This window comes from Sus scrofa, chromosome 8, assembly GCF_054392235.1.
Source record: "Sus scrofa isolate SSC_HxYL_T2T_F1_AM1 chromosome 8, Sscrofa_HxYL_maternal_Yorkshire_Landrace_v2.0, whole genome shotgun sequence".
In the NCBI taxonomy this organism is placed as follows: domain Eukaryota; kingdom Metazoa; phylum Chordata; class Mammalia; order Artiodactyla; family Suidae; genus Sus; species Sus scrofa.
Genome location: NC_139390.1, coordinates 43,101,148 through 43,173,236, shown reverse-complemented (window position 1 = coordinate 43,173,236; position 72,089 = coordinate 43,101,148). Strand labels below are relative to the sequence as shown.

Genomic DNA, 72,089 nt, shown 5'->3' with positions numbered 1-72,089 from the left:
TCTAGAGCTAGAAATACATCTGTGCCTCAAATAATTTTAAAAAATTGAACTTGCCCTCATGTACCTCACATTCCAGTGAGGGGAGCCAGACAATAAAATAATAAGAAACAGTTGAAAAGCTCATTGTAGTTTTTTTAGAAGATAGTTTATCAGTCTGCTATTGCCATAAAACAAACCATGGCAAAACATGCTCAAAGTAAGGATTTATTATTGCTCATGAGAATAAAGGGAGATGAAAATGTGATTGAGAGGGTTAGGATGCTACATTAAATCAGGTTGCCTTATTGAGAAGGTGACTGGTGGGCAGCCTCTTAGATGGCCCCACTGACCCACACCTTCCTCATAATCCTGCCTTGAATCCTGCCTTTCTTGCAGAGTGAGCTGGACCTTGTGACATCCTTCTCACAAATAGATACAGAAAAAGTGATGGGATGTCAATTCCAAGACTAGGTCACAAAGAGACTGTCTTCTGTCTTGCATGGTCTTGCTTGCATTCTCTGATGGAAGCTGGGCCCCATGCTATGAGCTGCCCCACAGAGAGACCCATGTAGTAGGGACCTAGGGGAGGCTTGGCCATCAAGTCAATAGCCCATGATGCTAACTGAATCCTGATAATGCTGCATGAGTTTGGAGGGAGTCCTCCCTCAAGGGAGCTTACTGAAGGCACCTCAGGCCTGATGACATCCTGACTGCAGTGAGCACTTGAAGCAAAGGCACCCAGCTATGCTGCACCTGAAATCCTGACCTGCAGAAACTATGAGAGTTGTTTTGTCTTTTTATGCTGCTAAGATTTGGAATACTTCATGACACAGCAACAAATCACACAATGACTTGATGGAGGTGAGGGAGTTAGTCATGTGACTTTCTGGGGGAAGGGCAGTCTACATAGAGGGAACAGCCAGTGCAAAGGCTCTAAGATAGGAGCATGACTGATATGCCCACAGAACAACAAGGAGGCCAGTGTGTAGGAAGAGGGAATGAGAGCAAGAATAGCAGATGAGATAAGAGATGACTAGGTGTCAGATCACTTTCAAGGCTAGTAACTCTGGCCTTAGTCTGAGAGCAATTGGGAGCTATTGCAGGATTTTGACAGAGTAGTAATATGATCAATATTTTGGAAATATCGCTCTGGCTTGTACTGAGAATAAGCTGGAGGGAATAAGAGGAAAAGCCAGAAGATCAATGAGGAGTCTGCTATAGTCAATTAGTCAAGAAATAATGGTGGCTCAAATCAAGAGGGTAGCTCATAGTCATGGCCACAGGGATGGTGTCAGGATGCAGAACCACTGATTGGTCTGTGGTGCATGAGAGAAGGAGAAGAGTTAGAGAAGACCACACTGTTTTCAGTCTGAGCAAGCAAAGAAATGGAGCCTGTGGGCGGATCAGGTCTGGGGGATGAGGAAAATCAGAAGTTCAATTGTGTCAAACTCCAGATATCAATTACACACCTTAAGTGGGCAGTTGGACATGAGTCTCGAGTTGAAGAACAATGTTTAGGCTGGAGATATATATATTTTTTGAAGTTGTCAGTAAACAAACAGTGTTAAAATCATAAGACTTCATGAGATCACCATCTATTGATAGAGAAAGGGAGCAAGAACCAGGAATTGGTGTTTTCCTACATTCAGAAGTCAGGTTAAGAGAAAGAATCAGTGAAGCAACCCAGGAAGGAGCATCCACGGAGGGAGGAGAAAAACCAAGAATGTGTGGATTATTGCAGTCAGTTAAAGAAGTCTATCAAGGTGAAGTGACCAATGAGACCTCCATGTTCAAATGTTTACTAAGAAGTGACCCCTGGATTTAGTATGGTTGCCAGAGACATTAAGGGCAGTGGCAAGAATTCCTACCATAGCTCAGCAGTAACCAAAATGATTAGTATCCATGAGTACATGGGTTAGAACCGTGGCCCTGCTCAGTGGGTTGAGGATCCAGCATTGTCGTGAGCTGTGGTATAGGTCGCTGATGCAGATCAGATGCCATATGGCTGTGGCCATGGTGTAGGCCAGAAGCTGCAGCTCCAAATCAAGCCCTAGCCTGGGAACTTGCATACGCTGTGGTGTGGCCCCATAAAAAAAAAGGCAGTGTCAGTGGAGCTGTGAGGTCTAGAGAATAACTGGAGTGGGTTTAGCAGTAAAATAAAAATAACTGTAGTTAATAAATTAATAATTCATTAGTTTTGATGCAAAGGCATCAGAAAAATAAGGCTGTATCTGGTGAGGGAAATGGGGTTAGGTTTTGGGATTGTTGGATGCAAACTGTTACATTTGGTCTGGATGGGCATTGGGGCCCTACTGTACAGCACAAGGAACACTGTGTGATTTTGTCACTTTGCTGTAGAACAGAAACTGAAGAACCATTGTAAATCAACTACACTTTAATAATAATGAAAAAAAGGTATTGCTGGTGGTAAACTTAAGAAAGAGCAAAACTTTGTTGATTTATTAGGAGGAAAAATGGCTAACCATTGTCTTCAGGTAGAATCTAGTTATTGCTCAAGGAGAGGACCTGGCTTTGAGTAGAAATCCACAGAGATTATTTATGCTTTCAGGAAAAAATTATAAAAGACCTGGAAAGAGCAAAAAATGTTACTGGTGTTTGACTAGCATAGCCTTCAAGCTATCTGCACTTTATCTTTGAGGTATTTCATAACTTTCTAAGTCACAGACAATTCATAGGAATGCAAAAAAATATTTTCTGTAGACATGCAAATGAATTTTGTACAATGGGGCACAACTGATTCCCCTCCCCCATGACAGAAACCAGTTGGGCATCTATTAAGCAAATTCATTTTGGCATACCTCATCATCCATGTATGTGTCTGCTCTTTGAAATACTTCTGTGAGCTGCTGCAAACACCTTCCTGATTTCTCCATTATTTAATGAGTTCAATAAAATCTTTGGCATATACAGAAGTTTCTGTTGTGGTTCAGCCACAAAAGGCTATCATCTAAGAGGATGGAGGTTTGATCCCTGGCCTCACTCAATGGGTTAAGGATATGTTGTTGCTGTGAGCTGTGGTGAAGGTCGCAGATGTGGCTTGGATACAGTGTGGCTGCGGCATAGGCCAGCAGCTGTAGCTCCAATTCAAAACCCTTAGCCTTTCTCCAAAGAAGACATACAGATGGCCACAAAACACATGCAAAGATGTTCAGCGTCACTCATTATTAGAGAAATGCAAATCAAAACCACGATGAGGTACCACCTTACACCAGCCAGAATGGCCATCATCCCAAAGTCTACAAACAATAAGTGCTGGAGAGGGTGTGGAGAAAAAGGAACCCTAGCACACTGTTGGTGGGATCGTAAATTGGTGCAACCACTGTGGAAAGCAGTGTGGAGATGCCTCAGAAAACTAAACATAGAACTACCATTGGATCCAGCAATCCCACTCCTAGGCATCTATCCAGAGAAAACCATGACTCGCAAAGACACATGTACTCCGATGTTCATTGCAGCACTATTTACAATAGCCAAGACATGGAAACAACCTCAATGTCCATCGACAGAGGAGTGGATCAAGAAGATGTGGTACATATACACAATGGAATATTATGCAGCTATTAAAATGAACGAAATACCAGCATTTTTTGCAACATGGATAGACCTAGAAACTATCATGCTAAGTGAAGTCAGCCATACAATGAGACACCAACATCCAATGCTTTTGCTGACATGTGGAATCTGAAAAAAGGACAGACTGAACTTCTTTGCAGGACAGATGCTGACTCACAGACATTGAAAAACTTATGGTCTCCGGAGGAGACAGTTTGGGGGGTGGGGGGATGTGCCTTGGCTGTGGGATGGAAATCCTGTGAAATCAAATTGTTATGATCATTATACAACTACAGATGTGATAAATTCATTTGAGTAATAAAAAATTTAAAAAAAAAAACAAAAAACAAAACAAAAACATAAAACCCTTAGCCTGGGAAGAGGTGTGCCCCTAAAAAGGCAAGGGAAAAAAAAGGCACATATTCATTTTATATTTGTATGAGAAACATTATTTTACATCCTTTTTTTTAAGTGTCTTTCAGCATTATTAATGAGGGCAGACAATGTTTATGGGCAGAGGCTCAGGTGAGCAGAGGTAGTGGTGGTATTCTGTGGAAGTTTTCTTCCAAAGTCTTTTTATCCTGAGGATGGATATGTGACACTCAGCAGAATAGCAGAGTGAATGGACTAGGGATGTTTAGTATGATGGTAGCACTGAAGACCATCTGAGGTTAGTGGCCACCAATATGAAGGGGGATGTTCATGGACTATTTCTCCAGGCATGGTTCAGCAGCTCTGATTGTAGGTTTAAAAACTCAGTGTGCCCAAGAGTACCTGAAAGTTATACATCACATTAACATAACTGCCAAAACCTGGGAAGATGCCAACATGAGCAGAAGTGCCTTCAGTTAAGAGAGGAAAGTGCAGAGTCATCAGGAGGTCTGGTGTAAGGATGAAGATGTGGGCTTTGCCTCAATGGGACTATATTCAGTGGACTCCTATGGAGTCGGTCTGAAAGGAAAGAGCCAGTAGGGTCAGGAGTGGAGCGGGAAACCAGGGACACACCCAAGAATAGGAGACAAGGTCTGCAAGCCAGGTGGCCTCACCAAAGCCTCATCCTGGGGTGGGGGAGAGGGTTTCAGGAGGGGAGGGCACATTGTCCTGCAAGGTGAAATCCTGGAAGACCAGAGGAGGAAGGGGTGCCTGAGCTCATGGTGAATAGCTGTGATTTGAAGAAGATGGAGGGAGCCATTTTGTTCCATTTAGTTGTGTGATTGTTTCTGTTACAACAAAGCTTTTCTTCAAGTGAGGCAGCCTGAGGGGAGAGCACAGAAGAGCACTGTGGGCAGTCAGAATTCTGTCTTAACACTCTCCCCTCTCACTAGCCAGGAAGAGGGAAGTAAAATCCTGGCCTTTCCTTCTGAGGAGGAAAAGAAATGTGACTTGGAGGTCAGGAGAGAGGAGGATTGGATGTCTAACATATATGAACAGTTTTTGTAAAAAAAAAAAAAAAAAAAAAAAAAAGTTATTTTAGAGGATTGAAATGAGTTTTTAGTGCTGAGTTCACTTATCTGTTCGGACTCTATAGGCTAGATCAGTGGTGACTGTTTTCTCTGGGTCCAGCCCTCCCTGTTTCCTAAAGCTGCCCTTTCCCTCCTCGTAAATTGAGACCAGGGTCTGGATATTTCCAGTACTCAGTGGATGAGCTTTCTCCTCAGGTCTGATTTCAGAGTCAGTGGCTTTGATCATCCTCTCACTCTTGTGTTGGACAACCCATGGCTCCAGGAGAGATTTTCAAGTACAGCTTATTGATGATTTTTCTCAATTCCTGGAATATTTATTGGCTCCAGCCACTCAGCTAGTATCACCATCTAATTTCTCTGAATTGAATTGTCAGTTTTTCCTCCCTGAGCTTTCTGCCATGGCATTATTTTGCACCATGTCACAGCTTGAACTGTCATTCCTGGAGAATGGTCCTAGGTTTTCCCTCTAAGGAATTTTCCAGAGCACTTTGGTAACCCACTAGCTTGAAGTCTTTTAGCATAACATATCTCTCCTGGAGTTTCCTATACTGGCTGGACCCCAATTTCTGCCCTCCCTCCTTTTGAAACAGGCAGGGAAAGGCTGTTGAGACACCAACAATCTAGCTTTTAGACACTCCTTTCTGAAGCATTTCTGAAACTTGTGTTTCACCCCCCTGCCCTTCAAGAAGTCATCTGCTGTTATTTGGAACAGTATGCTGAGGATTGGTTTAGGAGTTCATCAAGAGAGAATACACAGAGGCATGTGCCAGCTGCGGGGTCTGATGGAAATAACAGGAGCTTAGACGTTCCCATTGTAGTCAGTGGTAATGAAGCCAACTAGTATCCATGTGGACTCAGGTCTGATTGCTGGCCTGGATCAGTGGGTTAAGGATCCGGCATTGCCATGAGCTGTGGTGTAGATTGCAGACACAGCTCAGATCCTGTGTTGCTGTAGGTGTGGTGTAGGCCAGCAGCTACTGCTCTGATTTGAACCCTAGCCTGGGAACTTCCACATGCCATGGGTGATGCCCTCAAAAGCAGAATAAAAAGGAAGGAAAGAAATAAGGAAAAGAAAGAAGGAAAGGGGAGGGGGGACTGTCATTCATTTGCTGTCTTCGTCTGAGTACTGCCTCCAGGTACCTATTTGGAATAGCTTGATCCTTGGTTCTTTTATCTGTATCAACTTTGCAGGGGCTCCTTCTTGACTCCAGAGCCTTAGGCTTTCCTGTTGCCAGTAGGCAGTGGTGTTTCTTCAATCAAATTGTTAACTAGCCTGGCTGCTTCCTGCAGAACATAGGGAAGTCTTTAATTTGCTTTTCTGGCGCCAGTCCTTAGGTGACCTACAGTCTTCCCATCTTCGATGAGGCTTTGAGTCCTTCTATCCCTGAAATGAAACCTCACTGACTAGGTTCTCTCTAATCAGAAAGGGATACCATTTTTGTTTTTATTTTGCTGTCCCCAGCTTACATTTCTTTTCTCTTTGAGGAGCATCATGCTTAGCTTTTACTTTCAGTGACTTTCTTCAGTATCCAGAGCCAGTGAGCATTCCAGGTTTCCCTGACCATGGCTCAGGTTGAGATCCTTTAAAAAGTGTTTTTCTGATATCACAGTGTAAGATACAAAAGCAGGCTTAGAAATAAAAATGCAACATAGACCTACCACACAAGAGTGCATCATAAGTGTAAGAGATAGAGCTGACTTCTGGGCTTGAAGCACTTGAAGAAGAAGCAAGAGAAGGGTCAGTATTGGATTCTAGGTGGGGGCCACAGTGGTTGCCCCCAGCTGAGGAGCACACTTCATTCGCTGTGATGGTGTTCCCACTCTGGAATTGGGAAATTACATCAGGATGATGTTCTAGTCATGATGGGAAAACTAAATGGATAATGGTGTTCTACTGACCATAGTTTTTTTACTTCTCTGAGCCTCCGAAATTTTACAGAGTCAGCTAATGAGATGATTCTTAATTTTATAGTCTATGTGATAGGGAAGGACCTCTTGATGCAGACCTGGGGCCTCAGAATGATGATATTCATATGGTCATCTGTCCATAGTATAAGTGCCACATCATTCTGGGCAATCTCAGGAAAAATAAAGCAGGTGAGATAGCCTTTAGAATAACTATATGCAGATTTTAGCCCTAGGAATTCAGTTGTGTCTCTTCTTTCACTCTTTTCTTTCCTGCCCTAATTAGTTGCCTCATCTATCAAATACTTATTTTTTGATAAGACTCTCTGTGTCTTAATCTTCCATAAAATGAGAGCATTATGTTAAAAGATCACTCTGGCCCAGTCTGGCCCAGAATTCTATGATTCTGTTCTCTGCCTACATTTAGGGTCTACACGCCATATATGTGTCTTTTTTTTTTTTTTTTTTTTTTTTTTTTTTTTTATTAAATTTTATTTTATTTTCCCACTGTACAGCAAGGGGGTCAGGTTATCCTTACATGTATACATTACAATTACAGTTTTTCCCCCCACCATTTCTTCTGTTGCAACATGAGTATCTAGACATAGTTCTCAATGCTATTCAGCGGGATCTCCTTGTAAATCTATTCTACGTTGTGACTGATAAGCCCAAGCTCCCGATCCCTCCCACTCCCTCCCCCTCCCATCAGGCAACCACAAGTCTCTTCTCCAAGTCCATGATTGATTTTCTTTTCTGAGGAGATGTTCATTTGTGCTGGATATTAGATTCCAGTTATAAGTGATGTCATATGGTATTTGTCTTTGTCTTTCTGGCTCATTTCACTCAGTATGAGATTCTCTAGTTCCATCCATGTTGCTGCAAATGGCATGATGTCATCCTTTTTAATGGCTGAGTAGTATTCCATCGTGTATATATACCACATCTTCCGAATCCAATCCTCTGTCGATGGACATTTGGATTGTTTCCATGTCCTGGCTATTGTGAATAGTGCTGCAATGAACATGCGGGTGCATGTGTCTCTTTTAAGTAGAGCTTTGTCCGGATAGATGCCCAAGAGTGGGATTGCAGGGTCATATGGAAGTTCTATGTATAGATTTCTAAGGTATCTCCAAACTGTTCTCCATAGTGGCTGTACCAGTTTACATTCCCACCAACAGTGCAGGAGGGTTCCCTTTTCTCCACAGCCCCTCCAGCACTTGTTATTTGTGGATTTATTAATGATGGCCATTCTGACTGGTGTGAGGTGGTATCTCATGGTAGTTTTGATTTGCATTTCTCTTATAATCAGCGATGTTGAGCATTTTTTCATGTGTTTGTTGGCCATCTGTATATCTTCTTTGGAGAAATGTCTATTCAGGTCTTTTGCCCATTTTTCCATTGATTGATTGGTTTTTTTGTTGTTGAGTTGTATAAGTTGCTTGTATATTCTAGAGATTAAGCCCTTGTCAGTTGCATCATTTGAAACTATTTTCTCCCATTCTGTAAGTTGTCTTTTTGTTTTCTTTTGGGTTTCCTTTGCTGTGCAAAAGCTTTTCAGTTTGATGAGGTCCCATGGGTTTATTTTTGCTCTAGTTTCTATTGCTTTGGGAGACTGACCTGAGAAAATATTCATGATGTTGATGTCAGAGAGTGTTTTGCCTATGTTTTCTTCTAGGAGTTTGATGGTGTCTTGTCGTATATTTAAGTCTTTCAGCCATTTGGAGTTTATTTTTGTGCATGGTGTGAGGGTGTGTTCTAGTTTCATTGCTTTGCATACAGCTGTCCAGGTTTCCCAGCAATGCTTGCTGAATAGACTTTCCTTTTCCCATTTGATGTTCTTGCCTCCCTTGTCAAAGATTAATTGACCATAGGTGTCAGGGTTAATTTCCAGATTCTCTATTCTGTTCCATTGGTCTGTCTGTCTGTTTTGATACCAGTACCACACTGTTTTGATGACTGTGGCTTTGTAGTATTTCTTGAAGTCTGGGAGAGTTATGCCTCCTGCTTGGTTTTTGTTTCTCAGGATTGCTTTGGCGATTCTGGGTCTTTTGTTGTTCCATATAAATGTTTGGATTGTTTGTTCTAGTTCTGTGAAAAATGTCATGGGTAATTTGATAGGGATTGCATTGAATCTGTAGATTGCTTTGGGTAGGATGGCCATTTTCACAATATTGATTTTTCCAATCCAGGAACATGGAATATCTTTCCATTTTTTTACATCTTCTTTGATTTCTTTGATTAAGGTTTTATAGTTCTCGGCATATAGGTCCTTTACCTCTTTGGTTAGGTGTATTCCGAGGTATTTGATTTTGTGAGGTACAATTTTAAAAGGTATCGTATTTTTGTATTCCTTTTCTAATGCTTCATTGCTGGTATACAGAAATGCAACTGACTTCTGAATGTTAATCTTATATCCTGCCACTTTGCTGAATTTATTAATCAGTTCAAGGAGTTTTGGGGTTGAGTCCTTAGGGTTTTCTAGGTATAGAATCATGTCATCTGCATACAGTGACAGTTTGATCTCTTCTCTTCCTATATGGATGCCTTTGATTTCTTTTGTTTGTCTAATTGCTGTGGCTAAGACTTCCAAAACGATGTTGAAGAGCAGTGGTGAGAGTGGGCATCCCTGTCTTGTTCCAGATTTGAGTGAGAAGGCTTTCAGTTTTTCCCCATTGAGGATTATATTTGCTGTGGGTTTATCATAAATGGCTTTGATTATATTCAGGAATGTTCCCTCTATACCCACTTTGGCGAGGGTCTTGATCATGAATGGATGTTGAACTTTGTCAAATGCTTTTTCTGCATCTATTGAGATGATCATATGATTTTTGACTTTTTTTTTGTTAATGTGGTGTATGATGTTGATTGATTTGCGTATGTTGAACCATCCTTGTGAACCTGGGATGAACCCAACCTGGTCATGGTGTATAATTTTTTTGATATGTTGTTGGATTCGGTTGGCTAAGATTTTGTTGAGAAGTTTTGCATCTATATTCATCAATGATATTGGGCGATAGTTTTCTTTTTTGGTGGTATCTCTGCCTGGTTTTGGAATGAGGGTGATGGTGGCCTCATAGAATGTCTTTGGGAGTATTCCTTCTTCTTCAACCTTTTGAAAGAGTTTAAGGAGGATGGGCACCAATTCCTCTTTATATGTTTGATAGAATTCACCTGTGAAGCCATCTGGTCCTGGGCTTTTATTTGTAGGGAGTGATTTTATGACCTCTTCAATTTCATTTCTAGTGATTGGTCTGTTCAGTTGGTCTGTTTCTGCTTGATTCAGTTTTGGCAGGCTGTAAGATTCTAGAAAATTGTCCATTTCTTCCAGATTGTCAAACTTATTGCCATATAGTTGTTCATAGTATTCTCTTATGGTTTTTTGTATTTCTGCTGTATCCGTTGTGATTTCTCCTTTTTCATTTATAATTTTGGTGATTTGGGTTCTTTCTCTCCTCTTTTTAGTGAGTCTGGCCAGGGGTTTATCAATTTTGTTCACCTTTTCAAAGAACCAGCTCTTGGTTTTATTAATTTTCTCTATTGTTTTTTGAGTCTCTATTTTATTGATTTCTTCTTTGATCTTTACAATTTCCTTCCTTCTGCTGACTTTAGGACTTCTTTGTTCTTCTTTTTCTAATTCATTTAGGTGGAGGGTTAAGTTGTCAATTTGGGATCTTTCTTCTTTTTTGAGAAAGGCCTGGATTGCTATAAATTTCCCTCTGAGCACTGCTTTCGCAGCATCCCATAGATTTTGAGAGGTTATGTCTTCATTATCATTTGTTTCAAGATAGTTTTTAATTTCCTTCTTGATTTCCTCATTGACCCATTGGTTTTTTAGTAGCATGTTGTTTAGTCTCCATGGAGTAGGTTTTTTCTCTTTCCTTTTCCCATGGTTGATTTCTAATTTCATGGCATTGTGGTCAGAGAAGATACTTGAGATAATTTCTATGCTCCTAAATTTATTGAGATTCGCTTTATGTCCCAATATGTGGTCGATTCTTGAGAATGTTCCATGAGCATTTGAGAAGAATGTGTATTCTGATTTTTTTGGATGTAGTGTCCTGAAGATATCAATTAAGTCTAACTTTTCTATTGTTTCCTTTAGGATCTCTGTTGCTTTATTGGTTTTCTGTCTAGAGGATCTGTCCATTGATGTGAGGGGGGTATTTAGGTCTCCTACTATGATTGTATTCTCATCAATATCTCCCTTTATGTCTGTTAATATTTGTTGTATGTATCTGGGTGCTCCTATGTTTGGGGCATATATGTTGATGATAGTAACATCCTCTCCTTGGATGGATCCCTTAATCATTAAATAGTGTCCTTCTTTGTCTTTCTTTATGTCTTTTGTTTTAAAGTCTATTTTGTCTGATATGAGCGTTGCAACTCCTGCTTTTCTGTCATGTCTATTGGCATGAAATACTTTTCCCCAGCCTTTCACTTTCAATCTATATGTATCTTTTGTCCTAAGGTGAGTTTCTTGTAGGCAGCATATTGAAGGTTTTTGCCGTTTTATCCACTCAGCCATTCTGTGTCTTTTGATTGGGGCATTCAGTCCATTGACATTTAAGGTGATAATTGATAGATGATTATTTATTGCCATTTGATCCTCGTGTTCCAGTTGATTCTATGGTTCTCCATTCTTCTTTTTTTTTTTTTTTTGGTTGGATGGTCTCCTGTTATTATCTGCTTGAGTGTATTTTTTTTTTTCATTTTTTGCAAATGCAATATTTGGTTTTGGCTTGTGGTTGCCCTGTTTTTTAAGTATGCTAACCCCTTCCCATAATTGTGTGTTTTAGCCTGATGGTCCTGTAAGTTCAAACACTTCATTATTATATTAAAATTAAGAAGAGAGACATACATACAAACAAAAAGGATTATTTACCTCCTAACATCCCTTGCCCACATTTTATGGTTTTGATGACTCTTTTATTTTTTTCTTTTTAATTTTATTTTGTTTGAAGCATGTTCATGATTAAATCTGTATGCTGGCTTATTTGAGTGACTGCTCTCTGATTGTATCTTCCTCAGTCCTAGTTCTTCCTCTTCTTCTTCTTCTTCTTTTTTTTTTTTTTTTCTTTTCTTTTTTCTTCCCTTTCCTTCCTTTCTTTTTGGTTTAGAGAAGCCCTTTCAATATTTCCTTTAACCTGGGTTTTGTGTTGCTGTATTCTTTAAGTTTTTGTTTGTTGGGAAAAATTTTTATTTCCCCTTCTATTTTAAATGATATTCTTGCTGGATAAAGTATTCTAGGTTGCATATTTTTTCCTTTGAGCACTTTAAATATCTCTTGCCATTCCCTCCTGGCCTGTAGTGTTTCTGTAGAGAAATCAGCTGATATTCTTATGGGGGTTCCCTTGTAGGTAACATTCTGTTTTTCTCTTGCTGCCTTTAGGATCCTCTCTTTATCACTAACTTTTGCCATTTTTATTATGATGTGTCTTGGTGTGGGTCTGTTTGGGTTCAGTTTGTTTGGGGCCCTCTGTGCTTCTTGTATCTTGAATCCAGTATCCTTTAGATTTGGGAAGTTTCCAGCGATAATTTCTTCAAATATATTTTCCATTCCTTTATCTTTTTCTACTCCTTCTGGAATTCCTATTATGCGTAGATTGGCCCGTTTTATATTATCCCATAGGTCTCTTATATTGCTTTCCAGTTTTTTGATTCGGTTTTCTGTCTGTTGACCAGATTGAGTGATTTCCATTATTCTATCTTCCATATCACTGATTCGTTCTTCTGCATTATTCATTCTGGTTTTTACTGCCCCTAGTTCAGTTTGCATCTCTGCAAATGAATGTTCTAGTTTTTCTTGGCTCCTCCTTATATTTTCTAGCTCCTTTCTGAGGGTATCTGCATTGCTGTTCATATCTTCTCTTAATTCCTTCAGTATTTTCACTATTTCTCTTTTGAACTCCAGGTCTGTCAGACTGCAGAGATCAGTTTCATTGTTGACTGTTTTAGGTGAGTTCTCCTGTTGGTTTGACTGGGGGTGGTTTCTCAGCTTCTTCATCTTGCTTGTTGTCTTCTTTCTCCTGAGGGAGTTGTACTCTCTGTTATCGGGTAGTGTTTGCCTTGTCACTGCCCTGGAATATTTCCTGAGGGCTGTCGTTGTTGGTCAATCTTTTTTTGAGGCAGTGTGGCTTTTCTGGAGTGTTGATGGGACTAACAGTGTTTCTTTGAAGCAAAGGAGGACTTCCTGAGGGCAGACAGGACTGGGAGGTCCACCCCACGATGGTAGCAGATTTCACTTGGTTCTCAGCACCCCCTGGGGTCTTGGGCGGGTAGCAGGGCCCTTGGAGACTCAAGAGGTTCCTCCCCAGGGCAGCCCGACTCAGAAAGACCGTCTGAGATCTTTTCCCGATTCCGCCAGGCTTGTTGCAGCTTTTCTGGGCTGCAGGGGGTCCTGCCTGGAGCTGGCAGTCCTATGCAGCTGGTCCACTAGGTCTCAGCACCCCTTGGGGTCTTGGGCGGGTAGCAGGGCCTTTGGAGACTCAAGAGGCTCCTCCCCAGAACAGCCCGACTCAGAAAGACCGTCTGAGATCTTTTCCCAAGTCGGCCAGGCTTGTTGCAGCTTTTCTGGGCTGCAGGGGGTCCTGCCTGGAGCTGGCAGTCCTATGCAGCTGGTCCACTAGGTCTCAGCACCCCCTGGGGTCTTGGGCGGGTAGCAGGGCCCTTGGAGACTCAAGAGGCTCCTCCCCAGGACAGCCCGACTCAGAAAGACCGTCTGGGATCTTTTCCCAAGTCGGCCAGGCTTGTTGCAGCTTTTCTGGGCTGCAGGGGGTCCTGCCTGGAGCTGGCAGTCCTATGCAGCTGGTCCACTAGGTCTCAGCACCCCCTGGGGTCTTGGGCGGGTAGCAGGGCCCTTGGAGGCTCAAGAGGCTCCTCCCCAGGACAGCCCGACTCAGAAAGACCGTCTGAGATCTTTTCCCGATTCGGCCAGGCTTGTTGCAGCTTTTCTGGGCTGCAGGGGGTCCTGCCTGGAGCTGGCAGTCCTATGCAGCTGGTCCACTAGGTCTCAGCACCCCCTGGGGTCTTGGGCGGGTAGCAGGGCCCTTGGAGACTCAAGAGGCTCCTCCCCAGGACAGCCCGACTCAGAAAGACCGTCTGGGATCTTTTCCCAAGTCGGCCAGGCTTGTTGCAGCTTTTCTGGGCTGCAGGGGGTCCTGCCTGGAGCTGGCAGTCCTATGCAGCTGGTCCACTAGGTCTCAGCACCCCCTGGGGTCTTGGGCGGGTAGCAGGGCCCTTGGAGGCTCAAGAGGCTCCTCCCCAGGACAGCCCGACTCAGAAAGACCGTCTGAGATCTTTTCCCAAGTCGGCCAGGCTTGTTGCAGCTTTTCTGGGCTGCAGGGGGTCCTGCCTGGAGCTGGCAGTCCTATGCAGCTGGTCCACTAGGTCTCAGCACCCCCTGGGGTCTTGGGCGGGTAGCAGGGCCCTTGGAGGCTCAAGAGGCTCCTCCCCAGGACAGCCCGACTCAGAAAGACCGTCTGAGATCTTTTCCCGATTCGGCCAGGCTTGTTGCAGCTTTTCTGGGCTGCAGGGGGTCCTGCCTGGAGCTGGCAGTCCTATGCAGCTGGTCCACTAGGTCTCAGCACCCCCTGGGGTCTTGGGCGGGTAGCAGGGCCCTTGGAGGCTCAAGAGGCTCCTCCCCAGGACAGCCCGACTCAGAAAGACCGTCTGAGATCTTTTCCCGATTCGGCCAGGCTTGTTGCAGCTTTTCTGGGCTGCAGGGGGTCCTGCCTGGAGCTGGCAGTCCTATGCAGCTGGTCCACTAGGTCTCAGCACCCCTTGGGGTCTTGGGCGGGTAGCAGGGCCCTTGGAGACTCAAGAGGCTCCTCCCCAGGACAGCCCGACTCCGAAAGACCGTCTGAGATCTTTTCCCGATTCGGCCAGGCTTGTTGCAGCTTTTCTGGGCTGCAGGGGGTCCTGCCTGGAGCTGGCAGTCCTATGCAGCTGGTCCACTAGGTCTTAGCACCCCCTAGGGTCTTGGGCGTGTAGCAAGGCCCTTGGAGACTCAAGAGGCTCCTTCCCGGGGGAGCCCGTCTCAGAAAAACCGTCAGAGAATTAGGTCGATCTATTCACGGCCTGGCTAGGCTTGTTCTAGCTTTTCTGGGCTGCAGGCCTTTTTTAGGGGGCTGGTGGTGTTTGGTGCTGCTCTGTGGAAGTGTAGCCCCTCCAAAGGGCAAGCAGGCCTGTGCAGGGAGAGCCCCTGCGGTGGTAGGCTTCAGGCAATTGTTGAGGCCAGCCCTCCTGGATGGCAGGCAGCCCCAGGTTCGGCGAGAGCGTAGGGGGTGGTGGGGGTGGGGGGAGGGAATGCACTGGGAAGCACAGCTTTCTGCTAGCTAGCGGGCCTGTAAGCTTGTTGTGGCGTGGGGGGTATTCTATGGGGACCCACCCCTTCTTCTCTCCCCTCCCCAGCACTGGCGCAGACCAGGCTCTTCTCCCAGGTTCCCTCTGAGGCGGCTTTCCACTTCCCCGCCCCTAGAGTATTGCTCCCTTCCTCTGCGACAGCTTTGTTTTCTAGTCTCCCAGGCAGTCTCTGCCCCGTCAAATGGTTTAGAGACCTCCCAAGCAGTTTCCGCTCTTCCCCGCCCCCCTAGCCCGGGGACTAATCTCTGGAGCCGAGGTCTCGGTGCCCAGCCCCCCCCCCAGGCGTCCCCCGGCCCTTTCTTGGGGACTAACCTTCGGAGGCGAGGTCTCGGTGCCCAGCCCCAACCCAGGCGTCCCCGGCCCCCTCTCGGGGACCAACCTTCAGAGCTGAGGTCTCGGTGCCCAGCCCCCACCCAGGCGTCCCCCGGCCCTTTCCCGGGGACTAACCTCTGGAGCCGAGGATTCGGTGCCCAGCCCCCACCCAGGCGTCTCAATTTTTGGTGACTGTGCCCGTAGTTCAGATGGTCCGTTGGGTTCTTGATCGTTTTTCCGTACTCCAACTTACTGCTACACTCTTCTCTGCATCTGGAGATTCCTCCGGTTCGTTTGATCTTTCGCCCGGTAGGTGACTTTCCAGGGTGCGGGATCCCTTTCCCCTCCGCAGTTCCCTTTCGGGAGCGCCCGTCCCGCTCGGATTCACCTTCTCTCACACTCCTCTTTTCTCCCGTTCTGCCCAATAATGTCACGAATTTCTTGCCGTTATTGGAGATTAGGTTCCTCTGCCAGCGATTGGTTGTTGTTCTGTGCGAGTCATTTCTTCTGTAGATGTGCTTTTTTTGTTGTGTTTGTGGGAGAGGGCGAGCGTGTCCCCCTACTCCTCCGCCATCTTGTCCTCTCTCCATATATGTGTCTAACCAGAATGAATACTACTGGTATTTCTGTGATGAGTTAGTATCATTCCAGCCAAAGCTAAAAAACTTTTTAGTAAGCTTTTGCAGTCTTATCACAAGTATAGTTTTTATGAAGCATTCTGAAATATTAAAAGTGAAATAGTACTGTTCATCATTTATCAAGTGTATATTTTATGCCTGCACTGTCCTGAGTGCTTTATGTGTAGCTTCGTTGTACTGGCTTGAAGTAGGTACAGTCATATACTCATTTGACAGATAAGGAACTTGAGGCACAAGAGGTTCATTAAGCAACTTATCTAAAGTTATACAGCCTATGTGTGATACAGCTAGTTCACTGTACAGCAGAAATTGATGGAACATTATAAATCAACTCTAGTAAAAATTTATTTTTAAAAGTGATAGAGCCAGTATTTGAAATTGTGAAGTCTGATTCTGGAGTTTGAGCTAATAATGACTAGCTTGAAAGATTGTGGAGGAACAATCCTTTGTGTTTGTTGACAGCTATTAGTATAATTTAAGCATGTGACTTTTTAACATGGGGTAGATTGATAGTGGCGGTATAATGGCTAATGGCATGGTGGTTTGCACAGGTCTGTGACACCCTTTTCTAAATTAATTTTCTTTTGTGTTTTGAGGGTTTATTTATTTATTTATTTATTTATTTACTTACTTACTTATTTAGTCTTTTCAGGGCCACACTCAGTGCAGCATATGGAGGTAACCAGGTTAGGGTCAAATCAGAACTGCAGCTCCCAGCCTACACTAAAGACACAGCAACATGGAATCCAAGCACACAGTCACCTCCAGTAATGTCCCATGAAAATGTGCTGCACAACCTAGAGCCAAGATCTGCTTCATCCACCAGTGGGCAGGCAACAGCCCCTTAAACAAGGAAACCTGCACAAGCCTCCAGACCAGTCTCACACACCAATACACAGACATCAGAAGTGAGATAATATACTGCAGTCTACAGAACTGGGTCCATAAACACAGGCAGAAGCCATCATGGGACCAGATGGTCTCTGACCATTTGGTGATGAGAGGGGAGTGTACTACTGGCACACAGACAACATCCCATACAGAGGACCACTTTTCCAAGGTCAGAAACATAAAAAGTCTACTGCATACATAAAATACAATTAGAAGGTTAAACAAAAGAAGATGGCAAAGGAATATACTCCAGGTGAAGGAACAAGATAAAACCTCAGAGGAACTAAGTGAAGTGGACATATGCAATCTACACAGGAGTCAGAGTAAAGATTCTAAAGGTGATCCAGGAACTCAGAAAAAGAGCATATGGACAGAGCATGAAGGTACAAGAAGCTTTCCACAAAAAGTTAGAAAACCTAAAGAAACAAAAAACCACAGCTGAAGAATATAACTTAAACAAAAAATACACTAGAAAGGAATCAATAGCAAAATAAACAGAAGAATACATCAGTGATCTGGAAGACAGAGTGGTATAAATCAGTGCCATGAAACACAATAAAGAAAAAAGAATGAAAAGAAATGAGGAAAGCCCCAGAGATATCTAGGACAATGTCAAACATAAGAGCATCTGCATTATAGGAGTCTATGAAGGAGAAAATGGAAAGGGCCTGAGAAATTATTTAAAGGGATAATAGCTCAACTTGCCTAACATGGGATAGGAAATGGTCATTGAAATCCAGAAAGTGCAGAGTCCCCTACAGGATTAACCAAAGGAGGAACATGCTGAGACACATAGAAATCAACTAGAAGAAAAATTAAAGACAGAGAAAATATTAAAAATAACTAAGGAAAAGCAATAAATAAATATGAAGGAATTCCCATGAGGCTATCCTCTGATTTTTCAGAAGACATTTTGCACATCAGAAGGGAGTACCACAAGATATTTAAATTGATTAAAGGGGGAAAAAAAACCTATAACCAAAATACACTACCTAGCCAGGCACTCATCCATATTTGATGGAGAATTCAAGTACTTTACAAATAAACAAAATTAAAAAAAAAAAAAACTACACACCAACCCAGTTTAAAAACAAATGCTAAAAGAACTCCTCTAGGTGGAAAAGGCCACAGGTAGAAACAGGAAATTTATGAAACAGAAAATTATGAAATTTTCTCAGTGGTAAAGGCAAACATACAATCATCCACAAATATGATATCCAAAACAAGAATCATGAGAGAAGAAGAGTATAAGTGTGAGGCATTTGAAATTTAAGTGATTAGCAATGTAAAAACATTCATATATGTATGTAGACTACTATATTGCAACCTCGTGGTAATCACAAAGCAAAAATGTATAATAGATAGAAAGCAAAAAAAAAAAATAATGAGAGAAAGAAAAAGGATTCCAAACATTAAACAAAAGGGAGTCATCAAATCAAAAGAGATGAGACCAAAAGAGGAAAGGAAGGGAGATCAGCAGAAGACATCAGGGGCATAAAAGGTAGATACCACATTTTCCCAAAAATACTTATTAAAAAAATCTACAGGTAAACAATTCTCACAGTACATTTTTGAACACTGAGAGAAGAAATCAGTCTTCCTAAAGGACAAGAAAATCTCCACATACCTGGAATAAGAGAAATCTAAGTCAAATGAAGAAGCAGAAGCAGCAATCCCAATTAAAAGAACAGGAGAACTCACCTGGAGTACACAAGGAAACTGTCTAATACACACTGACTTCAAAATTAGGTGATGAAAGTACTGAAGCAATTAAGACAGGCTATCAACAGAAATGTGGATTACTGTAAAAAGGAACTATAAACTATAATGAGGGGCCAAGAAAAATTATAAAACTCTGTTGCCATGATAAAAGCATAGTTAAAGGTAATGAATAGCAGAATGAACAATGTGAAGGAACAAATAAGTGACCTGGAACTCAGAATAATGGAAATCACCCAAACATGAGAGCAGACAGAGGGCCAAAAGAAAAAAAAAAAAAAAAGAAGAAGAGGAAGAAAAGAAAACAACACAAGTGATCTTGGGGATTATATATCACATATTGAACCATACATAGCAAATTTCCCAGAAGTTGAGGAGAGACAAAAGTGTGTTGAAAATTTACTTGAAAACTAAAAACTTCCCAAATCTAAAGAAGGAAACAGATATGCAGGTACATGGGGCACAGAGGGTCTCTAACAAGATGAACCCAAACAGACCTACACCAAGACATATTCTTTTTTAAAATAGCAAAAGTGAAAGATAAAGCCTCCTAAGGCAGCAAGAGAAAAGCAAAACATTAATTACAAGGGAACCCCCATAAGACTTTCAGCTTATTTCTCTACAGAAAAGCTACAGGCCAGAAGGGAGTGGCAAAATATAGTTAAAGTTCTAAAAATAAAAAAAAAAAAAAAAAAGGAGGGTCTGGAGGAGGATGGAGGATGAGTAGGACATATGGCTCACCTCTTCCCAGAAATACATCAAGAATATATCTACGTGTGGAATTCTTCACACAGAACAGTTGCCAAACACTTGACAAAAGGTCTCAGGATTATGATAGGGCAAGAAAACCTTCATGAAACCATAAAGGAAAAAAGAAAGAAGAAAAAGGGAGAGGGAAGAGAAAGGAGACAGGACAGTCACCCCAAGGAGGGAGTTGGAAAGAGGGAAAGCTCCTGCACCTTGGGAAGCTCCACCACAAGTGAGGAGGTTGGCCTGGACAGAGGAGGAACTTTAGAGTACTGGAGGAGAACACAGCAATTGGTGTGAAGCAGTTAAAATGGAAACAATCCACAAACCATCACTGCTATAGTGGCAACTGTATGGTGGTGCAAGTGTCAGGAACTAAAATTCTGGCCTTAGAGGTTAGACACAAAGAGAGCTGGGGTTGGCCATGCAGAAAAAGCCTGAAGGAACTTGAGTATAGGGGGGACCACATCTGAGGGTGTTAGCTAAGGCAACCCTGTCAGGATTAGAGACTAGGCACCATTGTTTTGGGGTGCTGGAGAGAAGGAGTGGCTGCCTAGCAACAGATGGGGAGCAGCCTTGCCCTTAGGGCTACAGAGAACTCAAGAGCAGGAGGAGTACCACTCTGGTGAGGGAGGGGAGATGATGCAAGCTCTGTTGCTCCTGCCAGTGTCTCCCAATCTGGTGGAGTAAATTCCATGCCCAAAGTGCCCCAAGAGGGCCATCAGTGCATGATCCCTGCAGGAGCTACAAAGTGCCCAAGGGGGAAAAGCACGAGCTCCATAGTTCTGCTCAGTGTTCCTGTGGGAGCCTGCACTAGTGGCACCCACTCCATTCCATGCCCTTTTGGGGAGTCCCAAAAGGGCCACTGGTGCACCTTTCCAGTGGGAGCTGTGGGCTACCTGGCTGGAGAAAAGCACAAGCATCAAGGCTCCTGCCAGTGACCCTGCAGGGCCCATGCCAGTGGCACTCCTTCCATGCCAAGGGAGCTATGGGAGGCACATTGGTACACATTCTGACCTATAGAGATCCTTCCTGCCTGCAGCCAGGTCAGGGAGAGAGACCACCAGAAGTCCTGCTCAACAGTCAGGGAGTAATTAGAGTATTCTCTAGCACCATATACAAAAATAAACTCAAAATGTATTAAACACATATATTTAAGGCCAGATACTATGAAACTCCTAGAGGAAAACAGAAGCAGAGTTCTCTTTGACATAAATCACAACATCTTGGTTGATTCACCTCCTAGAATAATGACAATAAAAACAAAAATAAGCCAATTAGAAACCAGTTAAACTCAAAAGCTTTTGCACACCAAAGGAAACCATTGAAAAAATGAAAAGACAACCCATAGAGCAGGAGAAAAATCTTTGCAAAAGATTCAACTGATAAATGTTTTATCTCCAAAATATACAAGCAACTCATAAAACTCAACAGCAACAACAACAAACAACCCAATCAAAAAATGGACAAAGACCTATACAACATTTCTCCAAATAGGACATATAGATCACCAGCAGGCACAGGAAAAAATGCTCAGCATCACTAATTATTAGACAAATGCAAATCAAAACTACAATGTTTTGATACTTCATAGTAGTTAGAATGGCCATTAACACATCAACAAAAAACAAACGCTGTAGAGGATGGGAAGAAAAGGGACTCCTCCTACATGTTGGTGGGAATGCAAATGGTACAACCAGTATGGAGAATGTATGGAGGTTCCTCAGAAAACTAAGTATAGAACTACCCAATGTTCCAACACTCCCACTCCTGGGCATATAACCAGAGAAAACATTCATTTAAAAAGATACATGCACCTATATATTCATCACAGCACTAGTCACAAAAGCCAAGACATGGAAAAAACCCAAATGTCCACTGATACAGGAATGGATTAAGAAGATGTGGAACACACACACAAAATGTAATACTACTGAGCAATAAATAGACAACATATAGCATTTGAAACAATGTCGATGGAACTAGGGATTCATACTAAGTGAAGTAAATCAGAAAGACAAACACCACATGATATCACTTATATGTGCAATCTAAAGTATGGCACACATGATGCTATCTACAAAACAGAAAAGATCATGGGAATGGAGAGCAGATTTGTGTTTGCCAGGGTGAAGGATGGAGAGAAAGGAATGAATGGAGAGTTTGGGGTTGGTAGATGCCAACTATTACATTTCATACATTTGGGTAAGGGGATCATATTGTACAACAAAAGGAAACTGTACAGTAACTTGGGTTAGAACATAATGGAACACAGTATTACAAAAAAAGAATGTGTGTGTGTGTGTGTGTGTGTGTAGGACTGAGTCACTTGGCTGTACAGCAGAAGTTGAAACAACATTGCATATGAACTATACCTTAATTGTAAAATTAAAACAATGATAACCCCCATATTCTATCAGATTCACACACCCTCCTTTTTGCTGCATACAACATGGTTTGATGCTTGGTGGTATGGCAACCACATGGGCATTATGAGAGAACAGAAATCTGCGCATCAAGACAGTTCCAGAAAATTGAAAAAAGAGGAGGTAACTTATGTTTTCTCAGTCCTTTTATCAACTGTGAACATCAACCTATTCCCTGTGTACATAACACTAAATAGACATTCTTTTCTATAAATATGCATCAGCTACTTCTTGGTATAACTGAACATAAAATATTAACTATAGAAAAGGACACATTATCATATATCTTTACATCAATGCTAAATGGCAGCACAATCTTCAACCAAATCTCATCAGAGCAATGAGCACCATTGAAGGCACTTTTCTCCTAATCCAGTCAAGATGTGTCAAAAGACAAAATGGGCTGTGAAAAATTGGGGAACATCTAGACGAGAAAATGTTTGCAAATGAAAAGTTCACTGCCTCTGATTGGTGAACTTCTCCTCCATCTAGGGGATCCCCTGGTCCAGAACCCAGAACTCATGACAAGACTATCACTCTGTTAAGAGAAAGTGAGAAAGGACCCTGCCACTGGTGGGTCAGTTCCCTGGAAGGTTATTCATTTAGAGGTATAATTAATGTTGCAGTTACATAACTGGCAGTAGTTTTCTGTGAAACTTGGAGCACATGCCTTGCTGAACATTGCCCAGAAGGCAATACACTGCCCAGAAGGCAGATTCTTCTCCCAAATTGACTCCTCCATGTGACATTTTAAAGATGTCTTCACAATGTTTGCTTCATTCATACTCCCCCTCCATCAAACTGCCACTGATCTAAGCCTGGGAAAAATGGAATAATCTAAAACAACTCAGGGTTAACAAGAAAGGTGGAAGAGAGGGATGGATGTGGTGTTTGTGACTGACATAGGCACACTATTGTCCATGGAATGGATGGTTTGTAGGGACCTGCTGTATAGCACAGGGAACTCTTCTCTATATTCTGTGATAACCTATCTGGGAAAGAGTCTGAAAAAGAGTGGACATATGTATATGTATAAATGAGTCCCTGTTGTACAAGTATTATCACCACATTGTAAGTGAACTCTCCTTCTATAAAACATTAAATTAAAAAAAAGAGAAAAGAAATGATAAGTGAAGAAACCTTTTCTTACTGTTGCTCTCAAATTAAGAAGGAAGTAATACAAGGTATAATTCATTTCATATCAACATAATACACTCATAAAGGGATTATTCTCATCTTCAAAGTAATTTTTGTATACCATTACATTAAATGAAAACCATTCTTCAAATGCCTGAGCATATCCTAAAAGAAATGGTTAGTGAATTTTAACAAATAAAAAAATCTAATCATTTCCATGATGAACAGGCAAGCAAAAAAGACAGGATCTGCATGGGGAGCATCTCCCACCAGGTCTCAAGAGATAGGAAAATAATCTATTCAACTTAATGTAGAGAAAATAGATTACCAATATGTAGGGTTAGGTAGTTTGGAAGTACTTCATGCTGAATTTTGAAATTAACAGTTGTGATCCTATGTGTCTACATTCTTTCTGAAAGTGTGTACACACACCCTCTTCCTTTATAGTTTTCTCACTTCTAGTTATATCTCCATATATTTCCATATGGCATTCCCTGTAGACAAAACCATGAAAATATGATGAGTCAAAGAGAAATATTGACTCAGAATTCCAAAGTCTGGATGTTCGTTGTTCTTGTGACTTTGCCAAATTAACATGTTTAAAATGAACACCCACAAATGCATGGGGATTACAGGTTCAACAACAGAAAAGGAAATCAAAGATGGTGAGTTTAGGGCTCACATTTCCTAAAATATTCAATAGCTGGCCCATGCCTGAAGCCCAAAGTAAGATGCAGAGAGAGGCAGTGGCAGTAATTTGGTGCATGCATTTATCAGGGACAATGATTGAAATGTGGGGGGCTTCCTGGTATAAGTGTGTATTGTGGAATGAAAACCCAAATGAGTAGGATTTTCATACTCTGAGGAGTCTTATTGAAGGCATTCATGAAAAGAGGAACCAGAATTTGTCTGGAAGACTGTGGATCACAAGGGCTGCTAGGGAGACAGAGCAAGAACTTGCATTTGCTTCTGAGTTTGCAGCCTTTTTCAAGTGCATATGCTCACAAGAATGGCTGGTGCATCAGTTCAAGTTACCTGCAGGCTACCCAGGTACACCAAATGACTGCTGATGAAGCAATATCAGGACACAGTTTAGGTAAGTTTTCAACAATCCTCCAGATAATCTTTATCATAACCATCATAACATGTCAGTCCTTAAAAAAATGAAATACCATATACAACTTACGAAACATAAAAAAAAAATTATTTGAATTTTGAGGCCAGTAGGAAAAGGAGTCAATTATAGGTGTCATCCTATTATTTAATCAAATAGGTTATTGTTACCATCTGACACCTAAAACCTTAAATAATGTGGATGGTTTCATCCCAGTGGTGTGATAACACTTCATTAATTACACATCAAGTTACCATGTTAAAAAAACCATTCAGTTTAATTAAATAAAATATACTCATTTCACAAAAAATGTACAGGAAACTTTTCACAATGCACTGTATGATCCTAGATCAAAATACAGAATATCAGAAATCAGAAGCATTCTTGTCCTTCAAATACATGGCTCTGAGGATTTTGATTTCTAGGGTTTACACAACAGAGGTGAATTCTTTAGTGAACACGGATGTACATTAGTTTTACTACTATTAAGCAAAGAGTTAACTATTTTTCTTGAATAACTGTGACAACGTCTTTATTTCAAACATGTCAACAGACATTCATGAGTTCTACTGCTTTTATGAAGATACATCAGATTTTGTACAAACTGACATCTTTTTAACATGAAAAAGCAGTTGGAACACATATTTCAATTGTGGAGTTTGATCTTGTTACATAATTACAAAGAATGATTTCCAAAACACTAAAAAATGGTGATTTTAAATCAATCCTACATACCATCTCCACTAAGGTTTTCTTGCACATTTATATGACCGGATCTTTAAACTTCCATGGAGTATTAGATAGAAATATTCCTCACCTAATGTGGAAGGGCTCCTCTTGTCTTTGAAGCCACAACCATGAAAAACAAAATTCACATACATACTAGGAATAAAATGCATAGCATTTAGTAATTTGAGAGTTGAATTACAAGCATTTTTTTTTTGTCTAATAAGCCCAGATAATGTCCATAGATATACACTGATGAGAATGATACCAGCCCAAACATCCCTCCCCTTAATCCTCTTGTCCATACTGAGGTTTTTAGTGTTTCCACTGTGGCTTATTTGTTTAAGTTCTGAGTTAGAGAAATTTCCAAAGAGTTATTGACTGAATGCATTCTCCTATGCATCCCCTATAGGGAGTTAGAGTTGATTTTCAATAAACACTCCCCTATAATTTTCACAGCATTAAATTTTCTTTCTTGTAAGAACTCTCTAGTGTTCTCTAAAGTGTGTATTTAGTAGAAACAAACTTTATCACATATTACACTGGCAAGATTTCCCTCCATTGCACATTTTCTGATGTTAAGACAGGTGAAAACTCTGATGAAGGGCTTTTTCATATTCTCCACATCTGTGAAGCTTTTCCCCAGTATGTATTTTCTGATGTCTAGAAAGTACTGAATACTGTTTATAGGAACTGTCGTATTTTTTTATACTTGCCCAGCTTCCTTGTACTATGAATTCTCTGATGTTGAGTGAGATAGGAGTGATAGGTAAAGGCTTGGCCAGGGAGTTCCCATTATGGCTCAGTGGTTAACAAACCTGACTAGGAAGGATGAGGTTGCAGGTTCAATCCCTGGCCTCACTCAGTGGCTTAAGGATACGATGTTGCTGTGAGCTGTGGTGTAGGTTTCAGACTTGCCTCTGATCATATATTGTTGTGGCTATGGTGTAGGCTGGCAGCTAGAGCTGCGATTAGACCCCTAGCCTGGGAACCTCTACATGTCACAGGTGTGCCCCCCCCCCCAAAAAAAGACAAAAAGGTAAGTGTTTGTTCACATTGATTCCATTTGTATGGTTTTTACCCAGTATGGATTCCCTGATGTTGAGTCAAGCTTGCATGCCACTTAAAAATTTTGTCAGTCTGTACATTTTGTATGGCTTCTCTCCAGTGAGAGGTCACCAATGCTGATTGAAACCTGACTGCTGACTAAAGGCTTTGCCACATTCTGTACATTTTTTTTGTCTTTTTGTTGTTGCTATCTCTTGGGCCGTTCCCGCGGCATATGGAGGTTCCCAGGCTAGGGGTTGAATCGGAGCTGTAGCCACCGGCCTATGCCAGAGCCACAGCAACGTGGGATCCGAGCCGCGTCTGCAACCTACACCACAGCTCACGGCAACGCAGGATCGTTAACCCACTGAGCAAGGGCAGGGACCGAACCCGCGACCTCATGGTTCCTAGTCGGATTCGTTAACCACTGCGCCACGACGGGAACTCCTATTCTGTACATTTTTAAGACTTCTGTCCAGAATGAGATCTCCGATGCCAAGTAAGTGATGAATGCCAACTAAAGGCTTTGCCAAATTCGTAAGGCTTCTCTCCAGTATGAGATCTCTGATGCTCAGTAAGATTGCAATACTGACTAAAGCCTTTGCCACATTCTGTACATTTGTAAGGTTTCTCTCCAGCATGAGAACTCAGATGCTGAGTAAGAGATGAATGCCAATGAAAGCCTTTGCTACATTCTGTACATTTGTAAGGCTTCTCTCCAGTGTGAGAGCTCCGATGCTGAGTAAGATGAGAATGCCGACTAAAGCCTTTGCCACATTCTGTACATTCATAAGGTTTCTCTCCAGTATGAGATCTCAGATGCTCAGTAAGAGATGAATGGCATCTAAAGTCTTTGCCACATTCTGCACATTTGTGAGGCTTCTCTCCAGTATGAATTCTCTGATGCTTGGAAAGATGTGAACTCCGTCTAAAGGTTTTCCCACATTCTGTACATTTGTGAGGCTTCTCTCCAGTATGAATTCTCTGGTGCTCTGAAAGATACAAACGGCATCTAAAGTCTTTGCCACATTCTGTACATTTGTAAGGCCTCTCTCCGGTATGAAAGTTCAGATGCCGAGTAAGAAGAGAATGCTTATTAAATGCTTTGCCACATTCTGTACATTTGTGAGGCTTCTCTGATGCTCAGAAAGATATGAACACCGTCTAAAGGCTTTGCCACATTCTGTACATTTGTGAGGCTTCTCTGCAGTATGAATTACATGATGTCTAGTAAAGGCTGAATGCCATGTAGATTCTTCACATTTGTCAGGTTTCCCTCCAGTTTGGTTTTTCGTATCTCTTCGCAGATTTAACGACTGATTACAAACATTCTCATCTTCCTCACACTTGCATTGTTCCTTCCTGGTAGGATGATGCTGATGTTGCGTAAGTCTTAAAGCCTGGCTATAAACTTTGCCACACTCACGAAAATGGCAAGCTTTCTCTCTAATACAAATTTTCTGAAATGTAGTGAGATCTGAGCTTTGCGAAATGATATTCCTATGTTTACTTCTTATTGACTGCTTCTCTGAAAATTGAGTTCCCTGAAGTTTCATGAGATTTGAGTCTGGGTCAAAGTTAGTCTGAGATTCAATGCAGGCATCACTTCTTGTTCCAGTGTGTATACTCTTATAATTACTGAATACACAGCTCTTGCTGAAGGCCTTACTCACTTTAATACACATGGCATGTTGGTCTATATTAACTATATTATCACACCCATTGATTAATGATGGTTGGATCAAGACCCCCCCATTGGTGTCAACATTAGGGATGTTAGAACAATGAGGAAATATTTGTTGGTTGAAGAGTGATGAACCCTTGCTATTAGATCTCCCGATTTGATCACTTTGGGGGGGTTTCCCCCCATTTTGAAACCTCTGGTGCTCATAAATGTTTGAATGAATGTTTCATCCAAGCATACATTCATGTTTTGCATCATCATTTGTAGTACAGTCCATATGATTATCCTGATTTTCCAAATTTCCTTTCAGAGAAGATCTATGTTTCAATAAATAACATGGGTCTTTGCTTACAAAAATATATTTTTCTGCCAATGGTATTGACTTAAAGTGGAGTTTTTCACAGTTTGATTTACATCCTTGATCTCTTTTAGCAGTAACATTTTCCTTGTGGATAAAAGTCCCAGTAGGAGCATGTGCATCATAACAACCTTCCTGCCCTTCACACGCCCCCTTACCTTCGCTGCCTATAATTACATCAAAAGTGCCAACAGGAGAGCTTTCATATTTTCCCAGCAGCATTGTTTGCAAGAAATGTTCCATGCCTGGCTTATGTGGCATCAAACCCTGGGTGTCATGAGAAGACAGAGCTGAAAGATAACAAAAACAAATTATCCAAAATTACGGTTTTCATTGAACATGCTTGACAATTTCATGTACAATGGACAATTGCTTAGCTAGATTAAAAAATAAAACAGAGAAGCATCAACTGAAATCAGAAGTGAAAGAGAGATCCTATAAATGACACCACAGAAATAAAGGTACATGTAGGAAGCTACTATGAGTAAGTGTACACCAACAAATTGGACACTTCACAAAAGGTATGAATTTCCAGGGAGATACAACCTATTTAGATTTCAGCATGAAGGAATAAATCATCACACCAAACCTAAAACTATTAAGTAGACTAAAATATTAACTGTAAAGAATCCCCAAAAGAGAACATGTCTGGATTCGATACCTCAACAGGATAGTTCCAACTCAGGAAAACAACAACTATGAATTCTCCACAAATATACCCAAAGGTTGAGTAGGAGTAAAATTATCAAAAGATTGTTTATGAAGCCAATATTAAGCAATATGAAAAGTAAGCAAAGACACTAGAAATGAAAATTTAACAAAAGAAAAAAAATCCCACAAAATTAGAACCTAATACTTGAATAAATACTGATTCAAGAGTCCTGAACAAAATACTAGAAATGTGAACTCCAAACCTCATTAAAAGAATTATCCAGCAAAAATAATTCAGAATTATTTATGAAAGTAAGGGGGTTGATTAGTAATGTAAGAAATTAAGTGCACAGACACAGAGTTAAGATCATACTACAGAATTATATCAATGAAATAGATAAGTAGAAATACTAAGTACCCTTTCATGACTGCTATAGTGAAATCAGGGATTGACAGTAATATGGAAATGTAATAAAGATTATGTAAGAAAAACACAGAGTCATCATTATGATCAATAGTGAAAGACTTAGTCTCTGTATATATGAAAATTTTAAGAATGAACATGCTCAAGGTTTTGAATAAAATTAGCACTTGATTTTTTCGAACCAAGATGAGCAGGAAAAGAAATAAAAAGCCAGCTAAACCAGGAAATGTGGAGTAATGATCTCTATTCACATATAAGGGCATTCACATTAACAAATAAACAGATTATTAAAAAAAGTAGTAGAAAATGAAGAATAAAAGAAAACTTTGTATATACTACTAACAGGAAGTAATCAAAAAACATTATTAAAATTATTTTCTTCCATATTAGTATTCAAGAGTATAAAATAGTGTTTAATTAATAAAGGCAGTGAAATATTTTTATGATGAAAATCATAAAATATTGCTGAAAAACACTACAGAAGACATTTTAAAAATGAACACCACATATTCCATGCTCCTGAATGAGAATAATTAACATCGTTAACTGTCAACGCTACCCAAGTTGATCAACAGATTCAAAGGAAACTCTTTCAAAATCAAAACAACAATTTTGATGAAAATACAAAAGCTCCTTCTAAAATGTATCTGCAATATCAAAAAACACTAAAAATCCCAAACACCCAGGTAAGGAAAGTGGAGCATTGGAGGCATGACACTTCCTGATTTTAACATCTACTGCAAAGGCACAGTGATCAAAGACACAATAATCAGTGTTGTCAATAGAGTACAACATGCAGACGGAAAGAGAAGACTGCAACAGCATGGAGAGCAGCCATAAAATCTCTTATATTTATGGGCAAATAATCTTCCACAAAGGGGCATATACCACACAATGGGAAATGCATTGTCTCAAAACAAATGGTGTTGGGAAAGATGGATGTTCACAAGTGAAACAAGGAAGGTAGACCCCTGCCTACCACAACCCACAACTGTAACTCAAATAGGATTGAAGCCGTATAGAGAGAGATCATTATAAATATCACAGAAGAAAACATAAAAGTTAATGGAATTTGATTGGGCAATAATTTCTTGGATATGAAAGTGAAAGCTCAGTCAACTAAAGCAGTAGATTCATCTTAAAGGGAAGTTCAGAGCAATACAGGCCTTGCTCAAAAAACAGTGAAACTATGAAATAAGCAAGCTAATCTACCACCTCCATGAATTAGAAAAACAAACAAAACCAAAAGTCATTGAAGCACTAGTAATAAAGATCAGAGAGGAAGTAACTAGAACAGAAGTACAAAATAGGAGTTCCCATGGTGGATCAGTGGGTTAAGAACCTGATAGAGTGTCCATGAGGATGAGGGTTTCATGACTGGCCTCGGTCAGTGGGATGAGGATCTGACAATGCCAGAAGCCATGGTTTAGGAGGCATATGCAGCTTGGATCAGGCGTGGCTGTGGCTGTGGTATAGGCTGGCAGCTGCAGCTCCAACTTGACCCCTATCCCAGGAACTTCTGTATGCTATAAGTGGAGCTGTAAATTTTTTATTAAATTAAATACAATTTTAAAAGATTAATAAAACAAGGTTACAATTTGTCAAAAGGGTAAACAATATTGACAAACTTCTGGCCATGCTCACCAAGACAGAATTCACATAAAATAAGAGTGAAAGGGAGAAATAGCAACTGATAATCATGGACATTTAAATAATCATAGGAAAACACCATGAACAATTATATGCTGATAAATTCAACAAGCTACAAGAAATGGACAACTTTCTAGAGGCACAGAGACCACCAAAACTGAATCAAAAAGAAATGGATAGTCTGAACAGACCATCACTAGACATGAGAAAGTATCTGTAAAAAACTAAACAATCAAAAACAAACCCCCTCTGACAAACAAAAGTCCAGAACCAGATGCCTTCACAGGAGAATTCTACCAAACATGAAGAGAAGAATTTGCATTACTTTTTCTCATATGCTTCCAAAAAAACTGATGAGGAGGGAATATCTCCCAAGACAGTCGATAAACTCACCATCACCTTGATACCAAAACCAGACTAGGATACCACAGAAAAACAAAATTACAAGTCAATATCTTTGATGAATAGATGCAAAAATCCTCCACAACATATGAGGAAACAGAATCCAATGGCATGTAAAAAGATCACATACCACAACCTAGAAGGACTCATCTCCACTTCACAAGGATGGTTTAACATACACAAATCAATGAATGGGATACACCACAAAGGTAAAAGACAAAAACCACATGGCCATCAAAATAGATGCAGAAAAAGCACTTGACAAAATTCAACAACCATCCAGGAGAAAATCCTTTACCATGGTCGGTATAGAGGAGCAGAACATGATAAAACTTATCTAGGACAAACTCACAGCCAATACAATACTCAACAGTGAAAGACTGAAAGCCTTCCCACCTAATAGAGTACGAGGCAAGGATCTCCAATCTCCAATTCTCCTCAACATAGCGTTTGAATTCCTAGCCACAGCAATCAGACAAGACAAAGGAAGTAAAGGTATCAACCTTGGATAGGAACATGGAAAACTCACTATGTGGATCTGACATGACATTTGAGAAAGGAAACTCAGAAGATGGCACAAACTCTACTAGAACAGATAAATGAATTCAATCAGCAAGGCAGCAGGAGACAAAATTAATATACAGAATTCAGGTGTATTTCTTTACACTAACAATTAAATATCAAAAAATTGAAATACAGAGTTCCCATCATGGCTCAGCAGTTAGCAAACCTGCCTAGCATCCATGAAGACCCAGGTTCAGTCCCTGGCCTCATTTGTTGGGTTAATGATCCAGTGTTGCCATGAGCTGTGGTGTAGGTCGAAAATGTGGCTTGGATTCTGCATTGCTGTGGCTCTGGCATAGACCGGTAGCTACAGTTCCAATTGGACCCTTAGCTTGGGAATCTCCATATGCCACAGGTGCAGCCCCAAAAGCCAAAAGGCCAAAAAAAAATTTAAATATACACAATATCTCAAAAAAATCATACAGCCCCCAAAATAAAATGTGTACTAATAAAACTGAGCAAGGAATTAAAACCCTATAGAGCAAAAACTATGAAAATTAATAAAGGGATTGACATGATTCAAAGAAAGGGAAAGATATCCCATACTTCTGGATGGGAAGAATTCACGTTATATAGCAAAGACAAACCAAAGCAACCTATAGACTTAATGTTATTGAATTACACATGACATTTTCATGGAACTAGAACAAACGATCCTAAAATTTAAAGGGGATCACAAAAGACCCTGGATTGCCAAAACAATCCTGAGGGAAAACAATAAATCAGGAGGTAGAACCCTCACAGACTTCAGAAAATAACAAAACTACAGTCATCAAAATAGTGTAGTATTGGCACGCAAACAGACATACAGACCAATAGTACAGAATAGAGCCCGGAAATAAACCTGCACATCTATGGTCAATGATTCCTTGATGAGGGAAAAATAGACAATGAGAAAAAGCATGTATCTTCAGCAAGGAGAGCTATGAAAATTGGACTGCTGCATGTAAATTAATGAGGTTAAAAGACATGCTCACACCATGCACAAAATAAATTCAAAATGGCTTAAAGCCTTAAATGCAAGACAAGACATCATCAAACTCCATGAAGAATTTACAGATAAAATATTCTTTGACATAAATCATATAATTTTTTTTATTGTTCAAGTACAGTTGATTCACAATGTTCCTTCAATGTCTGTTGTAGAGCAAAGTGACCCAGTCACACATATGTGTACATTCTTTTTTTTTTTTTTTTCATATTATCTTCCATTATGTTCTAACCCAAGAGCCTGGACACAGTTCCCCACGGTGCACATAAGACCCCCTCACCCATCCATTCCAAATGTAACAGTCTGCATCTACCAACCCCAAACTCCTCATCCATCCCACTCTCCCCACCCCAGAAACCACAAGTCTGCTCTCCAGGGTGATTATCTGTTTCTACCTGACAGACAGGATCATCTGTGCCATATTTTAGAATCGACATATAAATGATGTCAAACACTATTTGTCTTTCTCTAACTTACTTCACTTGGTCCCAGAATCTCTAGTGTCATCCATGTGGCTGCAAATGGTATTATTTTGTCCTTTTCATGGCTGAGGAGTCTTCCACTGTGTGTATATATATATCCTACTTCATCCTTACATATTCATCCATCTTTGGATATCTAGGTTGTTTCCATGTCTTAGATAATGTGAATAGTGCTGCAATGAACGTAAAGGTGGATGTATCTTTTTCAATGAAAGTTTTGTTTTGATATATGCTCAGGAGTGGGATTGCTGGATCATATGGTTGTTCTATATTTAGTTTTCTGAGCAACTCTGCACTGTTTTCCATAGTCGCTGTATCAATGTACATTCCCACCAACACTGAAAGAGGGTTTCATGTTCTCCACAACATCTCCAGCATTTGCCATTTGTAAGCTTGTTAAGGATGGCCATTCTGACTGATTGGAGGTGGTACCTCATTGTGGCTTTGATTTGCATTCTCTACTAATCAATGATGCTGAACATTTTTTCACAGGCCTACTGGCTGATCATGTTTTCACTACTGAAATGTCGTCTAGGCCCATTTTTCAATGCAGTTGTTTGTTTTATTGTTGTTGAGTTTATGCGTTGTTTGTCTATTTTGGAGGTTAGGCCCTCATCTCTTGCCTCATTTGCAAAGATCGTATCCCATACTCTGGGGTTGTCTTTTCACTTTTGTAAATGGTTTCCTTTGCTGTGCAAAAGCCCTTGAGTTTACTTAGGTCCTACTCATTTATTTTTGATTTTATTGACCTTATTCCAGGAGATGAAGCAGACAAGATGTTGCTGTGATTTAGGTCAAAGGGCAAAGAGTGCTCTGCCTCTTTTCCTCTAGGACTTTTATAGCACCTGGCCTTACATTTAGGCCTTTCATACATTGTGTTTATTTTTGTATATGGTTTTAGTACTCTCATTTTAATCTCTTCCATGTAGGTGTCCAGTTGTCACAGCACCACTTATTGAATGGACAATCTTTATTCCACTTTCTGTTCTAGCCTCTTTTGTCATAGATTAGCTGACCATAGGTGCTTGGGTTTATTTCTAGGCTCTCTATCCCATTCCATTGATCTCTCTCTCTGGTTTGGTGCCAATATGATACAGTTTTGATAACTGTAGCCTTGTAGTATACTCAGAAGTCTGGGCACTTGATTCATCCATTTGTTTTTTTTGTTTTTGTTTTTCAACAGGGCTTTTGGTGATTTGAGGTCTTTTGTGTTTTCATACACGTTTTTAGATATTTTGTTTTAATTCTGTGAAGAATGTTCTTGGTAATTTCATAAGGATTGCACTGAATCTGCAGACTGCCTTGGGTAGTATCATCATTTTGATCCTATTGATGCTTCCAATCCAAGAGTATGGTGTCATCTTCCCATCTGTTTGTGTCATCTTGGAGTTCTTTCATTAGTATCTTATAGTTTTCAGAGTATAGGTCTTTTGTCACTTTAGTTAAGCTTCTTCCTAGGTATTTTATGCTTTTCGGTGCAATGGTACATGGAATGGTTTCCCTTCTTTCTCCTTCTCACATTTCATTGTTAGTACATAAAAATGCAGTCAATTTCTGTTACTGAACAACCAATGAACCACAAAGGAAAATCAACAGATATTTAAAGACAAATGATAATGAAGATACAACAATCCAAAACCTATTGAGACATGGCAAAAGCAGCACTTAAAGGGACGTTTACAGCAATACATTATTATCTCAGGAATGAAGAAAAAGCACGTAAACAACCTAACTTTGCACTTAAAACAACTAGAGAAGTAACAACAGACAAAGGCCAAAATTAGTAGAAGGAATGAAATCATAAAAATCAGAACAGAGGAGTTCCCAGTGTGGTGCAGCAGAAACAAATCCAAGTAAGAACCATGAGGTTATGGGTTGGGTCCCTGATCTTGATCAGTGGGTTAAGGATCCAATGTTATCATGAGCTGTGGTGTAGGTCACAGATGCAACTTTCATCTGGGGTTGCTCTGGCTGTGGCGAAGGCTGGCAGCAACAGCTCCAATTGGACCCCTAGCATGGGATCCTCCATATACCAGGGATGTGGCCCTAAAAAATACGCCAAAAAAAGATTACAGCAGAAATAAATGAAATCAAGACAAAGAAAACAACAGAGATTGATGAAACCAAAAGGTGGTTCTTTGAAAGGATCAACAAAATTGATAAACCTTTTGCCAGGTTCATCAAGAAATGAGAGAGGGTTCAAAGCAATAATATTAGTAATGTAAAAGAAGTTTTGGAGTTCCCATCGTGGTGCAGTGGTGAACGAATCAGACTAGGAACCATGAGGTTGTTGGTTCGATCCCTGGCCTTGCTCAGTGGGTTAAGTATCCAGCATTGCCATGAGCTATGGTGTAGGTTGAAGATACGGCTCAGATCCCATGTTGCTGTGGCTCTGGTGTAGGCTGATGGCTACAGCTCCGATTCGACCCCTGGCCTAGGAACCTCCATATGTCATGGGAGTGGACCAAGAAATGGCAAAAAGACAAAAAAAAAAAGAGTTTCTACTCACACAACAGAAATAAATAGGATGATAAGCGACTCCTATGAGCAACAACATGCACATAAAATGAACAAACGGACAGGTTTGTAAGAAATTCTTACAAAGATACAACTGACCAAGACTGAACCAGGAAGAAATAGAAAAGATGAAGAGACCAACCACAAGCCCTAAAATTGAAAATGTGATCAAAAATGCTGAAAAAACAAAACTCAGAACTTGATGGCTACACAGGCAAATTCTATCAAATATTTAGAGAAGTGATAATACCTATTCTTCTGAAACTCTTCCCAAAAAAGAGCAGAGGAAGGAACACTCCCAAGGTCATTCTATAAGGCCACCATCACCCTGATACCCAAACCAGAACAATGTACCACACAAAAGACAATTACAATTCACTATCACTGATGACCACAGATGCAGAGATCCTCAACAAAATAATGGCAAACCACATCCACATATATTTCAAGGATTATACAGCATGATTGAGTGTGATATATCAAGGAGTCTTCAATAGCCACAAGTCAGTATGATACACCACATCAACAAACTGAAAAAGAAACACTGTATGAGCCTCTCAACACATGCAGAAAAAAGCTTTTGACAAAATCCAATACTCATTTCTGATAAAAATGCTCCAGGAAGTGGGCATATATGGATCCTAATGCAACATAATAAAAGACACATATGACAAAGCCAAGGCGAACATCACTGTCAATGGTGAAACACTGAAAGCCTTTCCACTAAGATCAGGGAGAAGACAAGGTTGTCTACTTTCACTACAGCTGTTCAACATAGATTTTGGATGTCCTACAACAGCAATCAGAGAAGAAAAAGAAATACAAGGAATCCAAATTGAAAAAGAAGTAAAACTAGCATGGTTTCCAGATGACAAACTATACCTGGAAAATCCGAAAGACACGACCAGAAAACTGTCAGAACTCACCAATGAATCTGGCAACGTTGCAGCATACAATGTTTTCTTATGTCATTCTTCCAATGAAATAGAAATAAAACCAACATCTACAGCAAAAACAAGACCTAATCAAACTTACAAGCCTTTGCAAAGCAAAGCAAACCATTTCAAAAAAGGATCAACACGTGCTAGTGTTCTCTTTGGGAAGCAGAGAAGGGGAAGGGTATCTCTGTGATAAATGTTGAAAACATTGAATTTTTGCCATATCTTATAAAACTACACATCATCATTGAGGTCAGTAGGGAAATGTAAAAGCTCAACATGAAATTTTAAATAGTGATTCCAATAGAGTATGAAAGACTTGGTTGCATAGTCACAACTTATGATCACCATTTCTGTGGAATGAATATGCCTGGCTGTTCTACTTCTGAAAAGGAGAAAGTGGATGGCACACAGCAGAGATGCTAAGAAATTCCATCTTGATAAAGGAGGTAGTGATACATAGGAATTGACTGCCTACATATGAGGAAAAATTAAAATGAGCTGCCTGATTCAAAACTGGAAAGCTGGAGGTTGGGGGCAAGATGGTGAAGCAGGAAATGGAACATGCTTTCTCTGCCAAATGTATCAAAAATACAACCACGATGATCTCCACAGTGATCACAGAACATCCACTGAATGCTGTCAGATGACCTCCAATTTCTAAATGGGAAAGAAAATCTCCACAGACCTGGCTATGAAAAAAGAAAGAGAGAGAGACAGAAAAGACTCACGATGGGAGTAGAGCCCCCACTGGGGAGAACTGTGAAAGATGAAAGGTTTCTGCACGCAGGCAGGGCCCCTCACTGGAAGAGACCAGCTGGGACAGAGAAGGAGCTCTGGAGTCTCAGGAGATTGTAGCAACTGTTTATAGAGGGCAAACGGGAGAACGACCTGCAGGGATCCTTGGTACTGCTGCCCAGCAGACCACAGCCAGATATGCTGAGCTTCTGAGGTGAGCCAGAGAAGGGTGCTGCGATTCAGGCTTCTGAGGTCAAATCCAGAGAGAGGACTGGGGTTGGTTGTGAGGAGACAGCAAGACAAAAACTGTAATAGACACACACATAACAAATCGAATTCAAATACAACATTAAAAAGTCAGCAAATCACAAGAGAATGGAACAAGAGAAGAAAAAGAGACCAATAAATCCAGATCCAAAATAGTTTATAAATGGCAATAACTATATACACATTGATATTCTCCTGAACACAAATGGATGAAATGCTCCAATCAAAAGATATAGACTGGCTGAATGGATACAAAACCAGACCCATGTTTTTACCATCTACAAGAAACCAACTTCAGATTTAGGGACACATGCAGACTGAAAATGAAGGAATGAAAGAAAACATTCTATGCAAAGGAAAACCAAAAGAAAGCAGGAGGAGCAAAAAAGACTCAAAAATTAAGAATATTACGGGGGACTAGAAGGACATTACCTAATAATCAAGGGACAAATCTATATTTGCAACCAACACAGGGGCATTGCAATATATAAGGTAAATGTTCACATTCATAAAATGAGAAATCAAAAATAACACAATAGTGGGGGACTTCAGTGCCCTCTTTCAGCAATGGACAGATCATCCAGACAGAAAAATCAAGAAACACATGCATTAAATGATACAAAAGACAACAGAGTCTTAGTTTACACCTATAGAACATTTCATCTGAAAGCACATGAATGCACTTTCTTCTCAAGTGCCCAGGAGAAAATGTCCAGGAGAATTCATACCTTGGGCTACAAATAAAGCCGCAGGAAATTCAAGAAAACTGAAATCATATCAAGCATTTTATTTCACCACTACTTGATGAGACTAGAAATCAACTGCAAGAGAAAGACTGCAACAAACAAACAAAACAAAACACAACTGAAACATGTGAAGGCTGAACAATGGATCACTGAAGAAACAAAAAATACCTGGACACAAACGGCAATGAAGACACAACCTTCCAAAAGCTATGGGACACAGCAAAAGCAGCTCTAGGAGGGAAGGTTAAGGCAATACAACCCTACCTCAAGAAACAAGAAAAACACAAATTTTACAACCTCATCATACACTTCAGGCTACTAGGGAAAGAAGAACCCAAAACCCCAAAGTTAGTGAAGGAAAGCAATCAGAAAGATCAGAGCAGAAATCAAGGAGAGAAAGAAAACAGAAGCAAATAAATGAAACTGAAAGGTGACTTTTTTGAAAAGATTAATAAAAATTGATAAACTTGTAACTACATTCATCAAGAAAAAAAGGGAGAGGGTTCAAATCAGTAAAATCAGAAATAAAAAGGGAGAATTTATGAAGGACATCACAGAAATACAAATGATCCTAAGAGATTACTACAGGTCACTATATGCGAATAAAATGGACAACCTAGAAGAAAATGGACAAACACTTACTTAGAAAGCCACAGGCTTCTAAGACTGAACCAGGAAGAAAACAGAAAAGATGAACTGACCAGTCATGAGTTCTGACATTGAAATGACAAGTACTGTAATTACAAAAATTACCACACAAAAAAAGGCTAGGACCACATGGCTTCACAGGCCAAATCTATCAGAGGCCAAATATTCAGAGATGTGGTAACACATATCCTTCTGAAACTCTTCCCAAAAAATTGCAGAGGAAGGAACACTCCCAAGCTCATTCTATGAGGCCAACATCATCTTGATACCAAAACCAGACAAACATACCACAATAAAGAAAATGACAGACCAGTATCACAGATCAGCAGAGATGCAAAACTCCTCAACACAATATTGGCAGACAGAATCCAATGATACATTTAAAAGATTATACAACAAGAGTTCCTGTTGTGGCACAGTGGTTAACGAATCTGACTAGGAACCATGAGGTTGTGCGTTCAATCCCTGGCCTTGCTCAGTGGGTTAAGGATCTTGTGTTGCCATGAGCTGTGGTATAGGTTGCAGACGCAGCTCGGATCCTGCATTGCTGTGGCTCTAGTGTAGGCCAGCGGCTACAGCTCCGATTTGACCCCCTAGCCTGGGAACCTCCATATGCTGCTGGAGCGGCCCTAGAAAAGGCAAAAAAACAAAACAAAACAAAACAAAAGATGTTACAACATGATGAAGTGGGGTTCATCTATGGTATGCAAGGATTCTTCGGTCTGTGCAATTAAGTAAATGATATAAACCACATAAACCAAGTGAAGAATAATAACTATGATCAAGTCAGTAGATGCTGAAAAAGCTTTTGACAACATTCAATACAAAGTTCTGATAAAAACTCTCCAGAACGTGGGCACAGAGGGAAGTTACCTCTACATCAGAAAAGACATATATGTGGACCACATAGCTAACATAATTCTCAGCGGTGAAAAGATGAACACTGACAACTATGTCTAGATACTTAAAACACAGCACAAAAAAGGGAGAAAAAATTATGTATAAATATATGTATAACTGGGTCCCCATGCTGTACAGTACAAAAAAAAATAAGTGTGTTGGGGGAAATAACAATAAAAAATAAATTAAAAAAAAAAGAAAAGATGAAAACATTTCCACTAAGATTGGGAACATGACAAGGAGGTCCAGTCTCACCCCTGTGACTCAACATGGTTTTGGATGTCCTAGTCATGTCATTCAGATGAAAAAAAAAAAAAAAAAAGAAAGAAAGAAAAGGAATCTGAATTAGAAAAGAAGAAGGACAAATGTCACTGTGCAGATGACGTGATACATAGAAAATCCAATACATTCCAGAAAACTGTTAGAGCTGATCAATAAATATGGTAACAATGAAGAATACAAAAATAATACACAGAAATTGCTTCCATTCCTAGGCACTTACAATTCAAGATAAAAGATCTTATTAAGGAAACAACTGCATTTACCATCCCATCAAAGAGAAAAAATATCTGGAAATGTATCTACCTAAAGAGGAAAAATGTCTATACTCTCAAAACTACAAGATACTGATGAAGGGCAACAAGGATAACACAAACAGACTGTAAGCTCTACCACACTTTGGGTTGGAAGAATCAACATTTTCCAAAGAACTATACTACCCAAGTACATCTACAGAGTCAGTACCCATCCCTTTTAAATTAACAATGGCATTTTTCTCAGAAGTAGAAGAAAATGTTTCAAAATGTATATGATAACACAAAACATTCTGAATCGTCAAAGCCATCGAGAGAAAGGAAAATTAAGCTGGAGAAATCAGGATCCCTGGCTTCAGTCTTTACTACAAAGCTACACTGATTAAAACAGGATGGTATTGGCACCAAAACAGAAGTATAGGTCAGTGGATCGGAAACCCATGCACCTAGGCACAACTAATCTATGATATGAGAGACAACAGTATACAATGGATAAAATATAGTACCTTCAATAAGTGATGCTGGACAACTACATGTAAAAAAGTGATATTAGTACACTCTCTAACACCATCCACAAAAATACACTCCAAATGGGTTAAACATGTAATCATAAGACCACATACTATAAAACTCTTAGAGGAAAATGTAGGCAGAAAAACCTCCGCCATAAATTGCAGCAAATAAGCTTTTTAACCCACCTCTTAGAGGAATGAAAGGAAAAACAAAAATACAGAAATGGAACCTAAGTCAGCTACAAAGCTTTTGTACAGGAAAGGAAAACATACACTAAAAGAAAAGACAACCCACAGACTGGGAGAAAATCCTTGCCAATGATACAACCAATAAAAAAGAGCTTTCCAAATTATTCAAACATCTCATACAGGTTTATACCAAAAAACAAACAACCTAATTAGAAAATGGTACTCAATTCTAAAAAAACTTTTCCAAAGACAGACAGAAGGGCAAAAAGCAAATGAAAAGATGGCCAACACCACTAATGATGAGAGAAATGCAAATCAAAATTAAAGGAGAAGATCCTGTTGTGGCTCCGTGGGTCAAGGAATCAAAAAGTTGTCCCCCTGAAGATGTTAGTTTGATTCCCGGCTTCAGGAAGTTAGTTTGGGATCCGGTGATGTGTAAGCTGCACCACAGGTCACAGATGTGGTTGAAATCCTGTGCTGCAGTACAGCTTCACTTCAGAGTCTAGCCCAGACACTTCCATATGTTGCAAACATGGCAGTCAAAATTTAAAAAAAAATAAAAACTTAAAAAAAATCCAAAGACTTATTGCCTCATACCAGTCAGAATGGCCATCATCAAAAAGTCTGCAAATAGTAAATGCTGGAATAGGTGTCAAACAAAGGGAAACCTCCTACACTCTTGCAGGGAATGTAAGCTAGTCAAACCACTATGGAGAATAGTACGGAGGTGCCTTCGAAAACTAAATATAGAATTACCATATGATCCAGCAATTCCAGTTCTGGCCAACTATCTGGAGAAAACTGTAATTTGAAAACATACATGCACCCCAATATTCAGGGCAGCACTGTCTACAATAGGTAAGACATGGAAGCAAATTAAATGCTCATCAACAGAAGAATGGATAAAGAAAATGTGATACAAACATACAGAGGACTATTATTATTCACCCATAAAATACAAGGCCATTTGAAGCAACATGGATGGACATAAAAATTATCATAGTAGATGAAGTCGGACAGAAGAGAACAAATATCACATGAGATCGCTAATATATGGAGATGTATAGAAATGATACACTAGAATGTACAAAAAAGAAATTACCCAATGATTCTGAAACCAAATCTATCATGACCAAATGGGAAATGGGCGGGAGGCAGATGAATCAGGGCATTGGGAAAGACATACAAACACTACTATACATAAACAAGAGAGGTAGCAATGGCCTACTCTATAGTACAGGGTAATCTACTCAGTCTTGTGTGATAACTTAGATGGACAAAGAGCCCAAAAAGGAAAAGGTATGTGCATGTGTATAAAGGACATATTTTGCTATATACCTGAAACTACCACAATTTCTAAAATTTCCTATACTTCAATAAAAGGTATTCTCAAAAAGAAGAGAAGACAACCTATGGAATGGCAGCAAATATTTGCCCGTGATGCAGTGGACAAGGCCTTAATTTCCAAAAGCAGAAGATTTAAATGAAATGAGATCACATGGAAAAACCTGGGTACATCTGAGGAAACAATCCATTGGGTTAAAGGCAACCTTCAGAATGGAATTGAGGGAAACAAGAAGGTGGTTGAGCAACGAGTACTGAGTCTGCTTCTCAAGACGAAAACTTCAGCAGTTCAGTAGCACAAACATGCAAATATAAATAATAAATGAAACTGTAAAATTCAAATACTTAACATGGTATTTTTTGGAGTTCCCGTGGTGGCGCAGTGGTTAACGAATCTGACTAGGAACCATGAGGTTGCGGGTTCTGTCCCTGCCCTTGCTCAGTGGGTTAACAATCCAGCGTTGCCGTGAGCTGTGGTGTAGGTTGCAGACGCAGCTCGGATCCCGCGTTGCTGTGGCTCTGGCGTATGCTTGTGGCTACAGCTCCAATTTGACCCCTAGCCTGGGAACCTCCATATGCCACGGGAGCGGCCCAAGAAATAGCAAAAAAACAAACAAACAAAAAAAAAAAAAAGGTATTTTTTTGCTACTTTTTCCAAAAGAATTAAAAATGCATCAATACCTAACATTGACAAAATCATAAACATGTCAATAATTACGTCCAATTCAAAAGTTCTTCTCACACAAGAAATATAAATTCCTCAACAAATGGAGGCATGATTTAGACGCTTTCCATAAGCACTCATAAAGACAAACTATGACACTGACCATTAACCAAGAAAAACAAAGAAATTACAGAAAGAATGAACAATGGAGGGGTAATCATTCAAAAACAAATTTTTACTGGCAATACACAGATCGGACTTTCCAATTTGAATACAACATCATATTGTCTTCAGTTTACTGAGTTGAAAATTGTCATTTACATTCTTAATATACCAGGAAGACAAATGAAAATGAACTGATTTTGGTAAACTTGTCCTAGAAAAGGAAGCAATTGTTTAAGAACTGTGAAGCAAAAATAAGACAATTAGTTGCCGAGGAACCTGAACACAGCATATGCATGCACTATAAAAGTAATCTGTCTAAATAATTCTCACGTTGAACAGGGACTACACATCTATAAAAAGGAAATGTTTCACAAATTCAGATATAAGAAGGTGGAGTAGAAAGCCTCAAACTCACCTCTTTTCACAGAAACACCAAAATAACAACTCACTGCTGAACAATCATCAACAAGATAGACTGGAAGATACCAAAAAACATATCCTACACACAAAGACAAAGAAGAGGCAACATCAAGATGGCAGTAGAGGAGCTTTATCAATATGAGCCCACCAGGGAGGCATCTCATAGACTGGAAAATCACTATATTGCAGAGGCTCTCCAACAGGAGTTCCCAAACCCTATCAGATTCCCAGCCCAGAAATCTGGTATTTGGAATAAAAGTCCCCAGGCAATTTGACACTGAAAGCACAGGAGTACCACAGGTCTGGGGAAAAGAAAGACTCTACTCTTGCAGGGCACACAAAGCTTTTCATGTGCACTGGGTCCCAGGACAAAGCAGGGACCCCATAAGAATCTGTGTCAGAACTATACTCGTGGCTTTTGGAGGGTCTCCTGGCAAAGCAGGGATCAGCTGTGGCTTAGTGTAAGGCCAGGACATTGGAGCTGGAGGGCCCAGAGAATAATCATAGTTGTGAGCTCCCCTGGACACCACATCTTTTGAAAACTCTGGCCCCATCCACCAAGGCTGAGAAGCCCCAAGGCCAACAACAAACAGGATTGGAACCCAGTAGAAAATAGGCTGCCCAAAGTCCTCTCGGGACACAGCCACCTTTCTAATCACACCCAGAGGAACAAGACTCACATCCACCTACCCATGGGCAGGAACTAGTCCCTTCCACCAGGAAGCCTGCCACAACCCCCTGTATCAACTTCACCCACAAAGTTGCCCACTCCAGAAGCAAGAAAGGTTACAACCATGTAGCCTTCCAAAAAGACATCACACAGAAAGCTACACAAAATGAAGTAACAGAGAAACATGTGCCAGATGAAGGAAAAGACAAAAACCCAGAAAAACAGCTTAGTGAAGTGGAGGCAAGCAACCTACATTAAAAATACTTTAGCATAATGAGGGGGTTCCCATTGTGCCTCAGCAGGAAGGAATCTGACTAGTATCCGTGAGGACACGGGTTCAATCCCTGGCATTGCTCAGTGGCTTAAGGATCCAGCGTTGTTAGGAGCTGTGGTGTAGGTAGCCAGCTATGGCTTTGAGTGGACCCCTAGTCTAGGAACTTCTATATGCCATGGGTATGGCCCTAAAAGAAAAAAAAATTAGAGTAATAATAGTAAAGATGATCCAAGATCTCAGAAAAAAACTGGGGGCAAAGATGGATAAATTACAAGACATATTTAACAAAGAAATAGATTTAAAGAATAAACAAACAGACATGAACTACATGATAACCAAAATAAAAAATTCACAAGAAGGAACCAAGAGCAGAATACAGCAGGCAGCAGAATGAATAAGGAAGGTGGAAGACAGACTGCTGTAAATCACTGATGTACAATGGAATAAAGGAAGCAGAAGGAAAAGAAATGAGGATAGTCTAAGAGAACTGTGGGACAACATGCAATGCACCAATATACCCATTACAGGGGTAATAGGAGTTGAAGAGGGAGAGAAAGGACCAGAGAAAATATCTGAAGAGGCAAAAGCTGGAAACATCCCTAACGTGGGAGGATCTAAATAGACATTTCTCCAAATAAGATATACAGATGGCCAAAAAAATACACAAAATGTTCAACACTGCTGTTATTAGAGAAATACAAATCAAAACTACTATGAGGTACCACCTTACACCAGCCAGAATGGCCATCATCAAAAAGACTACAAACATTAAATGCTGGAGAGGGTGAAAGAAAAGAAAACCCTCCAGCGCTGTTGGTGGGAATTTCAATTGGTACAACCACTATGGAAAACAGTATGCAGCTTCCCCAAAAAATGAAAAACAGAACTACTATATGATCTAGTAATCCACCTTCTGGGCATCTACCCAGACAAAACCTTAATTCAAAAAGATACATGCACCCCAATATTCTTTGCAGCACTATTTACAATTACCAAGACATGGAAGCAACCTAAATGTCCACTGACAAAGGAGTGTGATGAATATATACAATGGAATATTACTCACCAATAAAAAAAGACTGAAACAATGCCATGTGAAGTAACATGGATGGACCCGCAGATTACCATACTAAGTGAAGTTAGACAGCAAAAGACAAATATCATAGGATATCACTTACATGTGGAATCTTAAAGTAGACAAATGAACATATTTGCAGAACAGCAACAGATACACAGACTTTGAAAACACACTTATGGTTACCAAAGAGGACAAGTGGGAGAAGGACTAGATTGGAGGATGAGGATTGACATATACACACTGTGATATGTGGAAAAACTGGCTAACCAGGACCTGCTATATAGCACAGGGAACTCTATCCAATATTCTGTGATACTCTATAAAGGAGAATAATCTGGAAAAGAATGGATGTGTGAATATGTATAAATCACTATCATGTACAGCAGAAAATATTATAACCTTGTAGAGCAACCATATTCTAATAACATTTTTTAAAATGAAAAAAAGCAAATACTCTGAGGCAGTGGCATGTGTTGCAGGCAGAATTTCACAATATATGGGTTATAGTTGGTCATATAAATCTCAACTAAAAATTTCAATGAATAAGGAGTTAAATGACAAAGAAAAATTTAAGAAATTCATTACAGATAGAGTGCTGTAATAGATACAAAAATATAAAGGTTGTAATGCATTCTTTAGACTAGAAACAAAACCTTCTTTATATACGAAGGAACAACATGAAAGTCGTAACATATGCAAAGAATCATATACTTATAGAATGAATGTTTGAAATGAAATATACCATGATTCATGACACCTTGAAGGAAATAGATTTTTTTTTCTTTTTTGGGACACACGTGCAATGTAAGGACGTTTCTGGGCTGGGGGAGAATCAGAGCTGCAAATGTTGGCAATATAGATTCAAGCTGCACGTGCTACCTAAACAGCTTGTGTCAGTGCCAGATATTTAACCCACTGAGAGAGCCCAGGGAAAAACCAGCATCCTCGGGGACACTCTATAGGGTTCTTTTTCTGTTTTCAGGACCTCACTCAAGGCATATGGAAGTTCCCAGGCTAGGGGTCAAATCAGAGTCAGGTCAGGGATGAACCCAAATGCTCATGGGTACTAGTCAGATTTGTTTCCACTCTGCCACAAGGGGAACTCCGTACATTGAGTTCTTAATGCACTGAGCCACAACAGGTACTTCAGAAAAAGATTAAAAAAAAAAAAGAATACTTTCTGCTTGAAGCAATCTTATATTTATGAACCAAACATTTTCATAGATACGGTGTGATGACCAATTATCTGATTGACTTCTAACCAAATATGTGCTATTTGGAATGTGTTATAGTTGATACTTCAACTCTACTATTATGGGTGATTTTGATATAAAACTCATCCAAAAGTGAAAACACAGAACATACTCCTGAGAAGCTTCAGGTTAAAAAGGACACATTTAGAAAAGGATGGTTCTTCAGGAATCAAAGAAGAATGAAGACTTTTAATGATTGTGGGGTATAATCTGTATTCCACTATGCATTAATTTACTGAAGAATTCTATGAGTAATTAGACATATTCCCTTATAGCACTGATAAGGGTAAAATACACGTAACATGTTGCATGTTAGTTCCTACCAAACTAAGGATATAATGAAGTAAATTCGAGGGTACATTTAGGAAGGTGAATTATGCTTTGATACAGTTACTTAGTCTGAACTTTCTAGGGTCATGTTCCAAGGTTCCATGGGATTGGACATTTGAAAGCAGAAAACATACACTATCTGTCCCCACTTCTCCTAGAATGTTGGCAGCAAATTCCAGTGTTTCCACGACTCTCCTCACTCACTTCTGATTAGATGAAGTAACAGAGCGTGAAAAAAGACCTTAACAAAGAGTTACTCAGAAATGTGCACAGCCTTTCCTAGGACACAAAACCAATGGAAAAAGAGCCAGGTGGGAGTTCCTGCCATGGCTCAACAGAAATGAATCTGACTAGTATACATGAGGACATGGATTCAATCCCTAGCCCCGCTCAGTGGGCTAAGGATGTGGTGTTTCCAAGAGGTGTGGTTTAGGTCACGAACTCAGCTCGGATCCCAAATTGCTATGGATGCAGTGTAGGCTGGCAGCTACAGCTCTGATTTGACCCTTAGCCTGGGAACTTCCATGTGCACTGGGTGTAGCCCTAAAAGAGGTAGAAAAAAAAAATAGTAAAACAACAGCCAGGACATTCAGGTCCTCACAGGTCAAGACCAGGGTTCTGGCTCTCCATGTGGATGTGAGAATCCTCAATGGTGAAGGAAAACACATGGACAACTACGGAACACAGATTTATGCAGCAGATGTCACTCTAAGACAGTGACCAAAATAAACCCATGTTTCTCAAAAATCAGTGCCATTGAAGCACATCTTCCCAAAGCCTATTGTAAGGTTCCTGTGTCATCTGCTTCATCCATGCATACATACCTGGCTGTATGGCTACTGTCTCCATTCCCTTCACATCCCAGGGATCTTTCTTTTGCTCTAACAGGCGAACCAGGTCTGGCATAGAGATAACATACTCTGTTCATTGGAAAGAAAAACATACGTTTTCCTAGAGATTCACCAATATCCAATCTAGGATTGGACTCAGGTGAAAGAGATGGCACTGTGGAATGGTAAAATATTCTAGGCATTAAGTTCCTGAAATACTTCCTTTTCAAAGCACATTTCAGACCCTAAGTGACAGGTAAAAATCGGTTCCTCTGTTCCCCGTCTAAGTACTACTGAGTCAAAAGTGAAGGGTACAAAGTTGATTTTAAGAGGGAGGCAGCACTCTTTTATACATGTGAACTTCCACAACTGCAAATAATCTAAAGTGAAGGAGGCAGATTACCTCAAGGAGTTCGGTTAGAACGAGGGTGCCTCATTATGAAGCCTTTCTACCTGCACCCACCAACTCTCAATTACTCCTAAAATGGTGGGGTCTGAAAATCTCTTGTGTGGTCAAGAAAATGGCAGAGACATCCTGCAAATGCAGGATCCCACACCCAGTGGGGAGAAAAGGAATTCTGGAAGGAAGGGGTCCTCACCCAAGGAGACCAGGTGCCTATAGATCTCTATCATCACATCTCTGTACAAGTCCCGTTGACCGAGGTCCAGACATTCCCACTCCTCTGGAAAGAAATCGATGGCCACATCCTTGACTGTCAGAAGGCTCTGAAATGGAAAGGGCACATACCATGGGCCAAAGCTGAGGTCATTATGTGACTCAAGATGAAAGCAGCAAGTCAAAAGAAATGCTTTGAATGTTTTTAATGTCTTGAAACATTCAATAATATATATTTGAAACAGTAGTATTCTCTACCATATTTCTACCTCCCTTAAAGGGGATGACACATGATCCATAAAACAGCTATACAAAGTGAACTTCATGGAACAGTAATTAGAAAATGATGATATCTGCACAGACACAAGCATTTTTGAGTGTTTATACTAGGTAAAATGTGTGTATATCTCAGAGGGAAAATCCACAGTGAGGTAGATATAGAACTTTTACTTTTGAATGACTTGGTAAGTACACTGGAGATACTGTCAAAACTGATTCTCGAGAACTATGTCTAGATACTCATGTTGCAACATAAGAAAGGGTGGGTGAAAAACTGTAATTGTAATGTATACATGTAAGGATAACCTGACCCCCTAGCTGTACAGTGGGAAAAGAAAATAAAAAAATAAATAAAATAAAAAAAATTTTTAAAAAAAACTGATTCTCATGCAGGCATTCTGGGATGGGGCCTATGGGTCTACTTTATAACAAGCTCGTGTTTAGCTAATGATGCTACTAATGATACTCTGATTCATGAGCCACAATTCAATACCACAGACATAGGAAGGAAAGGTAAGAATTCACGGTTAACTTGGAACTGAAAGTGTTTATGGATTTTATGCATTTAATAGAATAATAAGCATAACAGTACCATTGGTTTTGTCCATTTACTACGTACTGTATACTGAACATTTTTAAAAAGTAGTGAACACATCACATAAATATTTAAGAAAAATATTACTATTCCACTTTTTATTTTGTGAAACTGTCAAGAAACTTGAGAGTATGGGTTTGACTCCCATAAACTAAAATTCATCTCAAGAGAACATTGAAAAACACATAACGACAACCCTCATGTATGCTTATAGCACTTTCTTTAGCTGGAAGAATAATGGAATCCAGACAATGTGGATCAAATACTGTTGACATTTCATGCACACAGACTGTACATTTCAATGGGCACTTAGTACATATTAAAGGAGACACAGAGGAAAATACCCATGTCAGTGACATCAAGATCATATGTAAGTAAATTTGATAAACTGACTTTCTAAATGACACTCATAATATGGTAGGGTGAGACCATATGAATGATATAAATTCGTACTATCATTTTCAATCATTTCTTAGTGTGAAAATCTTTATACTTTGTGCTGAGCTATGTGTTAGGAACTGAATACGACTGAATATATTTTACTAGTAGAATCCTTTGGAAGAAAACAAGTGAAGATTACATTTATAATGGGTGTGTGTGTGTGGAGTATAATGAAAACTATCAGAACCTAGGCTTGACTGATGACAACCTCCACTTACAAAAGGTACAACCTCTACTCAACTCAGTTGAGAGTTCATAGTTCAAAACCAGCATCAAGGAAAGAGAAACTAAAAAGATATGGCATTTCCACATTGACTGAGATGGCTTCTCCATACCACTTACTAAATATTTCCAAGACCCTTTTGAAGTGGAAAATTACATGAAGGTCTTAGTGCTGGAATCTCAAAGAAAGCACCCAAAGCAATAAAGATCAGGTGTTAATAGGATAAATGCATAGCAGGTGACCAAAGCACACAAAAAAAGGACATATTATCATTGCTTGGGCATTACTTGCCAAAACAAGGAAATCATCTTCTCAATCTGAGACATCAACATGGGAATTATGAAAAATGTTAGTCTAATTTTACACAAATTTCAAACCATAAACTTCCCATATTGTATAAACCTCCCATATTCTGTCTTCCTACTACTTCATTAAGAGTCAGCCCTTTGTAACAACATGGAGAACAGTCTCTGAGATTTTTGTTCCCTTGGAATCTTATGAGGGATTCAAGCCTACTAAGGTCACCCTGTTTATTTCTGCATTTTCTTAATCTCATTCCAAATAGAATATGTTGCATCCAGATGTAAAATAATCAATACGTTTTCACTGGCTTCCCTCAAACCACAACATGGAACCCATTCCAAGGGGAGCTTGGTTACCAATGCCTTCCCATGTTGAGGTCTCACCAAGGGAATAATTTCAACCCTTGACAGGTAATGATTCATGGCAATTCAGGTTGAACAGGGAGCCTGGATGCAGACAAGGGTAAAAAGGCTCTGGGGCAGAGTGACAGCCTTTTTAAGAGCTGATCATGACTCAGTGTACAAGAAAAAGGTATTTGAGAACAACCTCACCAGGCAAGAATATCAGAAGGAGAGAATTCATGATTCTCACATTCTCAATTCATGGCATTTCAGGAGGAAAAGCAGACACAGACTCCAACCTAGGACAGGACGGTTACCTGAGAAGCTGCCATTTCCTCCTCTTCTTCCTCCAGCTCTGCGTCACTTTCTCATCGGTACTGTGTGGACGAATCACATCAGCATCTTGAGAATACACCATCATAGGCAAAAGCTATCTCCCCTGTGCCCACCACACCCACAAGCTGTAAGACCAAGGCCAACTTTGAAATGTTGAAAAGGCCAAACTCTCCTCACTTTGTCTCAGAAAAGATTCAGGAACAGTCCCTTCCTACATGGAGAACAAAGTGAGATTGTTCCTGCTTGGATACATGTGTTCATCCCCATACAGATGTCCCAACATTCGGCTCACATAGGGTATGGGGGCCGCACTGACTTTTCCCTTCAAAAGCCCTATGGGGCAGACTCTCTTGCCTCTCTTTGGGCTAAAGCTTGCTTGGAACACACACAAACATATGCAGGAGCTCACATGCTCACGTCCTTGGCCTCACCTTACAATCATCTGGAGCTGTTAATGAAACAACACTGATGCTCCCGGAGGACCAAGAGACAGAGTTTTTGGAGCACACACATGATGCTATTTCTTAATACTGGTAATGGGATCCAATCAAGGCTGTATGAAGTTTTGCTCTAAGAATCCTTCCAAAATGACCCAGAGTCCTTAGCCCTTTTCGTCTCCTTCCTTCCCAGGGCCACAGGGATTCACAAAATTGTTTCCCTTATAACCACCTGCTTGCAGGTAAGGGAGCCTCCATCTTCAGAGATCAGGAGCTTGAAACTGTTTCCATCATAGAAACAGCTTCTATTCTTTGTGTGAAACCCAAAAGAGCCAAAGGGATCCTCAGAGAGGAGAACAGGCTGGAGCCATCTCTCACCCTGACTTCACACTATACGGTGAAGCTTCAGTCACCAACACAGGGTGACACGGGCAGCAAAACAGGTGCCCAGACCAGAGGAACACCAGAGAGTCAGAACTAAACCCCCCACTGCTGGGTCAGCTAACTTCACACAAGGGGACAAGGACACATCACAGGGGAAGGACAGTCTCCACTGGGAAGGGTGCTGGGAAACCTGGCCTCCACCTACCACACACTATCTCTACCACACACAAATCCAACCAAAAACCCAGTTTTCCACATGGAGCCCCTCTTGTGTCCTCTGAAGACAGACACCCTTGGCAGTCAGTCCCACCCAGGAAGATCTCCCCACATTTTCCCAGTTCTCCTCACATTGTCCTCCCAGGGTCACCTCGGTTGTGAGCAAACCAGCTCCTGTCTGCACAGACACAGCCCCCTGAGGTCCTGAAGCCAAAACCCCCGTGAATCCAAAGATGATGGAGCTTTGATAGCAGAGAGGGGGGCCACCGGTTCCAGCTGGAGCCCAGGGGGAGCCAGAGTAGACACAACCCCTCCTAGCTGCCTGCAGAGCCTCACCCACCAGGCCCCTGAAGGCACCCTGGGTCACAGAGGAGGGCTCGCCCCCTCCCAGCCCCTGACCCCACCTCCCCTCTGTGGGAAGTGTAGGCCATGCCCCCTCCTCAGAGTCACTGGACACAGCACCCCCTCTTGGCACAACACATGAATCCCTTCCACTTTAGATAATCACACTGCCAAGGAGACAATATCCCACAACTTCTCCCAAAAGAGTTAAGAAATGATTCTTCAGCAACCATCTGGCATGAAATGAACACAGGCACAACTTTACAACTTACACCCAATTCACTCACAAGCACTCACAGACAACTTTCAATGCAAAACTATTAAAAGTATACTATACAGAAGAAAATCACCATGAGCTTAGGTTGGGACATGGTGCTCATGAGCTTTCAGTTTTCGCACACAACACAAAAAGGCAGACCAGGAAGAAAAATGAGGAACACTGTGGACTTTATAAAATTAAAAATTTCTACTTGGTCGGAAGACCTTCATTTAGAAAGCCAAAAGACAAGTATCACTCAACTATACTGCCTACTGCCCCTTCATAAGCCCTCTGCACCCTAGGCTTCCCTCTGCTTCCATCTCAAAGTACCTTCTCTGTCATATTTGATAGGTTCACATTTATTCACTTTTGATGACATAGTCCAAAAAAGTGTAAGGGGAAAAGCAAGGGATTATTCACCCCAGCATTAGTGAGTTTTGTCAGTGAGAACAGACAAAACACAAATTGAGAGGTAGCAATACCTGACAGACTAGGTCTGCATCCAAGTGGCCCACTTAACTAGCTAGATGTCCTTGCCAGATTAACTTCTGAGATTTGGTTCTCAAGAATGGAGGGCAGGAGATCCCATCGTGGTGCAGTGGTTAATGCATCTGACTAGGAACCATGAGGTTGCGGGTTCGGTCCCTGGCCTTGCTCAGTGGGTTAAGGGTCTGGCATTGCCGTGAGCTGTCACGTAGGTTGCAGATGCGGCTCGGATCCTGCATTGCTGTTACTCCGCATAGGCCCAAGGCTACAGCTCTGATTAGTCCCCTTGCCTGGGAACCTCCATGTGCCACAGGAGCGACCCTAGAAAAGGCAAAAAGACAAAAAAAAAAAAAAAAAAAAAAAAGAATGGAGGGCACATGTCATATCGCCTGGCATTTAACACATTGACAATAAAACTTAAGACTATCTCATAGAAATCTCAAAAGCTGGAATTCCCAGGTGGCCTAAGCATCCAGCATTTTCAATGCTGTGGCTCAGGTCACTGCTGTGGTGCAGCTTCCATCCCTTCCATCCATTCCATCCCTGTGGTGCAGCTTCCATCCCTGGGAACTTACACATGCCTAAACAAAACAAAAAGCACCTCAAAACTCTTAGCAAGAAAAAAACAAAAAAGCACTGATATTTAACCTAAAAGCTGCCTACATCCTCAGTGACAAGCACAAAGCACTAACTTACACAGTTCTTTAAAGGTAATTTCCCTACCCACCAACAAACTTGTTATAATATGGACTAAGTCTTCACTGACTCCCAAAGCTTAATACTTTCAAATGGGTACCTGTGAGTAGTCCAAGGGAGATGGGGAATAAATGGGTCTTGGGGGGAGGTTGCAGAGAGTGGTCAGAGATTAGAAAATGAAGGCTGTTGGAAGATTTAAAAGTCTTGCAATGGGAGTTCCCGTGGTGGCACAGCAGAAACAAATAAAGGAATCCAACTAGGAACCATGAGGTTCCAGATTCTATCCCTGGCCTTGCTCAGTGGATTAAGGATCTGGTGTTTCCATGAGCTGTGGTGTAGATCAGACATGGCTCCGATCCTGGGTGGCTTTGGCTGTGGATGAGGCCGGCAGCTGTATGTAGCACCGATTTGACCCCTAGCCTCAGAACTTCCATATACTGACGGTGCAGCCCTAAAGAGCAAAATAAATTTATAAACAAATAATTAAAATATATATATATATATGTATATAAAAACCATGCCCTTGAGTCCCCATTGTGGCTCAGCTCTAACTAACCCAACTAGTACCCATGAGGATGTGGCCTCGGTCCTTGGCCTCCCTCAGTGGGTTAAGGGTTCAACATTGGCATGAGCTATGACGCAGGGGGCAGAAGTGGCTTGAATCCCATGCTGCTGTGGCTGTGCTTCAGGACGGCAGCTCAGCTCAGATGTGACACCTAGCATAGGAACTTCCATATACCTGGGGTAAGGCCTCAAAAAGGAATTTAAAAAAAAAAAAAGTCTTGGCCAATTTCACACAGCTAGTAAATGGCAGAGCATAACAGGAAGAAAAAAATAATACTTTTAGGAAAGGTTGTATTTTGTTGTAGTTGTTTTCAGGGCTGTACCCGTGGCACATGGAGGTTCCCAGGCTGGGGCTGTAGCCACCAACCTTCTCAAAGCCAAAGCCACAGCCACAGCGACACTGAATCCCTAACCCACTGTGCAAGGCCAGGGATGGAACCCGCATCCTCATGGATACTAGTCGGGTTCATTAACCACTACGCCACGTCGGGCTCTCCAGAATGGATATATTTTAAAAGGATTCTAGTACAATGCAAGGAAACTGACAAGGCACTCAAGCACTCCAGCTGTTGCTGCGCCCCCTTTTCCCAAGCATACCAGCAAACCAGGCTGCCCGATGTGTCAGAATCAGGTCATTAAATAAACCAACCAGGAAGTGCACAGAACCAGCTTGGCAGGCACTGCTACCGACCCAATTCAAGCTACCCACGTCTCTCCCAGTATGAAATGCATTTTCTACTAGGATTATCTTCCAACCAAAAAACCCTCTATTGCTCCTTTATTACGTTCAGAAGGTAACTCTCCAACTTCAGCTTGCATCCTAAATACCTGGGAAGTCTGCAGGGCCACATGCCCAGTTTCTGTTTTCCAGTCGACGCTGCAGGCCTGAGGCCTGTGGTCTGCAGAAAACAAAGCTGAACAGGCCCAGCAAGGCAGGCAGTGTAGGATCGCCTGGCCAGCCTCCCCTCCGCCCTTTTCCTACATGGAACAGCGATTCCCAAACTGTGGGCCAGGGCACTATCTCACTCACCTAGCGCCGATCCCACCTCGGACCCCACAGTCTGGGGAGACCCAGGGAAATGACACAAGGCCCGGATCACCTAAACCCCGCGCCCTTCCGCCTGACACCCACTCACCTCCAATGGCTCAGCCCCCAGGCCCAAGGGCCAGAAGCCTCGAGGGCCGGTGGGACTAAGATCCCGCGCCTGAGCGGAGGTCCCGGGATGCACTGCGAGGCCTTCCTGCAGTGATTGACCGTTCCCCCGCCACTCGGAAGTGGGTGGGGCTGGCCTTTGCTTGCTCAGTGACAGAGGCGGGGCCGGAAGAGGGCCGGAGCCACAGGGTGGGGAGGGGGTGTTTCTAAAGAGGTCCGGACTAGGCAGCCTTCTGAGTCCTAGTCTTAGGACTGCATGCAATTCGGAGCAACATTTTCCTTTATTTTTGCTTTGAGTCCCTGAACAAATAGAGGGTGCACGTAAGGTTGTGGTCTGGAAGGAAAGGGTCACCATCACCTCCTCCTTCTAACGACTTCTGGGGTCCTGGTGAGCAGTGTGGGAGGGGCAGTTCTGTGCCCTGACCACAGCATCCCTTGCTCCTGGGGACAGGAATGGGTGGGCCTGGCCCGCCCTTTGGATATGGGCCCCGCCCTGATCTCTCCAGGGCTCGCCCGAGGAAGTGACAGAGGGTAAAAGGGGTCCAGGAAGCCAGTGAGGAGGCCCTGCAAATGAGAAACTTGGCGCCCTAGGAACCAGGACCTTGGTATGGCCCTGGCGGAGCAGGCAGGTGCAGGAAGCAGAACGGTGGAGAAGGCCTTGTTGAGGCAGAACTGACTGGCCAGGAGCTGCTGCTGTTAAGATTCTTTTTTTTTTTTTTTGTCTTTTTGCCATTTCTAGGGCCGCTCCTGTGGCATATGGAGGTTCCCAGGTTAGGGGTCTTATCCAAGCTGTAGCCGCCGGCCTAAGCAAGAGCCACAGCAGTGCGGGATCCGAGCTGTGTCGGAGACCCACCCCACAGTTCACGCAACGCCAGATCCTTCACCCACTGAGCGAGGCCAGGGATCAAACCTGCAACCTCATGCTTCCTAGTCATATTCGTTTCCATTGCACCACGATGGGAACTCCTGCTGCTGCAAGATCTTTAAGGCAGAAGTTAGGACGTGGACTTTATCTATCGCGGCAAAGGACATCCCGTGAAGCATTTTCAACCCTTGAAGCACTCTGTCATTTTATATAATATTTGAATTTTGAAAGGATGATGAGCAAGCGATGAGGGCCTGTTGTATAGCACAGGTAACTATATTCAATCACTTGTGATGGAACATGATAGTGGATAAGATGAGAAAATGAATACATGTACATATATATATATATATATATATATATAAAAAACTGGGTCACTTTGTGGTACAGCAGAAATTGACAGAACATTGTAAATCAACTATACTTTAATTTAAAAATTAAAACAAACAAAAGGGTGACTGCCTACACTTCAGGAGATAGTATTTCAGTGCCTTTGAGAGGTCCAAGGAGTTGTGCCTCACAGGCGGACAAATACAGGTGTGAGTGAGAGAATCCTTAGCAGGTAGGTTACAGCTGTGGATACTGAACCTTCTGAATTGCTGGTGGCAGCAGCTTCCCTTCTTTTTGTTTCTTCTTTTACTGCGGGGTGAGTGTGTGGTTTTAATTTGTATATATTCCATGGTACAAAATAGGAGTCCCTATCAGAGTTTGGATGTACAAAACTCCTTAAGACAGAAGCCCAATCCCTGTGACCCTGAATCCTGAAGATCTGGCCCTGCTGGGCAGGCTTCAGCAGAATTGAGCAGGATGGAGCCAGGCAAACTGCTGCGTCATTATCCTGCAGTGAATTGTTCCTCTGGACCCAGTGCTTTTAAGAATTACCATTGTCGGAGTTCCCATCAGTGGTTAACGAATCTGACTAGGAACCATGAGGTTGCAGGTTTGATCCCCGGCCTGCTCAGTGAGTTAAGGATCCAGCGTTGCCATGAGCGGTGGTGTAGGTTGCAGACAGGGCTGAGAGCCCGCATTTTTGTGGCTCTGGTGTAGGCCGGTGGCTACAGCTCCGATTCGACCCCTATGCTGGGAAACACCATATGCCATGGGAGCAGACCAAGAAATGGAAAAAAGAAAAAAAAAAAAAAGAATTACCATTGTCTTCCCTACAAGACGACTTCAGAAGTTATCTTGCTTTCGTCCTTACCCCTCCTCTGTAAGAACTGAGAGTGTTCTACATTTATCAGTGATTTAATTTCTGGGGAATGGAATATTTTTTGTGTGTGTTCCTCTCTCAGATGCTTTATGATCTTGAGGTCTGGCTGCTCCAACTTGTTTAGCACATTGCTCTTCCTCTCCTTCCCCTTTGTGCATACACGGAAAGACCTGCAATAACGCACCACAAACCTTTAACATGTAGTGTGAAATACGTATATGTACACACAGGCGTGTCTGTGCTTACATAGTTATGCACACTTACCATATCAAAGAATGCCTATTTCTGTATCCCACAGAAAAGAGATTTAGAGGGAACAGGACTAAACATCCCACTTTGTTCTGTGGATTTGTAAAGCTTAAACAAAAACAAAATAACACTAAAATATGTGGACATACTTTGCCACTTGGAAAATAAATTTAAAGGGAAAAAGCTGAGTTTTTTTCTGATACAGCTGTTTTCAGAATAGTTAAAATGTTCTGCTTAAATATAGTGATAAACAAAAGAAAGAAATTTATTGTATACAGGTACATTTTTCTCTTTAAAAAAATTAGTAAACAATACTTTTCAAAAGTCCTTGCAATGAGATAAGAGAAACTTGAGAGGGAATGAATCCAAACTTTGTTGAATGGAGTAGGAGTTGTACATACAGAGAAATACAAAGCGTTCTGACTAAGTAAGCCGAAGTAGGGATCTCTATGCTGCCTTCAAGAAGAGATGTTAACAGAACACACAGTGAGTCCAAACAACTGATGCACTGCAGTTTGGAGCAGTGAAAGATTTATTCCAGGGATAAGCAGGGAGAATGAGTTTCTGGTACTCAAAACCCCAGAACTCCTCAATGGTTTGTGGGGAGAAGTTCCTTACAGGCAAAAGATGGGGTGAGGGCTCTAGGGTGGATGGCTTTCTTCCCATTGGTTGGTAACAGGCTTGAGGGAAATATTTTCCTCATCCTGAGGTTACCATCCTGTATGTGGGTGGGGACCTTATTTCCTCCAGAAGAACTGGAAGATACTCAGTTACGTATAGTCCGTGAGCAGGAACCAGAACCCTACCCCAAGGCTACACAATTGCTTCTTGACTGCAAGGAGTCAAGAAACAAGAGTTTGGGCATTCCCTCTCTTCCCCGATTATCAAAAGCAGAAGCTTTTCTTCACTTTTTCATTTGCAGGTCACTAACATATTTTTATCCCATTATAAAATATGTGGTTGCAATAAGGAATTTATATCTCCTATTATCTCCTATTGCACCCTAGTGCTTAAGAACACATTTTGGAAGGCACTTAGCTTTGTATTCCAACTGTATTTACTTAGCTGTGGGATTGTAGATTTCTCTCATTTTCTTCACTCCTGTTTCCTCATCTAGAAATGGGCAGAATGATACTTAATTTCATAAAGTTCTTGGGAAAGCACTTTGCAGAGGCAGAACTTCTTCTTTCCTCCCTCCTTCTCTACCTTTTTAACAGGTGTACATCTTTGTTGTTGTTGCCTTTGTTTTTTTATTTATTTTTTAGGGCCAACCCCACTGCATATGGGAGTTCTGAGGCCAGGGGTTGAATCTGATCTGTAGCTGCCAGCCTATACCACAGCCATAGCAAGCCAGATCAGAGCTACCTCTATGGCCTACACCAGAGCTCATGGCCATGCCAGATCTTTAACCCAATGAGTGAGACCAGGGATCAAACACACATCCTCAGATACTGCTTGGGGTTGTTACCTCTGAGCCATGGCAGGAATTCCCTAAAGGTATACTTTCAAAACAAAATTAAACATAAAGTATAAAAAAAGAATGGGGCACAGACACTCTAGGGACTCAACTCCAAAATGTCAATAGGAATAACGGTCATTTACAATATCATTACAGAGAAGTATTTAACAGAAAACACTATTTTTAAAAAATCAGACTGCGAGTTTAGAACTTTTTTTATTTTTCAAAGCAAATCTTATTAAAACGTTTGTTCCAAATGCTGAAGAATTGGAATTATTTTTGCTTTGGTTTACTTGAAGTATTTGAAATTTTCATGACATGGCTCAGTTTGTACAAGTTCTATTTTGTTAAGCATAACAGAGTTGTGAAACACAAAACTTTTTTGTAGAGTGCACTGGAAAGAAGAAAATGGTGTGCAAACTGACATACTAACACAAACTCACAGGAAACGTTACATTGAAAGTAGAAAAAACTGAGAAATATCTATATATCAAAATAATCTTTGCTTTTACTTGATACTGAGTTGAAAGCTTTGAAGAATATTATATGGCTGCTTGCATAGCAAGTGCCACAAAATAGTTGATACATGGCATTATGAGAACTTGCAAAAAAAAAAAAAAAAAACAGAGTGTCATAATCATCTTAAAAGTGTCAAGTCAGGAGATGTTGCAGTTAGTTCTTGTGGATTCTTAGTGTACAATCAGATGACATCGTTCTAGAGGACATTGATAGGACATTTCCACAGAGCAGTTGACAGGGGCCAGAGCCTCCAATTCTCAACCCCACTTGCCAAGACTCCTCAGGATACAATTATATTATTTAAAGTAGGATGAGAGTTGATATAATAAGGAGTCCATGGAGTTCCTGTCGTGGCCCAGCTGAAATGAAACCAACTAGGAACCACGAGATTGTGGGTTCAATCCCTGGCCTCACTCAGTAGGTTAAGTATCTGGTGTTGCCATGAGCTGTGGTATAGGCCACAGAGGCAGCTTGGATCTGGCATTGCTGTGGCTCTGGCATAGGCTGGCAGCAACAGCTCCATTAGACCCCTAGTCTGGGAACCTCCATAGGCCATGGGTGCAGCCCTACGCACAAAAAAAGGATCCATGGCTAGAATCCAGTGTTCTTTCCAGGATCACTCTGGCCTCATGGAAGCCCGGAGTGGAAGATGGGATATTGATCTGGAGTTTGGGGAGTGAAGGCATGTGGTGAAGGGAGAACAAAGGGACGAAACAGAGGACTGAATTCAGGCTATGATGTGCAAAAACAAGGCTCTAGTTATTGACAGAACTAGAATTCCTAATTTTTTTTCTTTGGCCTCAGGCTCTGGCATTGCTCTGCTCACCCTCTATGTATTTAAAAGTTTGCTATTTTGTTCATCTTGCATTATTTTGATGTTTCATTTGTTCTCCAAAAATAGCATTAAGGAGTTCCCATGTGGCATGGGGGTCAAGTTTCAGCATTGTCTCTAATGGTGATGGCTCAACCACTGGCCCAGGAACTTCCCCAAGTCACAGGTGTAGCCCCCCCCCAAAGAAAAAGGCATTAAAACTGTTGTGACTTATCTTGATTACTGACATTTGGGGCATAGTCTTTAATTTTGTGCCCACATAGTCTAGTACTGGCTCAGGGAAGAAGAGTGAAGATCGTGATGGTGAGGCAGGTGCCTCATACCCCTGAGAGAAAAGTTATTCTCCTTCCTCTTCTTTTTGAAGTGAATACTTCAAAATTGAAGAGCCTGGAGTCCTTCTTTGTCCTTCTCCTGGACTTAGTTACACTCTAAGCACAATCACCCATAAGTTTAAGATTAGGCTCCCTGAGCATAATTGCCTGTGGGTTAAAGATGATTAGCATATGCTGTTTTACAGGAACTTTCCTAGTCTGTCTCTAATCAACATGCCCTTTTCACAAGTACTGTTATTCTAGGCAATAACCCAGAAGACCACCATCATGATCAGGCTGAGATCGCCTGACTGCAGCTTTGATGACTAGGATTCCCCCAAAGAAAGAAGACTGCGTGTCTGTCCCAATCCTGATGCCTATCTGAAAACCTCTTTTTCTCCTTTTTACTATAAAATGCCTTGCAAATCTTTCCAAGGGGGTGGGAGAAGGCACAGTCTTTAAGGCATTAGCCTGCTGTGGCCCTCCTTTGCCTGGCAAAGCAATACAGCTATTTCTCCTTTACCCAAAACTCTGTCTCTGCATTGCAATTCAGCAACAAAGGAACAAAAGTCTTCACCCATTTCAGAGATTTCAAAGGCTTGAGCTCAGAAAGAACCAATCACATTTACACCTTTTCCTTGGTCCACTTCTCTCTACGTGCTCCATGGCCTCAAACTGGGGTGACACCATTACTTCTGATGCCCTTCCTGATTTTTTTTTGGTCATGTTAGGGCCACACCTGTGGACCACAGCCACAGCAATGCTAGATCCAAGCTGTGTCTGTGACCTACCCCACAGCTACAGCAATGCCAGATGCTTAGCCCACTGAGAGAGGCCAGGGATGGAACCCACATCCTCATGGATACCAGCCATATTCCTTACTGTTGAACTATGATGGGGACTCCTGCCGTTCACCATCTTGATTAAAATCCATAGCACTTCCTTTCCTTTGTGTCCTAAACATGTTAGAAATTGCAAAGAACTTTTATTAGAAAAATAATAAAACCATCGCCAAATCACAGAGGAGGTAAAGTTCAAAGGACTCATAATTTGATACTCTTGGTCTCACCCTTGACCTTGTCAGTGAATCAGATGGGGCTTCACTGTCATGGACTTGTTCTGGAATGCCACTTTTAGCATAATTACCCATGCATGTTGAGTTTTTATACTTTTTTTTTTTTTGGTCTTTTTGCCTTTTCTAGGGCTGCTTCTGTGGCATATGGAGGTTCCCAGGCGAGGGGTCCAGTCAGAGCTGCAGCCACCAGCCTACGCCAGAGCCCCAGCAGCGCAGGATCCAAACCGTGTCTGCAACCCACACCACAATTAATGGCAACACCAGATCCTCAACCCACAGAGCAAGGCCAGGGATCGAAGCCGCAAATTCCGGGTTCCTAGTTGGATTCGTTAAACACTGCGTCATGATGGGAACTCTGAGTTTTTATACTTTTTGAGAGTATCTTTGCCTTTCCCCTGGCAATCTTGAGTGAAGTAAAAAGATCTGTGGTGGCAAAGTGTATAGCAAAGCTGATGCATCTTAAATGCCCCAATGAGGAGGAGCAATGGAAATAAAGAGGAGTACCCAGCTGTGTTCAAGACAGAACCTTTCTTATGCAAATAAGGACAACCAGGCACTCAAGTCACTGGGTGTTTTATTGAAAAAGTGCTAAAGTTGCTTGAGTATATATCGATAACCATGTAATTACATGACATTTGTATGGCTGGTTTTTAACTTTTTCTGTGACTGTGAGAATCTGTACTTGTAAAAGTGTAGGCTTGTGTTCCATAAGATGCATCTGAACTGATTAAAGTATTGGGGGGTTTTGGTGTAAATTACATAAAAAAGTACATACCTGTTTTCAACAAATATAATTGTTAAGAGCTCATGTCTCTACTGAAATGCTCTTATGGAAAGGAATTATAATTCATCCAGAAAAATCATTTAGTTTCCTTGGAATATCCACTTTAAATAATGAAATAGCACATTTCATAAAATAGCTTTTGTTTGCATGTAAATTGGACTACAGTACTTTTTACAAACACCTTGCATCCAAAAGACATTGTGAATAAGCTGTGAAAAGGAGACAAAGGTTCAGGATATTTCAGAACTTCTCTTTCAACTTCTTTCTGTATTAATCCCAGCTCTTTCTTTTGGCAAAATAGAGGTTAAGTGTTTATCGCTGCTCCCACTTTAGAACATTTACAAAGTAAAATATCTAGTCAGGATGATACCAGAAACATGATACTGGAATCCGGGTTCTTGTTCACAGCAGTCAAAGAATGAGCTCCAGGAACACACAGGCAGCAGTCAAGCAAAGTCTTTATTAAAGGAAAGCAGATATCGCCCATAGTTGCTGGGAGGGGGGAGAAGAGCCCCCCTTCTTTATTGTCCTATAGGGATTTTTATCTCTTAAAGGTGGGGAGGGGCACCAATGTGGGGTCCAGAAAGATGTGGTTTTCTCTCATTGGCCTTGTTCAATTACCTATATCAGTCCTTGCCCAAACGGGCTTTTGGGCTTGGAAATGTCCCCAAAGTTTTGTGCTTTTCTTTGTCATTTTCTTTCCTTAGATTAAGTCCCCATTCCTCTCATTCTTTTTTTTTTTTTGGAGGGGGGCTTTTTTGTCTTTTCCAGGGCCACGCCTGTGGCATATGGAGGTTCCCAGGCTAGGGGTCTAAAGGGAGCTGTAGCTGCTGGCCTACGTCATAGCCACAGCAATGCAGGATCTATGACCTAGACCATAGCTCAAGGCAATGCTGGATCCTTAACCCACTGAGAGATGCCAGGGATCAAACCTGTGTCCTCCTGGTCCCTAGTCGGATTTGTCAACCACTGAGCCATGATGGGAACACTTCCCTCATTCCTTTCTTATCAGTTGAGGAGTGGGCTAGAGATTCATGTTTTCTATAGTAAACAAAGTCTGTGGGGGATGCACATTTCTTACAATAAAACAAGGCCTGTGGAGACATCACTCCCTGGAGCTCTTAGGCCATAAATGTTAATCAATGGGTATATCAAAGAATGCATTGAAGCTCATGCTCCTACACTGACTCCCTGAGTTACTATTCTGCCTCAAGTTTGTGAATGTATAAATTTCATATCTGGAACTAACATACAGTAAAATAATCAAAGCTTTTGGGCACTGAGCTAACACTTTTTGCATAAATACAGTTTAAGAGCATATTGAGCAACCTGGGAACAACTAATTATCAGTACAAGTCCCTCTGGGATAATCATATCCTCAAATTGCCCCTGTTTTTGTATTTCCTTGTCTCACCACCACAAGTGGAATAACATCAAACTGAAGTCTAGCAGAATGGTGGAACTCCTATATTTGAGACACTGCCCAAATTCTAAATGTCAGTTTTAAGTTGCCTATTCTAAGAATCTCTTTATACAAATGAAATAAAGGCACAGAACAGAAACTCAAAGGAAATCAAACTTTCTTTCCTTAGGACTACACATTGGGAAATAGGTTCAGAAATGAACATTTCTGGTGGCAAATATATGTTAAGTACTGATTTAAAATTAATGCCAACAATGTATATAATATTTGCAATGCACTTACAACTTTTAAATATTTTGATCTATTAATGGTTACATCAGTATCATCCTATTGAAAATGATCTATTGTTCCTATTTAGCTTTAATTTTCACTTTAAATACAGTGTGGGAATTAATGTCTTTTTGCAATAGCCTTATAGGAAAGACAAAAATTACAGAATTCTATTTAACTGAATTTCTATCCTGTGCTTTAGATAAAATGGAATAACTGAAGTGATGAAAATAGATAAAATCTAAGTGTCTAAGAAATTTACTTTCAAGTTAAAAAAAAGAAATGAACATTTGTGCTGTCATATAAAAAGAACTGCAATTAGTAGTTCTCTCTCTCTCTTTTCTTTTGTTCTACCCAGTTATCTCAAGAGATTTATTATAGGATTCCCAGAAATCACCTCAGAGGACAGTCAGGGAATATGGAGAACAGCTTTATTATGCCGGTGGGCCCCCAGGGAATTGCTTCCCAAACATGGACCCAGAACAAAAGGGGGGAGATACATTTATAGTGCTTGCTTATGTGTCTAACATGCTACATTAATCTTTAGTTACGTGCAGGGTACAGAAAGGTGTTTAGCTCTAAAGAATGCCTTATATTGTTACTTTAATGATTAACCTCAAGCACAATCTGGCTATTACTGAATTTCTTTAGCACAGTCAGTGTCCAGAGTTTTAAAATTCCTAATGACTTTTTTTTCTCAGAGCCCTCACATGAGTCACCTTAAGTTCACCAAGATGGATGGTGGCAGCAAGATGGCTTCACTCTTGCCAAGCTCCTTATTCCATTTACCACACCCCTATACTTTCTGCCCATTTTTGAGGTTTAGGTTTGTCTGCCAGCATGCAGTTGATGTTCTGTGCCAGTTCTTTTAAATGTAGATGTGTTTTTTGATGCGTTTGTGGGGGAAGGTGAGCGTGACCTCTTGCTCCTCTGCCATCTTGCTCCACAATTAGTATTTTAGATGTTCTTGTATGACTTTTTATTTTATTTTATTTTTATTTTTGTCTTTTTGTGTTTTCCAGGGCCGAACCTGAGGCATATGGAGCTTCCAGGGTAGGGGTCTAATCGGGGCTGTAGCCACTGGCCTATGCCAGAGCCACAGCAATGCAGGATCTCAGCCATGTCTGTGACCTACACCACACCTCATGGCAACACTGGATCCTTAACCCACTGAGCGAGGCCAGGGATTAAACCTGCAAACTCATGGTTCCTATTCAGAATCTTTAACCACTGAGCTAAGATGAGAACTCTTTTTGAGTTTACTTGGGTGTTATTAAATGTAACAAATACTTTCATAAACACTAAAGCCTATTATATCAAATCAGTAGCAATGAATAGCTTCTTTCATAGTCTCTCTATATAAATAAGCAATGAAGCAAGTATGTTTTCCCTATACTGCAAAGCCAAATAGTCAATGCAATTGATTTCAGATTTAGGATTTAAAAAAAAAAAAATCAAGAGTTCCCATCATGGCTCAGCCAATAACAATCTGACTAGTAACCATGAAGACTTGCTGGTTCTATCCCTGGCCTCGCTAGGAAAGGGCTCTAGACACCATCCAGTCTAATACGTCCTTTTGTGGGGAATGAGGAAGAGGACCAAGCAAGCAAAGTCAAGGAACTTGCCTCAAGGTTACCCAGTGAGCTAGTGACAGCTCTGAGACAAAGCCAGGTCTCTTGACTCTACTTCTTGATGGGAAAGACTTTTGGGTTACCTGGCCATCGCTAAGAAGGGGTCTGTGCACTCAGAACCTGACCCCCACCCTGGCACCAATAGCCAGATGAAGACATCAGGAAGAGTTCCTGGATTACCTCAGAGCAAGCCCCTCTGGGGGTATCCCTGTGGTCAGGGTGGACAAGAGACATAGCCATGTAAGGGGCAGAAATGCACATGCAAAAAGAGACAAGGAGATTATGCATTGGTATACATATTAAAAAAAATTAAGAAACCCATCTAGTATCCATGAGCATGTATCTTGGCTTGGCTCAATGGGTTAAGGATGCATGGTTACCGTGAGCTCTAGTGGATGTTGCAGACAAGGCTTGGATCCCAAGTTGCTGTGGCTGTGGTGTACCCTGGCCGCTGCAGCTCTCTGATTCAACCCCTAGCCTGGGAACCTCCATATGCCTCAGGTGCAGCTCCAAAAAGAACAAAATTGCAGAGTTTGGGGAGACAGAGCCTTGAGATCTCTCTTTCATCTGCTTTCCACCCCTCTGTCCTAAAAGAAGTCGAAAGAATTGCTGCGTTTTCAAATGAATAGAATGTAGATGATTTTAAGAATTCTTATCATAAATACATATCAGAAAAACACAACGAGGATACCACCTAAGGAATTTTCACAAATTAAACCAGCCCATCCCACCCATACAGCCCAGCACCAAGGTTAAGAACTAGAACACAACCAGCACCCCCTTGTGTCCGCTTCCAGGTACTGCTCCTTCCCCAGCCTCCCAAGGGTAAGCTCTATGGCGATGTCCATAGTGTCGATTAGCTCTACCTTCTTTTCTGTTTTAAATATAGTAAAGCCCCCTTCTAACTCTCCAGGAATAGGTTAAAACAAAGAACCAAATCTGACTATGATCCATGAGGATGCAGATCCTGGCCTTTCTCAGTGGGTCGGGGATCCGGCATTGCCATGAGCTGTGCTGTAGGCTGACAGCTGTAGCTCCAATTGGACCCCAAGGCTGGGAACTTCCAGATGCCTCAGATGGGACCCTAAAAAAAAAGCAAGGAAAAATAAAGACCCTGATGCCGTAATGGTAATATACATCACATCTGAATATACAAAGAAATAAAATATAGCCATGTTTTATATATCATAATAAATGTATATCCCCCTATACAAAATATGTGCATGATGGACTTAAGCCTAATTTGAATTTTCTTCACTTTGGAAACTTAGTTCTACTTGCAGAGTGTGTAATAATTCTTTTTGTGGATATTTAGTGAAAGCAGCTTCTGTCTATCCTGTTTGGAATCTAAAATATCTTTGCAGCATACATTCCTTTGTTTGTTCTCAGTTACGTATCCACATACTTATGTGTTCACTTACCTAGTGATTTCAGAGTAACTTTATTACTACATAGCTGTAATGTATTTGAAGTATATATCATGAGAAGATAACAGCAAGAGAATATTTATTGTTTTTTAGGTGACTTGAGAAAAACACAATCACTTCTTCAATACATTTCACTCTGGATACTTTTTTTTTTTTTTTTTTTGGTCTTTTTGCCTTTGAGGGCCACTCCCATGGCATTTAGAGATTCCCTGGCTAGGGGTCAAATTGGAGCTGGAGCCACTGGCCTATGCCAGAGCCACAGCTATGCAGGATCCAAGCCACATCTGCAACCTACACCACAGCTCAGGGCAAAACCAGATCCTTAACCCACTGAGCAAGGCTAGGGATCAAACCTGCAACCTCATGGTTCCTAGTCAGATTCGTTAACCACTGAGCTACGGTGGGAACTCCAGGATATTTTTTTTTTAATAGTGGTGTGGGGTACCGAATATCACAATTTTCTCCACACTACCAATAATATCGAGATGTGAGGTGAATTCTAACATGCCTGATCTTAACAAAATTATAAGCAACTATCACCAGAGCCATTCAAAACCTTGTTAGTGTACCTACAGCTCTGCAGAATTGTGCCAATTTATAATTAAAATCGTTGAGTGTTTGAAATTGACTGCTCAGTCTCCACTGTAAATTCCAGGGTGCCATATGTGTGATTTTCTTCTAAGTTCCCAGCTCAAACCATGGCTCCTAGGCAGGTTTTATCTTACTCGGGAGACACATGGTGGAGTATCTCTCCACTCTCTCCTGCTCTGGCTCAGCCATTCCTTCAGCCTGAGATACCCCTTTACATTGATTGATAATACTTTGCAGGAGGAGAGGAGACCATCCAAATGAGGACAAGCAAAGCCTATTTATTCAGAACTTGCTGGAGCGAGGGAGTTGGCCACCATCACCTGTGTTTGACAGGGGACCAAGGTGGGTGTGGGGTGTGAACGCTCTGTGCAGGGAGTGGGAGGAAACCGCAGGTATAATGTGATGGGAGGGCGTTGGGCTGGGAAAGTTGGTGGTGGGTTGCCTGGAAGTGAGGCTTCCTGTGTGACTGGTTTGGCCAACAAGTATGGCTTCCTCTGGACGGCCTTGAACTAGAATCAAGGGAAGGAGAGGCAAATACTAGGGCTGCTGACACTTATTGACGAAAACATGACCATGTGAGGCCAATTGTTGCAGAGGTTGTCGCTGGCTTCCCAGACTAGTTGTGGCAGAGTTGGGGGATCAGAATTCTATTTTAATATATGGCCTGGCCATGGTCCATTTGTAAATTGAGTTTCCCAGCTCCAGACCTTTTCATCTGCGGTTCACCCCAGCCATGCCTAACTACTGTCTACCAACTCCCTCCTATCCTCTCTTGCTTCTCTTTGTAGCTTCATACTGCTCTAATACCTTTTAGCTATTGCCCTGCTGCTTGGATTAACATGAAGTTCTTAGTGTAACAAAACTGTGCAGGATAAAGCACTTCTGTCTTTCCAAACCTGTCTAATTCACTGTGGCTATCAGTGAGTTTGTCACATTTGTTGTTTCCTTCTACACTGCAGTTACTTTCTCTGCCTAGGAGCTAGGATTTTTTTCTTTCCTTCTCTTCACCAAGTTTTTTTTTTTTTTAATTCCTCCTTAATTAGGACTTTGAGCAAATGTGACTGTGTTTGTGTGTCTGTGTGTGTACTTCCTAGCTACATATGAGATCTCTCATTACCCTGGTCCAAGTAACTTTGAGAGGTTACTTTGGAGCTCATTGGGTTTCACATTTTGGTTTTTAACAAAGTTGTGTTAGAGCCTTCAACTTCACACTTTTTCCCCACTGTTTCTCTAGTAGCAGTATGTTTACATATATAAAAGTGTACATATATAGATATGTCATAATACATAGTCTTTAAACTCATGTGGAATGCTTTTATTACCCTACCTCACTACAGTTGCCTCCCTACTACTTAGTTGCATTTATTCATAGATATCGAGGTAATCATTTTGCATGACTTTGAGTATTTCATTGTATGGGCATCTTAATTTGTTCAATTTGAATCTATTGATGGATATTTAGTTAGTTAGTTTTATGCTGTTTTGAACAGTGGCACGCTGAATATGTATGCTTCCACCTGAACACCTGTGCACTTACTTTCTTACAAAACATTTCTAGAAGTCAAATCACTAGGACATGCATATTTTTAATTTTTGGAGATAAAATTCATATTGCCAATAATTTACCCATGTAAGGTGTACATTTCGATGGCTTTGACTAGATTCATGTAGTTGTGCAGCTATCATCATAAGCAATTACAGAAGTTTTCCTCACTCCATAAGAAAAAAAGCTGTATCCATGAGTAGGGCGTCTTCATGTCTCCCTAACTCTTTAGTTCTAGACGACTATGAATCTACTTTCTGTCTCTATGGTTTTGCCCATTCTGCACATTTCATATGAATAGATTTACAACAATTTTTCTTCTGAGATTGGCTTTTCACTTAGCTTAATCTTTTCTAGACCCATCCACATATTAGGATGAATTTTTAGTTTTTATTATTTTTTAAATGACCAGTAAAGGTGTGTTGGGACATCACTGAAGAGCCACAGCGCCCCTGGCTCCCTGCCCCTCTTCCCTCTTCTTGGAAGGCTACCCCTGTCAGAGTCCCACTTCTGGTGGACCAGGGCTTCCTGAAGGATGAGCGGCATCGGCAAAAGAATGGACACAGACCTTATGCTTCTGTAGAACTTCTCGCTAATTGTTTGAATCAACCAAGCTTATATACAATTTTTTTATTTCCTATGGCATACGCCATGCATCATACATCTGGTGATATTTTTTAATTTTCCACTCCATCACATGTTACCTTATGACCTGGTACATGACCAGGTACATTTGTGAACACAAACAATGCTCTTTTTGGTACTTTCCACTTGACTTTTTAGAATTAAATGTACTCATGTTAATGATCTAATTTTGTAGGTGGCAAAAGCATGAACTTATTAGCTTTACAATTTAAAGTATTATTAGGTGCCTAAAACCTAAGGCCAAACTATATTCTATTAGTAAAGGTTAATCATATATATCAAAGGTTATTTTGATTCTCAAAGAACTAGAAACCACAGCACTGACACTCCTTGAGGTTGGGCCAACAGGCCTGGCATAGCAATATACAATTGACCGAAAGTAGGTAAATTCCTGACCTGTATACAATTATGTGGTGCAAACCGCACAAGTTTTCCTATAACTAAGGCCCAATATCTATCCTATTCAGCAACTAGTCCCCAACAAAAAAAGAGCTACCTGCTGGAGCATGGAGAGACCTGTGCCTCAAGCCTCTCTTTTGTCTCCAGGGTTTTCCACAGGTTAAACAGTAACAGTCTAAATATGAAAGCATTCTATTAGAGTCTCTATGGAAAAAAAAGGAGGAAACTCAGGAGTGGATGATGATCATAGAACAAGGGGGTAGTAAGAATTTGTGGGTAAACACTAAGCCCCGACATTTAACCTCCCTGGGATATTTTTTCAGGGAAATTTATTTGACAGCAATTTCCTAGATCTCACAGTTTTTATTTAACAGCATAAGCAGGTAGAGAAGCAGGACGGTGGCTTTCCCAGACATGCTGTGCAGTCTGGGGTCCTCAGTCTCCTGGACTTTGTCAGCAGGCAGACCTTCACCAATAGCTCCCAGCATACCCCCCAGTAGCCTGCCTCTTCAGTTCTGTCCTCCCCCCCACCAAAGCCCATCTCCACCTCGTGGACACGTGTAGGGGACCAGGCCCATCGGCTGGACGGGGGCATGGTCCCACTCCCTTCCTTGCTGCTGCCCCAGAAAGGGGACTCTCTCTTGGGGTGCAAGGCTGGCCCAGAAAGCTGCCCCTGGGTCCCGGCCAGCCTCTGACCTGCCCCCAACCTGGGCCCCAGCCCTGCCTCTGCCTCACAGTGTCCAGGGGGCACATGAAGCTGTCTCGCCACATAAACTTCTTGGCACAGACGCTGCATTCATAGGGCTAGAGGCCTGTGTGAGTCTTCCTGTGCTCCATCAGGTGATGCTTCATCGTGAACTTCTTGCTGCACACGGGACAGTCAAAAGGCCGCAGGTTGAAGTGCCTGCTCACTTGCTGATCATGC

At 41.2% G+C, this 72,089-nt stretch overlaps 3 protein-coding genes across 9 annotated transcripts in view; all 3 read right to left on the bottom strand.

Annotated features, from left to right (window-relative positions):
- Positions 1–24,515: 24,515 nt before the first annotated feature.
- On the bottom strand, positions 24,516–56,055 carry LOC102162630 (zinc finger protein 736-like). 5 transcript variants are annotated; one of them, XR_014812508.1, is made up of 6 exons: positions 55,915–56,055; positions 51,376–51,435; positions 48,860–48,986; positions 48,255–48,350; positions 26,484–28,370; positions 24,516–25,983 (listed from the first exon to the last, which is right to left on the bottom strand). XR_014812508.1 is itself a non-coding variant. In XM_021101276.2 (5 exons), the coding sequence occupies exons 2-5, from the start codon at positions 51,388–51,390 to the stop codon at positions 27,949–27,951; spliced, it is 660 nt and encodes a 219-aa protein (XP_020956935.1). In that variant the 5' UTR covers positions 51,391–51,435; positions 55,915–56,055; the 3' UTR covers positions 24,516–27,948. The 5 variants fall into 5 exon arrangements, 2 of the variants coding, with proteins under 2 accessions (XP_020956935.1, XP_084828238.1); XR_014812510.1 differs by lacking the exon at positions 48,255–48,350 and having other exon boundaries at positions 24,516–25,878; positions 26,389–28,370; XM_021101276.2 differs by having other exon boundaries at positions 24,516–28,370.
- LOC146400454 (uncharacterized) lies at positions 26,501–27,947 on the bottom strand. The gene is given in 2 exon segments (XM_084972111.1): positions 26,501–27,177; positions 27,180–27,947. Coding segments are annotated over 2 exon segments (1,221 nt in total). The 5' UTR covers positions 27,724–27,947.
- Positions 56,056–71,507: 15,452 nt separating the features above from the next.
- The window catches only part of LOC110262092 (uncharacterized), a 180,074-nt gene continuing 179,492 nt past the window's right edge, over positions 71,508–72,089 (bottom strand). For all 3 annotated transcript variants that reach the window (XR_014812464.1, XR_014812465.1, XR_014812466.1), the window contains one exon: positions 71,508–72,089. This exon is cut by the window's right edge and continues 23 nt beyond it. The gene's annotated coding sequence lies outside the window, so the exon portion shown is untranslated.

Excerpts from the sequence above, each read along its gene's own strand:
- LOC102162630 (XM_021101276.2), bottom strand. Across the intron at positions 48,351-48,859 it reads TAGGCACCTGGTCTCCTTGG|AGTATGTTATCTCTATGCCA; the intron begins GTGAGGACCCCT and ends TCCAATGAACAG. Across the intron at positions 28,371-48,254 it reads GACAGTAGCCATACAGCCAG|CTCTGTCTTCTCATGACACC; the intron begins GTATGTATGCAT and ends GTTATCTTTCAG.